The following is a 72,089-nucleotide window of genomic DNA, read 5'->3' as shown; positions in this document are numbered from 1 at the left end:
CTCGATAGAAAGACGTATCCCCTTCTCCATGTATACATATTTGTTGCTGATCCCACTCGAATTTGACAGTTTGGTGCAAAGTAGATGGTACAGCCCCAGCCAGATGTATCCACGGTCTTCCTAACAGCATGTTGTATGTCGTGGAAATATCCAGTACTTGAAAATCCATAATGAATTCAACAGGACCAATCAACACTTTCAACTCTATTTCTCCAATAGGGCGCCTTTGAGCCCCATCAAATGCTCGAATATTCACATCACTTGTCTTGAGCTCACTAACATTATATCCGATCTTCTTCAGACTTGTTAATGGACAGATGTTAAGTCCAGAACCCCCATCAATCAACACTTTAGCCACAAACATGTTACGACACTTGACAGTTATATAGAGCGCTTTGTTATGCATGCATCCTTCTGGCGGCAGTTCTTCATTATCGAAACTGATTCGATGACTGTCAAGCACGCGCTCGATCATCCCAGCTAACGCCTCACTAGTTGTTTCACTTGGAACATATGCTTCATTCAAAATCTTCAAGAGTGCATTTCTGTGCACATCCGAACTCAAAAGCAAAGAGAGAATAGGAATTTGGGCATTGGTCTTTTTCAACTGATCCACAACTGAGTACTCACTAGCTTTAATTTTCCTCAGAAATTCTTCTGCTTCGAATTCAGTCACGACCCTTTTGGGAGGTACGTTGGTTTCCTTATGTTGCCCCAATCTAACTAGTTCTTCTGGAGAATAGCATCTCCCAGACCTTGTCATTCCTGACGTCTTAACCTTGTCAGTGATCGTGTCCTTTCCTCGACACTCCATCACAGTTTGTTGATAATTCCATGGTACGGCTTTTGTATCGAGCACTGGCAACTGATTTGGTGCTCGAACTACTTCCACAGGTATTGATGAAGCTCCTAATATCTCGACAGGCACACAACCCCTTATCACTACAGCCGGAGAAGCAACGGCTACAAAATCATGATCCTCCACACGATCCACAGGCACTATAAATTCGGCTGGGTCGTCAACATTTTCATCTATTCCAATCATATTTATCGTGGCCCCATCATGGGTCGGGAGTGGATTGTTAACCACATTTGGTGTTGGTGGTTTGACCGTGATCTGTTTTGCTTCAATAAGATCCTCAACCTTATGCTTCAATGCGTAACAACGATCAGTGGAATGGCCTTTTACCCCCGAATGATATGCACATGTTTTAGTGGGATCAAAGCTTCTGGGTAATGGATCTGGAATTCTACTTTCCACAGGATATACTAAGCCTGAAGCTTGCAGCCTTTCAAAAACAACGCTCAGTGGCTCTCCTAATGGTGTGAAATTGCGAAACGGTTTATTTGGGCGAGGTGCGGATGCATTGTTTGGATGATGAGTTTGTGATGGTGGAGTTGGATATGTTGGTGGTCGTGGAGCTCGATATGCTGGTTGTGTGTTGTAAACAGGGTAGGATATTTGTGGTGATTGAGGTTGGTAAGATGACAAAGCTTGGTCGTAGGGATGTGGAGAATATTGAAAATATTGTGAGTGGTGAGCGTTAGGCTGGTATCGCGGGGGTCGTTGATGATGGTATGATGTGTTTCCCAAAGCCATTACCGATGCTGCTTCTTTTTCTTTTTTCTTTCCGTTTCCGAGAGTACCAGTTTGTATGGCCCTACTAGTAGACTGTAAAGCCGCAAGACTTGTTATTCTCCCTGTCTTAATGCCATCTTCGATCATGTCCCCGGCTTTGATCACCTCTGCAAAAGTTTTTCCGCCCATTGTCACCAAACGTTCATGGTATTCCGATTCTAGTGCTTGAATGAAGAAAGTAACCATTTCTGTCTCCTCCATGGGTGGGTGTACTCTAGATGCTTCTTCCCTCCACCGTATAGCATATTCTCTAAATGATTCGGTGAACTTCTTCTTCAACTTTCTAATTGAGATTCTGTCAGGAGCGATCTCAACATGAAACTTGTAGTGATCCACAAAAGCATTTGCCAAATCATCCCAAGTACGCCATTTGGTTGTATCTTGCTTAGAATACCACTCCAAGGCTTTTCCATTCAAACTCTGATTGAATAGTTTGACTCTTATCCCTTCATTCTTCCCCACACCAATCAATTTTTCACAATAGACCTTCAAATGGAAGAAAGGGTTCCCCGACCCATCAAACTTCTCAAATTTTGGAATCTTGTAACCTGGTGGCAATTCTACCTCAGGAAATGCACATAATTCTTCATATCTCACGCTTTGGTTACTACCAAGTCCACGCAAACTTCTCATGGCATCCTCCAAACTTTTGAGCTTTCTATTTATCATTTCATCATTAATTGACCGTGCCTCATTTTCAACTTCGACATAATGATCAACATCTGTGCGACATTGTCCCTGGATTTGTGTCATGGGTGGAGCTGTGGTATAAGTATATACTGGCGGAACTTGATGTGTATTGGTAACATCATGTGTCGGCGGTATGAACTGAGTTTTTGAAGAGGTGGCTGTAAATAAAAGGGGAGCATTTTGAGTGAGGGGTTCGGAACGAACCGGCTGAGAGGTGGTAAAATAATTTGCTTGGTTAAATTCGTCCAAATTTGGGAATGGATGTGGCATAGGCAAAGTCTGACGAACTCCCTGGGACGGAGTCATATGTGGCGGTGTTTGAGAAAATGACCGGTTGTGAAGTACCATATGACTTAGTTCGGCAACTCGTCGCTCCAGACGAGCAATGGTCTCCAAATGTGTTTCTGATTCTTTGGAGGATGTGGGATCACTCGTGATCGGTAAACTAAGAGATGACTCAGATGAAGTGGTTGCATTGATCAAACTTTGCTCCATTTTAGAACGAGTCTTTTTAGTTAACCAGGCGATTAGTGATGAGTCAGAGTCTGATTTCTTGGCTCTAGACCGTGTGAAATATGGATGCTCCGCCAGTTCCCCTTTAGCACAAGTCAACCTTCTTCTTCGAAAATAATTTTTAAAAAGAAAAATGATAAAATAAGAAAAGAAAGAGAAAAAAAAAATGAGTCAGTATACGGTAAGGACATATTATTGCATATAAACACATTATTGCACATAATACATCGCGTTTTATAATGCAAGGGGCCTCTTTATGCCAGAGGTAGGCCTAACGAATATTTGAAGGACAAACATGTCTTTTATGTATCATTCCACAACTCCTCCTAAAAGTAATTTGCAAGAATAAAAATTATTACATGCCAATAATACATCTCAAAATCAACCTAAGATATCTAATACTTCAACTTCACTAATTTCCTTTGGTTGTCTTCAACCTCCGGCATTAATTTAATACTCCACGGCAACCTGCAACAAAATGTCAATTTCCTTGAAATATTTATCTATAGAGTACTAGGTCCACATATTCCACATATTTGTCCTTCAAATAATGCACATAGATAATGAATAGTGTCACTTAGAGTCATAGACTCATTTGGACATTTGGTAAGGTTGACTAATGAACTTAATACACCAAGGGTATTAAGCCTCCTAGGTTTAAAATGATGCATGTCCTTACAAGGTTTTTTTTTTCGCTCTACCTAGGTAGACTAAGAGTGGTTTTCCTATGACACAAGGCTCCCCCAAGCGGACAACTTGGAAGTGGAAAGTCCGTGGCCGTCGACTGCACCGCCGATCGACTAAATCCACAAGACCAATCCAACTAAAGGGGTAATTTAGTAGTGCACGGGCGCAAACTGCGAAGCCGCTTTAAGTGTGTGAATATGTGTGAGTTTTCCAGGAGTGGAAGAAATATGAGCGGAATGCCAATTTAAGGAAAGCAATAATATACATATTTACATAGAAAATTTACATAAGGAATAAAATAAAAACAACCAAAAGCATATAAGGAAAAAACAGTAATAAAGGCAAAAGAAAAACAAACAAAATATCCAACAAACTATTAACCTAAGTCTGTTATGGTTAGAGCCTAAAGTCCCCAGTGGAGTCGCCAAGCTGTCACACCCCATTTTAACCGGGTTGATTTAGGAGTATGACGTATTGGTGATTCCTGTTTATTTTGTTTTAAGGAGTCGCCACCTAATTAATTTAACGGTGAATTAGGACACCTAGAGTTTAACTAAGGCAAAGTTAAAACTAACCCTCAATTAATAGTCTGCTTAACCAGTGTGATTCTAAGTAAGAGCTCTATATTATCCTAAAGGGAAGGGGTTAGGCATCCTTTAGAATCCGTTAACTTACGGTTATCCGACCAACTTAGGTTAATTAATTAAATTAAATGTAGGATAAAAGTTTTAGAAAATGACCTTAGAATATTGCTAAAGTTTTAAGAAGAAAATCATGTTAACTAAAGTAATATTTACAGAAAAGAGATAATAATTTGTATAAAGAAAACTTTAGATGCCATTTTAGAATAAAACTCATAAAGGTTATTAAGGCTTTAAATCAAATGCTATTTAAAAAATAAAACTTATAAAAGATAGTTTGCATAAAGGAAGACTTTAGATGCTATTTAAATAAAGCTTAAAATGTGGCGGAGAATTTATATGAAATATAGTAAAATGCTATTTAAGATTATACTCGTAGGGAATATAACTATTTTGCCCATAAATAATAGCTTTTAAGAAAAGATTTAAACGATTTTAAACTATGTTACAGGAATATAACGATGTAGAAGAATCTAGACTTATAAATAGGATTCAGCAAGAAATGGGTTCCTTTTATCTTTTTATTACTTCTTATTAAGAGTATGCTAAATTGATTCAAACCTGAGGAATTATTTACAAATTAGACTAGAGTTTGTATTTGCGTATTTGCAATATTTTTTAAATATAATATTTTTAAAATATGATATTTTAAAGTAGCAGAACATGATTTCTTTTACTCCAAGTATGTTATTGAAAATCAACTATCTTAACAAAATAAATATTATAGATACTTTAAATTGACCACCCGTTATATTAAATTAACTCAACGACTCTACTAAGGTTTATCTAAGTTAAGAAGATAAAACAAAATAAAGAGTTAATCATGCAATACAAAACTAAGTACGCGAAAAGAAAAAAAAAACAAGATAGAAGAAGAAATGAGCTAAATGGGCTCAACCCATTTTAAGGATTGTTGATGCTGTTTTCTTTTTTATTTGGGCCTTAACCCAAAACTCCATCTTTATTCCCCTTGGCTGCGAGCAGAACTGGATACGGAGGAGATGTCGTTGGGCTTTTAGCCCAACATAAAATGTTGGAGAAGAACGAGTCTCTCGGACTCGTATGCGATGATCATGCATAAAACGAAAGGAAAAAGAGGATTAAAGTATAATCAAAGACTGGGGCCTAAACAAAATATTAAGTATTGAGCTTGAATTAGCACATATATACAAAAAAAAGAGATTCAGAGAAACAATATTCAAGCCTCAAACGAGAGCTTGCAGCCGACATTTATGCCATGTAAGATCATATGGCATGTACAACGAGGCCCATATAACAAACAAAAGTAATCCAATATAATATGCACAGAGCTGAAACAGCCATGAAGAGAGGATGGGCCCAGAAATGTGTCAAACAGAACAAAGGATATTATATTACAACAGCTAATAGTTAACAAAGGACTGACACAATGGCAGAAACAGAACAGCAGCATAGGAGATTCTTACGAGCATAACCATGGTTTCAATCAACAGATATTATAGCCCAAACAGATAGGCAGCACAACAGGAGCAGTCGTAACACTATGGTAGTTTGCAGGGTGATAGAAGACCACACAAAAAAAAGACATGAATGGCTCCAAGGAGTAAGGGAACTTAAAACTACCTTTAGAGAAGGTGTTATACTTTAGTAATTTTATGCAATGTATTTGAGATAACCAAACAATTAGTCATGCTAAACTTGGAAACACAGGCAACTTTGACAAACTAAACATGACCCAGACCAAACACAAGATCGGACTTTCAGTCATCTGATATATTATGGCAACTACAGAGCCCTTTTAGCTTTATGCTTATCCAAGTTCATATATAAAGAGGGACAGAGCTGGACATGATATACCTACTTCATAAAAGGAAGCTTAAATCAGATAAGCACACAGGCTAGTGTTGACAAACAGAGACAGAATAAAGATCTACGAAGACACACATTATTATTTTTTTATATGAAATCATTCTGCATCTTAAGTTGGCTCAAGTGCCAAATAGACACAGGCAAGTAGTTTAGGCAAACACACATAGGAAGCTTCATTTTTTTTTCAAAACCAGCAAGTGAATACAAAACCCGAAACAGGATTATTATGATACAGGTGTGACCATGATGAAATCGAATACAGAGGGGGGAAGCCAAGCATAGCCAGGCGTGAAGTATGCACAACTGTTCCAAGATTTGCCGTAAAAAATAACAGTATCCAAACTCATGAAGTTTATAATTTAAGAGAGGGAAGGACTAGAAATCGTATAGGGCAGGCAGCAGTAGTGATAACAGCCAAGGGAATGAGCAGGGAAGTAGAAGCAAGCCAAGAGACATGTCAAAAGAGGAAGGGATGTCATGTAGAAACCAAGGAGAATCAGTAAGCATGGATTGGCATAGTCAAGCAACAGTCAGAGTGAGAAGGCAAGCAGTTCATGGCATGTGCGGAGAGATATGCAAGATTCAGACAACATTTAGAGATGTTTCCAGCCACATTCTAACATATTGGAAACAAATCACATGTAATTGAAATTACAGAACTAGCAAAAGGACTGTCATGATTCAAGGATTCCAAACAGAGGCAGGAACACAGCTGAACTGGTGAACTAATGATCTCTTCTAGACCAATCATTCGACAAACTTTTCACACACAAATGTAATCAGCAGTTAAACTTGACAATTACTAACCCTTAATAAATAAAACAGACTGATATGAGGCCCTCAATAAGTTATGAATCGGACCATTTGAAAATTTCAACAGAGAACTAAATTTCTCATATGGGTATTTCAAACCTACATGACTCTCAAGACTTGTTATCCCTTTTTATTATTCAAAGCTTATTGTTAAAGAAGTTCTTATAGGGAAAATTGATTCTCTGACACTCATTTTTTTAAAAATGTTAAACTTGCCTCTATAATAAATTTCTAACTCAAAGAAAGAAATTATTACTTTTAAAGGCAGGAAATTTGGCTTGTTAAAAAGGTATCTACACAAACATTCTTACAAGATATCTTCCAGGAAAGTAAAGATTCCAATTAAACACAATATGCCCTAAAATGAACTTAAAGAGTGGCCATCAAACCTTAAGCTTAACAGAACCAATATAGGAAAATTTCTGGCAAGAAAACCATTTGAGAGCACAACTCGAGTCAAGATTTGGCACATCCACATAAATAAAGACATAAAAGGCAGCTTCAGGGAGGAACCACACTCTAAGACCATTAAGTCAGGCCACATTTCATATTAGCATTTCATCTTACTTTAAACATGCTTAATCTAAGAGCACTCAACCACACAGAAACACATATTTGCTAAGATCATGGAAGTGATTCAAAAAGAAGCAAAGGAAAATGCTGAACATCAAGTTACCTAAGATATGCTTAAAAATATTTTAGAAACATAGAATGTACAAGAGTGAAGAGAAAAATGAATATCGACGACAAATTCGACTCTAAAATGTCAAATCAAACACACAAATCACTTCTCTACCTTGATATTCAGACTTCAGCGAAGAATAAAACACAACTTAAAGCGAATAAATATACTTGGAATAGACTTCAGCGGGTATGCGCTCAGTCAAAACTTAGATTAATCTATAACACATATAATATGGCCTAAATACAACATACTCACAGAATAAAAGGGAAAAAGCGTGAGTGCAATAGTTACTTTAGTTTCCTAACATGCCAAAACTAAAAAGAGACTGAACATATCATCCACAAAATTCAATTTTAAGTCATATACAAGCATGAACCAAACAGAACTGAAACGAAGAATGCGAGGTAAAAGGAGAATTACGGACCTTTTCCGGGTGCAGCGAAGTGGGTGCGAATCTTCGATCTACACTCGAACACTACCAAATCCGAGCTTGTGATGCTCAGATTCGCAACAACACCAAGGTAAACAAAACAAAATTGATGTAGTATGTTGAGTCGACAACAAACGAGATTATAACCGCTAATAGAAATCGTGTTTTAAGGAATTATAGGCGACTAAAAGAACTTATATCTTAGAGATTTTCAGGGTTTCAAAAATTTGTTTCAGAACCTTAATTTTTCAGGGGATTCTGTGATTCAAAAAAAAGCTACAAAATAGGGGGGGGGGGGGGGGTTTCCGGTTTTGGAACTGTGATCCTTCTCTACTATTTATGGGGATTTGGGGGGTTCTTTTGTGTTGAAGAAAAAACAGGGGGAGAGGAGCGGGGGAAAAAGGAAGAGGAGCGTGGTGGGGTAGCGGTGTGGGGGTCGTCGGCGAGGTGGGGACGAGGAGCGTGGGAGTGGGGTGTAGGCGGCGGTGGTGGGGAAAAGGGAAGAGGAGCGGCGGGCAAACGGCGGTGGTGGGGGTGATGAGATGATGAAGGCGAGAAGAGAAAGGAGAGAAAAAAAGGGGGGGGAGGCGGCGTAAGGAGTAAAAGAATAAAGGGAAACCCTAGGGGTTTCCCTTATGTTGGAGCTGATGCGGGTCGGACCCGGTATTTTTTGGACTGGGTCCATTTTTGGACTGAGTATTGAGAATGGGCTAAAATTAAAAACATAGACTGGGTTTAAAAATTGAGATAAAAGATATGGGCTAGTCCAAAAGATATTAGGAGTTAATCGGACTTTAATTTGGGATTCGGTAAGTCGAAATACGGACTGCGTGTAAGGAACAGTTTGTCTTCCAATATTTAAATAAGAGACTCATTTTGATTAACGATGTACTGAGAATGACATAATATCACATAATACCAAAATGAGTAATTATTAGAACTCGGGTAATAAAATTATATGATGTTATAATAGTCGTGCAATAATATTTTTAAAAAATTCACAGTAAAATAAAATACTATTATTTAATTATGCAAAGATAAATGCGATGCGTGTGCGTAAGCTGGTAAAATACTGAAATGATAAAAATTGTGAATAATAATAATAATAATAATAATAATAATAATAATAATAATAATAAGTAACTGAAATATAATAATGAAGCCCCGATTTTGATAAAAGGCTAATAATCATAGTAAATACAATATATATATATTTTTTAATTTTCCACAAAATGTTAAGAGCATAAATAGGTATTTTGGAAGAGAGGCGGGACAAAATTGGGTGTCAACAGATGGCAGTAGTCTTTCTCAAGAAATGGTACCCTCCTAGCAAGAAGGCTGAGATCCGTGACAAGATCTATGAATTTAAGCAACGATCGAGGGAACAGTTATATGAAGCTTCGGAGAGATTCAAAGAGTATTTGCAAAAGATTCCGAATCATAGTTTTTCGGAGAACATATTAATGGAGAAGTTCTGCCGTGTGCTGGATCCAGTGACACAATCAATCGCTAACAATACAGCTGATGGTTGTTTCATGAATAAATATTATCGACGAGTGACCAATATACTTGACAGGCTGACTACTCACAACCAGGCTTGGCACTCAAACAATGCTGATGTTGTGCCTTACGGTAGTGCCATGATCTAGAATATGGTAAAGGAGAATCTAGATACCCAGTAGATATTGGTTGAGCTTGCAACAAATATTTCTTTGCTAATAAAGAAGTTTGATAAGACCCAGATTAAGAAGGTAAATGTTTGTGAGGATGATGCAAGTATGCCGAAAAAAATGTACCAGGCCCAAAAGGGTCCATTTCATGAGAGACCTCCTATGCAGGTTGAAGATGATAACTATGTGAATAATTCTCAAGGGGGTTATCAAAGACAGAACTACCAAGGAGGTTACCAGAACCAGAATCAATAGAAACTTCGACAGGGTCAGCGTGCGTACAACAACAACAACAACTCTGGGAACTACAATAGTAATTATGGTGGTACGAACCAAAGGAGCTACAACAACAACAACAACAACAACAATTTTGGGAACAAGAGTTCCAATCCTTATATACCACCGAAAGGGCAATTAACAGAGCAAGGTAGTTCGAGGGTTGAAGCAATGCTTGAGAAGGTTCTGGAAAATCAATCAAAGTCTAAAAGGACTTTATCTGGGCTGACAAAGATAGTAGGTTCCCATACAGCAGCTATTCGGAAGCTCGAGTTACAGATGCAGGATATTTCTAGAGAGCAGCACCCTCCTAAAAAGGGAGGACTTCGGAGTGACATTGTTCCAAATCTGAAGAATGGTGAAGGCGGTGTAGACTGTATGTTCACCATCAGTACTAGGACTGGAAAAACACTCCAAAGTGCTAATAAGATGGTTATTGAGTTGGAGCCGATAGATGAAGCAGAAGTGGTGCAGTCTGAAGAACTAATCATTGTTGATGAGAATCTTACTGATAAGAAGGTTGCTGATATTCCAGAGACTCTGAAGGAGGCTGCTGGTAAGAGCAAGCAATCTGTAAAAGGGGCTCTTCGCCCTTTAACTCAACTTTTCAAATCTAAACCACCCTTTCCCCAAAGGTTGGTGAAGAAGAAAGAAGATGCTAAGTTTGAAAAAATTTATGATCAAATGAAGTAGTTGTCTATGAATTTTCCCTTCTTAGAAGCTGTCAAGAAGATGTCAGGTTTTGCTAAATATTTGAAGGACTTGCTGATCAAGAAGAAAACGGTGCAACATAAAACCGTGAGTTTGACTCACACTGTGAGTTCCATCATTTTAACTACTACTGTTCAGAAAAAGGAAAATCCTGGGATGTTCACCATTCCTTGTTTTATTGGGAGCCATGATTTTGCTCTTGCTTTGTGTGATAATGGGACGAGTATTAATTTGATGCCACTTTCTATATACAAACAATCAGGTTTGGGGATGCCAAGGCCGACTACTATGAGGTTACAGATGGATGATAGGTTTATTAAGAGGCCTGTTGGTGTGGTTGATGCTGTTCTTGTGTGGGTTGGTGAATTTATGTTGCCCGCTGATTTTGTGATTCTTGACTGTGCAGTTGATAAGGACATTCCTATTATTCTGGAGAAACCATTCCTTGCTACAAGGAGAGCTCCTATGGATTCGAAGAAAAACGAAATCAAGTTCTAAGTCAACAATGAGGAAGTTACATTTCAAACTAGAAAGGGAATGAAGTTACTAAGTGTTTACGAGAGCATATCGATAATTGATTCGTTGTGGATGAAGTGGTGGAATTCAAGATGGAAGAAGAAAGTTAGGGTAAAGCTCTAGCCGGTATTCTTGTGAACTTCGATGCTGAAGACATGAAGGGCTATGTGGAGACAGTTAATTCGCTTGTTCGGTTGAGTTCATATTCTTGCCACCCAAAGAAGCTAAATCTTGATCTAGAAAATAGAATAACTCCTCCAGCAAATCCTTCGATCATTCAGCCACCTAAGTTGGAGCTTAAGCAGCTCCCATCACATCTGAAGTACGAGTTCATTGGTCAGAACAATAGATTGCCATTGATTGTTTTAGCCCTACTGATGGAGGAGCAAAATCTGTAGCTTTTTAAAGTATTGCGTGAATATAGGCGTGCTATTGGTTAGACCATAACAGACATTTGGGGTATTCCTTCTGGGATCTGTGAACATAAAATCTAGTTAGAGAAGGATAGGAAGTCGAGTGTAGAGTATTAAAGGAGACTGAATGAGAATATGCAAGAGGTAGTCAAGAAAGAGACCATCAAATAATCAGATGCTGGAGTGGTTTACCTGATTGCTGATAGTAAATAGGTAAGCTCAGTCCAATGTGTTCCTAAGAAGGGCGGCATCACAGTAGTGCCCAATGCAAAGAATGAGCTGATCCCGATAAGGACTGTAACCGGATGGAGAGTTTGCATGGACTATCGTAAGCTCAACACTTCCACATACAAGGATCATTTCCCTATGCTTTTTATTGATCAAATGCTTAATCGGCTAGGGGGTGTTCTTATTATTGCTTCCTTGGTGGTTATTCGGGCTACAATCAGATCAACATCACTTTGGAGGATCAAGAGAAGACGACTTTTACTTGTCCTTATGGGACATTGGTGTTCAGCCGAATTCCCTTTGGGTTGTGTAATGCACCAGCCACTTTTCATATGTGCATGATGTCGATCTTTTTTGACATGGTAGAGGACTTCTTGGAAGTGTTCATAGATGACTTATCTGTTGTGGGTGATTATTTTGAGGATTGCCTTGGCCATCTGGGTCAAGTGCTGAAAAGATGTGAGGAGACAAATAGAAACAAATCTCGTGCTAAATTAGGAGAAGTGCCATTTTATGGTGAAGGAAGGGATCATCCTCAGTCACAAAATTCTAAAAAGGGAATTGAGGTCGATCAAGCAAAGATAGATGTGACTGCGAAACTTCATACCCCTATCTCAATCAAAGGTGTCCGAAGTTTCTTGGGACATGTTGGGTTCTATAGGCGCTTCATCAAAGATTTCTCCAAGATTGCTAACCCGATGTGCAAGCTTCTTGAAAAAGAGTCTAAGTTTGTGTTTGATGACAAGTATCGGAAGGCGTTTAACGAGTTAAAGGAGAGCCTCACTACTGCTTCCAATATTGTTGCTCCTGATTGGTCCTTACCCTTTGAATTGATGTGTGATGCTAGTGGTTTCGCGATAGGTGTTGTGCTTGTCCAGAGGCACAATAAAATTATGCACTCGATCTATTACGCAAGTAGAACACTGAATGCAACCAGATGAGTTACACAGTGACGGAGCAAGAGCTGCTTATAATAGTTTTTTCTTTTGAGAATTTTCGGGCCTATTCGTTAGGGCCCAAAGTTGTGGTATACACTGATCATGCAGTATTGAGATACTTTATGGCGAAGAAGGAAGCAAAGTCGCGACTGATCCGATGGGTGCTATTGCTACAAGAGTTTGATTTTGAGGTGAAAGACCGTAAGGGTACTGAGAATCAGGTTGCTGATCATCTCTCTTGGCTTGAAGAAGTTGGGAGACCTTCTTATAAGCTAGATATAGATGATGCGTTTCCAGATGAGAAGGTGTTGGCTATGTCAATGGAAGTGGCGCCGTGGTATGCTGACATTGCTGATTATTGGTGACAAGCATAGTTCCAGAATATATCAAAGCTTATCAAAAGAAGAAGTTCTTGCGGGATTCTCGTCAATACTATTTGGAAGAGCCTTATTTGTTCCAAACATGCGCTGACAACATCATTCGGCGTTGTGTTCTCGAAAGTGAAGTGATGGTGATTCTAAAGGCGTGCCATGACTCTCCTGTTCGGGGTCATCATAGTGGTAACCAAATTGTCGGTAAGGTTTGTAAATGCAGTTATTACTAGCCGACTATCTTTCATGATGCAAATCTGTTAGTGCGGTCTTATGATCAATATCAGAGGCAAGGGAACATAGGCAAAAGGCAAGAGATGCCTATGAACTATGTGATGGAGGTAAAAGTATTCGATGTCGGGGGGGATTGACTTTATGGGACCCTTTGTGAGTTCTGGTGGCATGAAATATATCTTGGTTGCTATGGACTATGTATAGAAATGGGTAGAAGCGGTGGCTTTACGGACAATGAGTCCAAGAGTGTCATGGGGTTCCTCAAGAAAAACATATTTACTCGATTTGGTACTTCGAGGGCTATAATCAGCGATGGTGGTTCCCATTTTTGCAATAGAGCTTTTGCGGGATTGATGGAGAAATATGGCGTAAAACATAGGGTGGCAATACCTTATCATTCTCAGACAAGTGGAAAGTTGAAGTATCCAATCGGGAGATCAAGAGTATTCTAGCGAAAACGGTGAATGCAAATAGAACTGATTGGGCTCGCAAGCTTGATGATGCTCTATGGGCATACCGGACTTTTTCAAGACTCTGATTGGGACTTCACCCTTCAAGCTCGTTTTCGAAAAAGCTTATCACTTGCCGGTTGAACTTGAAAACAAGGCTATGTGGGCTTTGAAGAAATTGAATATGGATTGGGAAGCAACGACCAAGATCAGGTTGTTTCAACTCAATGAGATGGATGAGTTTCGGTACCAGACATATGAGAGTGCAGCACTTTATAACGAGAGGATGAAGCAATATTATGACAAGAAAATCCTGAAGCGAGAATTCTATAAGGGTGATCCGGTCTTGCTGTTTAACTCTCGGTTGAAGTTACTACCGGGCAAGCTAAAATTAAGGTGGTTTGGTCTGTTTGAAGTGGCAGGTGTTTCACCCCAATAGGGCGATTAAGCTGAAGTCCAGAGATGGAACTCAAACATTTAAGGTGAATGGGCAGAGCGTGAAGCACTATCACGAGATGGTTGCGGGAGATAGAATTGTTGATCGATGTCGGTTAAAGCACTTCGGAATGAACGCTGACCTGGTGTTCACCGATAAGGAGTGAATGGGTACCACCGTCGTAAAGCGCTTCTTGGAAGGCAACCCAAGTGTAATGTATATTTTCCTTTTTGTTATTTTATTGCATATAGCATAATGGTTGTTTTGGTGCAGAAATATATTGCAGAAAATATTGATGAATAGCAGGTAAGTAAGTAATCAGAGAGACTGTTTTGCAACATCGCAAAATACGCCTGGAGTTTAAGGACTGTATTTCACAATACAGTCGTAAAACCAGGCGAATTTAATAATGTCACAAAACAGTAGCACTGTGTTGTAACATGAAAAATTACGACAATGGAATACGGACCGTATTTCAAAATACGGCCAGTAAATCTTGTCATAATCCTTCATGACATAATACAATGCACTGCCCAAAGAAATATCTCTAAATATGGGCTATATTTAAAAAAAAAAAAAATGAAAGGCAGTCATTTAAATCGCGGGCAGAGAAAAGAGAATATATATCCTTTTTTTGTGTTATTTCCCACTACTTCAAATCATAACTCCCTTCTTCCACCATAACCCCCACAACTTCCCACTATAAACCCATCATCTTTCACCTCCTCAACTCCGTAATACACCAATCCACACTCTCAAATCCATCTACCCTCACAAAATTCAAACAGCCCTAATCTCTCTGCCCTAGGTTTATTTTTTTTGTGTTAATTTGTTCTCTAAAATCCTTCAAGTTGTCATTTGTGATTCATTATTACAGGTATGATTGACACTCTCCACTCTTATTTTACTCAATTGGGTATGAACTAGTTGGTAGGTGTTTATTAGACTAGGGTTTTGTGCAAATTTGTATTGGTTAATGATCTTGTGTGGGGATAATGATGTTGTAATTTTTTAAATCTCTTGGGAGGAATGTTAATAGGACCCAAATAGGTTGGAGGGCATTCCACGCATTGAATTTCAAATTTGAGGGTCTGGTATGCCCATCAATAGCATGACTCATGAGTAATTGATGCGAATTCGGTAGAAAATTGGGAGAAGTTTGAGTAACCCAATTCCCAAAACAATCTGAAACAAGAATTTTCAATATACTTGAGCAACCAAAACATGCTCTGTTTCTGTGACTGTGTGATGCGAAAAACGACCTGAGTTTACGGACCGTATTTCATTTTGCGGTCCATATTTAATTATTAAGTTGATAGACAATGAGGTCCATCAAGGAAATGGCACAATAAGACCTCAGTTTACGGATCGTATTTCAGTTTACGGTCCGTCTTTTACATTTACGGTCACAGACAGAACACAGTTTTTGTGTACAGTTATTTTGTTTCATTTTTGTTTGGTTGTTCCATTGTAGCTAATAAGATGTGTCTTTTGCAGGAATGGGTCAGAAAAAGAATACAATGAAGGGGGGGGGGGGGGGGGGCAATGTAAGGGCACATAAAAGAAAGCAGCCCCGGAATATAAGTTGAGAGATGAACCCACAAGTTCCGAAGAGGGAAATTCTGGGTCCGGGCACCAAGAGGTTATATGTGCACCCAAAGTCAGAGGGACCCCCATAGAAGGCACATCAACACCCCCAACCATGACACCATCAAAGTCCACGGCGGGTGCCTCCCAGTCTGAAAAGAGGGATCCTGACGAGGAAGTATCAAGCAGGGGGGCAACCCAACAAATGAAGCAGGAGAGTGTCTCAGAGGAGCCAAGTGCTAGTAATGCTCCGGATGATGGAACACCGCCAGAGGATCGTAAATTAGCCATCCGGACCAAACGGCTGGAAGAAAAAAAAAACTCTGATTTTCGGTCAAATAGTCAAAGAAATTGTATGATCAATAGATGGCTGGGACAGAAACTGGGGGAAAGCCGTAGAGGAAAATATTCGAAGAGCGGCGATTGATTTTCGATGGTGACTCAGCACATCCATAACTGGACGAAACCGTCAAGATGTATAAGCTGGATGCTTTCACTCACGAACCAGGAGAGTATGCTCCACACATTGTGAGGGAATTTTATGCGTCATATGGGGCTGTGTTGCTTTCTATGAAGAAGCCGATTTGTGCTTGGTATCAAATACATATATTGGAGAATCTAACAGTCCGGAACTCCCATGTTGATATTTCCTCCAAGGCCATCAACAGAGTTTTATTTGGCAATGATTTTGTGGCAATTACCGGTCTGAGCCTGTGCCTAGACAAGAGGGATAGGAAAGACAGGAAATCTATGAGGGAATGGACTACCGCTACTATCACCACTGAGCCATATAACCAAAAATGGATAAATGATGGAAAAGTAAAAATTGCTGAGAGTTGCTTGTCGGCGGAAGCTAAGTTTTGGTGGAAGTTGCTTAGGTATCGGATCACTCCAACCAAGGCAGACAACACCCTCTCCACCAGTCAGGCAGTCACTATTGGTTCGTTGATGTCACAGTACCCGATGAATATTAGAGAGCTCATTGCAGAGGAGCTGCAAGTGAGGGCATACAAGCCCAAGCAAACCACGGTATTTTCGTGTCTTATCACGGAATTATGTAGACTGGCGAGGATATTTTAGCTTCCGGAATGGGACGGCACCATCACAGCTGTCCATGTGGGAGATTGGAGGAAGAATAAAGTGCCAGGCAAGAATGACCAGGAGACAGATCAGTACGGTGATGACGATGACACTCAGTTAGAGTTGAGTCTGAGCCATGCTTATGGGACTGATTCAGTAGATCCCGATATTGGTGTTGCTGCTAATCAGACTATTTCTCCCACTACAGGTGTCCCAGATATTATAGGTACACCGACTTCAGCAACCGAGATAGGTGTTTTTAAAGCAAGGCCTCCACCATCACCTCCTGCCACACAGGGACCTCCTTCGGGGTCCACCACTGCAGCTGAGTTAGCCGAGCATGCCGATCTAGAGTTGGAGTTGCTTCACTTCAGCCATGCTAATTACAGTCAAATTGCATTCAAGGCAGTGAAGGTTGAAAGGCAAGTAGGGAAAATCTTACTACAGTTCAAGCCGAAAGTGGTGAAGATATTGCAGACATTGGTTACAAAGGCCACCACAGAGATTCGTCCGGAGTTTGAGAAAAATCACAAAGTGTACCAGGCTAGACAAAATAACTTTGAGTCTAGATTGGTGACTCGAGATCAGACCACACTCGTTGGGGAATCTATTTTTTTGAGGAGTGAGTTGGAAAGTCTAAAGAAGGAGCTTGAGGCGCACAAAGCGCAAGGTACGGTAGCCGCACCAATTCTAGCACCACGTGCCACTTTTCTAAATAAAATTAAGGTGTTGGATCTGCTGGATTCTGAGGAAGAGGCGGATGATACCGAGCCCCTTGTACTGGACACAGGCAAAAGGGTCGTGAGACATATGAGGACCCCAAGGAGTTGGCAAAGAGGTTGAAGAAAACAGAGGAAAGGGAGATGCAGCAGGTCATCCTTCAGTCCTTACCTAAGCCATAGCGCCGATCAGGCGAATCCAGTAGCAAGACACCTGATGAGGCAGGCCAGTCATGAGATACGCCTAGCGCCAAGGCCCTCCAGGTACAACCTCTTTCCCTTGTTCTTATAATTGATGTACTGGGGACAGTGCTTGACTTTTCTGTTGGGGGTGGGAGTGTTGGTATTGTTGTATTGTAAATATATATTTAGGAACCCTCTTGACTTTTCTTTGCCAGAGTTCTTTTCCTGCAGAGTTTTATTTTTGTTGAAACTGGCATGTTTAGGTTGTTGCTTAGATTGAATAAAGTAGTTTTGACTTATTTGGTATTGTTCTACAACTGATGGCGTGTTGTTTATGGTTTGTTGAAAAGTTTGGACCTCTCGAAGAAAATTGAAAAATGCATACTTAGAACAGCTATTGATTGACATGATTGATTCTTTATATGACATTATAATTATTGGAATGTTGTTTGTAATGAATTATTACTTAGGAGGTCACAATTGTATATGATCGTCTTTATGACAATATGTGTGTGAGCTGTTAGTTTGTTCTATTTATGCATGTATAATCTAGAACTTGCCCGGTTAGTCGTGTTTGAATTCGACAATTAGTTCGGTTGTGAGATGATCTTAGGCTTTCTTTGAATAAATAGTCACTTTGCCTATACAAGCCTGACCATGTGATTGCAAATATCCCTAGTTTCCCTTTTTGAGCTTGTTGACCTTTTTTTTTAACTAGCCTATAATAAAACCTTACCCTTTATGAAATCAATCCAGTTTCACACCTATTCCCTCCTTGATGCTACTAGATAGATGAGACAAAATGCATAAGTTGGGGGGTGAAATAAATGTGAAGTAGATATTAAAAACATAAGTTGGGGGTGGTGGAGTTGCTAGTTGGGATTCGATGTGGTTGTTGCATATATATATATATATATATATATATATATATATATTAACAAACATTGAGGAATGTGTAACACAAAAAGAATTATAAGTTGATTAGGAATAAAACCATATCGAGATCGAAAGCTTGAAAGAAACAAAAAGGAATTGAATAAAGGGAGAATTAAGGTGAGGAGATGATGTAGTGTTTAAGGAGGGTTAGTCACTAATATCCAAAGAGTACCCCACCCGTCCCTAAGCCTACGTTACAAGCCAGAAACAATTCCTAATGTGATCACAACTGGATGAACCAAGAATGAAAGCATAGAAGATAAGAGTAAGCTTACGTTATTGCATGTATAGATATGAACTTCTTTGTGAGTGTGAATGTTCTTCTCTTCTCTTTCGTCTTCGTCCCATTATTGCTTTATACATGTGGGTGGGGACATTCTTTGGTCTATGTGAGGGTACAAGGATGAGAATTGATCAAAACGAAGTGACCGCCTAAAGTAGCGTTCGTGTGCATCAAAATATGTCCGGTAATATAATGTCATGCATTGAAGCATCATTGTTAGTCGTAGCATTCTTGAGTTGTGCATATTATTTGAAAATAGAAAAAATGGGGGTGGTTCGGGAAGGGGAAAAAAAAAAAAGAACATGCATGTCGGTAGTTCAGAGTCAAAACCAATGTGGACATTACTATGTAATATCGAGGTGGTAGATTGAGTCGTTGTGTTGTATGGCTTGCTTGAGGACAAGCAAAGACTTTAAGTTGGGGGTGTTGATGTGCCCGGAAGTTATGGCACATCCAAGGCCTTTTTACGAGAAGTTTTACTTGTTTTTAAGCAAGTTAGTGTCTATTTAATGTGTTTTTAATGCTTTCAGGTGATGGAGCAGATTTAGAATGAAAACAGTTAAAGTGCAGAAGTTGGCTGTAAACTCAACATACGGACCGTATTCTCAAATACGGGTCGTATTCCATGGGCGTATTTAAAGATAAGCAGAACCAGAAGGGCATGTTGAGAAGATGGTGAAATACGAATAACTTTTACAAACCGTATTACGCTTTACGGTCCGTATTTCAAAGCGTATTTAATCATTTAGATATTTGGCAGAAAGTTGAAATTTTGCAAGTTAAAAGACGATCATGCAGAAGAAGGACCGTAAATAAAAATATGGTCCGTATTTGAGGAGGTTGCAGTTGCTCATGTCTTGAAGGAAACCCTGGGCGTAAACTGGTTTACAATACGGACCGTATTTTGTATCGACGGGGACCAAAGTATAAATCTGTAACTTTTACGTTTTCAGAACCTATAAATAGCCATTGTAGGGTTTTAATTGTAATCAAATATTATATTTTGAATTTTTTCTTAGAACATTAAATATTCTATTGGTTTTGAAGATTCATTACATCAATTCAAGTATTATTAATTCCTCTTTTCTTCCAAAGTAAGCAATTATGAATTATTCAATTTCTTATTTCTAGTTCTTTGTCATGAGTAGCTAAATTCCCTTACTAGGGTTGTGAACCAATGATGGGTGTTTTGTGATTGGGTTTTTGATTGATATATGTATAAAGGATTGTTAGAGTTTATTTATTCTTCATTCTTCATTCATAATTAATGGTTGCAAACATTGATTAAAGCCATAAACCTTGATTTATTTGGAAAAATAATTAGAGTTGGTAAGAATAAATAATAAGGACTCAAATATTTAAACTTTGTTTAATATATTCACATAGGAATAAGATGAATTTACTTAACATAACTAACCATTCTTCATAGTTACTTTCTTATATTTGGGAAAATCATAGCAAGAAATAATCTTTATTTATTGAGAAATAGTAGAGATTCACATAGAGGTTAAGTGCATTCATATAGCAATCCATTAGAAGTATATCAAGATCAATAGCCATGAGCAGACACCTTATCTAAAGGGGACACAACCTTAGTTTCTTTTACTATAAATTACAATCCAAAGCAATTAGTTAGCCATTAGTCACAAACAGCCAACTTTTAAAAAAAAAATCATCGGATTAAGACATTAGACCTAAATGAAGCATTCTACGAGTTTAGTAACCTTTTCACACCATATTCCCTGTGGGATTCGACCCCAATCTAGTTGGGTTACTATAATTGACATCGTCCGCTTTACGCTAATTAAAGGTGTAATTTGAGTGTATCATGTGGATCACATGACGGTACTTGGTTTCAAATATTTATTTACTGTTATATATTAATGATATGCTTATTGCTGCTAATAGTATGACAGAGATAAATGATTTGAAGAAACTGCTAAGTAAGGAGTTTGACATGAAAAATTTAGGTGAACCTAAGAAAATCCTTGGAATGGAGATTCATAGGAAGAACTATGAGGTATATCTCTAACAGGAAAATTATATTCAGAAGGTAGTTCAGAGGTTTGCCATGAATAAATGTAAATCCGTTACTTTACCGTTAGGACAACATTTCAGACTTTCTTCTTTAATGGCATCGCAATCAAAAGAAGAGGTGGAGTACATGTCAAAAGTTCCTTATTCTAGTGCAGCTGGTAGCATTATGTATGATATGGTTTGCACTCGGCCTGATATTACTCAAGCATTGAGTGTGGTAAGTCAATTCATGTCTAATCCGGGTAAGACACATTGGGAAGCAATTAAGTGGATATCGAGATATCTTGAAGGTTCTTCGAATATTGGTCTTACTTTTTTTAGGATGAGAAATGAAGTCTTCTCGGTCCTTGGTTATGTGGATTCTGATTTTGCAGGTGATTTTGATAGAAAGAGATCAACAACAGGCTATATCTTTACTCTTGTAGGTAGTGCAATAAGTTGGAAGGCAACTCTCCAGTCTATAGTTGCTTTGTCCACAACAAAAGATGAATATATAGCAGCAACAGAAGCAATAAAGGAGACTATATGGTTGAAAGGTTTGTTGTCAGAATTGAGTAGGGTTCAACATGAAGCAACTCTAAAATGTGATAGCCGGAGTGCTATTCACTTGATAAAAAATCAGAGATTTCATGATCGCACTAAATACATGGATATCAGATTCTATTTTATTCGTGATGTTGTTGAACAAGTCACAATTAAGGTCTTGAAAGTTGAAGGTAGATACAAAGGACAACGCCGCGGATGTGTTGACCAAGGTGGTTTCTCTTGTCAAGTTCATTCATTGTATGAATTTGGCAGGAGTTCGCATCAACTTATGCGTAAGGATGGAGAATGGCAGTGCAAGGTAGAGCTACTAGTATGTACAAGGTTTCGGTTAGTGTCTCTTGTTTCCTACACGGAGTTAGCTCACGTAGGCTTAGAGACATTGGACTGAATAGTGTTTATATGGAAGCTCGAAATTCATCTCAAGGTGGAGATTGTGAAGTTGAGAAGATATTCAAGCCAATTCCTATCCAAAAGCGGAAAGAAATAAAAGGAAACTTTTTTCTTTGTTGGTTTTCGAGTGTTACTGGGATTTAGATCCTTTCTATTAAAGAATTAAACCTAGTAGTATTAATATATACTAGCCAGTATTTATTAAGTAGGACAGAACATAGAACCTAAGAGTATTCAATCTTGTAACTTACTTTCTCCCTTGATATTAACAAAAGTGTCGCTGTTCTCTGTGGACTAGGATCACATCAATCCGAACCACATTAATTACTGTGTTTTTATCGTCTCCGCGCTAACACAAACATAACGTTACAAACTGATAGCAATTAAAAGCTTTACCACATTGACCATTCAAAACATTTTAATATAGCATCCAATAAGGCTCTTAAAATAGTTAAATAATCTCTTAAACATTAAAGCTGATATAATATTATAAAATAATTAGCCTATTAAAAAGTCATCAATATAGTATTAAAACAATGAATAACAATATTTCTTTTGTATTAAATCCAATAAAAACATTAGAAATAGTCATTTTATTTTTGAGATATTAAATAGAAAATAATATTTTTTTAACATTGTCTACATTGATGCTAAAACTTTGAAATTGACTTTACTATTCTCTTCGTTTTGACATTTTTTGTGACAGGTCCTATTTTTGAAATCTTATCCTCCTTTTTTTTTTTTTGTGCTTTTTAAATGTAATCTGCAACAAATATACATGGAAAAATGTAACAGATTAGGGGATATAGAACTGCAGCATCAGAAGGAAAATATAGGATATAGTATTGCATATTCGCATAGAATTTATTTCTTAAATTTTAATTTGTCTACCGAAAGATATAGAGTATTACTAGCAATGACCAGATAGATTCGTTTTCTCCATTTTTGCTGTAGCACGGGAAGGACCAACTTGTTACAAATTCAGTACTCCAAGGTAATAAGATACCCTCCAATAGAAACAAAAAGAAATCCTACAGGTTACACCAAGGGATGCCTTTTAGACTAATCAACAAAAGACGTTTGGAGAACGTTATTTGTAACATAAGCCACGTGCTGGCTTGCAATTTGATTAGTGCTGTCAAAATGTTTTATTTATTCATCACGTTGTTTTCAACTAAAGTCTTGGAGTGAACCCTTATCGCCTAGCATATTTTTTGCTATCTCTCCGACTTTCTTGTATAGGCAAATCTTTTCAACCAAAGTCCCAGATTTGCTTTCCTAAATAGTAAAAACAAGTACAAATGTACATTCTAGGGAAATGAAATTGAGTCCCCAGCTTAAATATTCAAAAGTAGAATTTTAATCCAAAATAACCCCCCAAAAAAATAGCTACAAACATGCTTATTGGGTTAATTTTATTTTTTCCACACTTCGTATAATTTCAAAGTATTGAAATTCACGTTTTTCGGATACCTTGATCAAAGATTAGTCATGTCTCAAAACTCCGGAATATCAATATTTTATGTAGAACTTGATCTCTTTTTCTGCGAACAATAATGTACGCTCAATACATGATACATCAAGTATATCTAAATGTTTCGATTGTCGTTCTAGAGGTTGTAAAGTGCTCCAAAATAAGTTTTGTTTGGACACTTTTTATCGTTACGTTTAAGTGTTTTATTTTATAAGGTTTTGATTTCAGCGTTTTATTATTTAGTCAATGCATTATTTTATTTCGAATATGTCGAGAATTTTTTCATAATTAATTTAGGACATTGCACGAGTTATTAATAAACGATAATAAAGACTAAGATAACTAATTATCAATAAGAAAATAATACGAAAAAATATAATATTAACATAAAATATATAATTTATTTACATATACACAATCTCTAATGGGTCGCACATGTGGGAGGTTTTAGAGTAACATTAGGTCCCACATGTGGGAGCCTTTAAAGTAACCTTAGGCCTAAGGCGATCTCCACCACCCCTACCACCCTCACCATCATCTCCATCCCCCCTTCTTCCTCTTTATAATAGGATGTTCTATGTCATGATCATCCTTCCTTCCCTTCTTTGCGCCCTTGAGCATAATATGCTTCTTTTTGGGTTTACGTGCGCTATGTACGGTCAGAATCTCATCAGCATCAGGAGACAGGTCCACCTCATCAGGAGCCTGTTCTACAAGCGCAGAAGGACGAACCTGAAATAATATATAAACAATTAATATTAATTTTAATTTAGATTTACTTAATACATTATCATTTGGTAAAAAATAAAACCTATGTGTCGACAGGCTCTTGAGATGGCTGATGAGAGGGCTCCTCAGCTGGATCACGAGCAGGCCCCGGAGTCGGAGCTGTAGATGGTGCCGGAGCTGGAGCTGGATCCTAAGAAATGGAAAAGTATATAATAATCAGTAAAAGTATTTTAATTTTTTAAAATAATTAATTTAAACACTTACATCTTGTGTTATGTCCCGTATTTTTATACATTGGGACAACCCGGATTAACTATGATAATTTAAGGCCAAGACCATTCCGGGATTTGAAGTCGGGACTTTTAACCATTTGATTTTATTTTGAGACATAAGATATATATGAAATTGTGGGCATTGAACACTTAGGAAAAAAATTGGGACCACAATTCATAAAATTGGAATTGAAAATCTTGCCAAATAAGGCATTGTGGTCGTGTGGATGGGAGTGGTCCCACACATTGTTGTGGCCAATTTTAATTGGTCCAAAACATGTGTGGGCCCAAGGACACATGGAGCAAATTTTGTGGAACTAAAAAAAAAAGTCATCTTCCTTCACTTTACACTTAGCAAAATATCAAGAATATTGAAGAGCCCCATCACCACCATTCTCGGCCAAGAAACCAAGAAAACCAAATCAAATTCAAGCCACCCAAAAATTATTTCTTTGGTACAAATCAACAATTTTGAGGTCCCTAAGTAGCGTGGAAGTGTTATTTGGGTCATCCAACCATTCGTTGTGGACATTTGCAAACCCTAACCCATTGTGGTATTGAAGAAGAAAGGTAAGTCTTGCTCTTGTTCTATGTGTTGTGAACATTTTTTTCATGTTGTAGTATGTTAATATGGATGAAAATCATGAAATATGGTGTGATGAAGTTGGGCCGTGTGTTTGGTGTTCTAGCCGTGTATATGGGTGTTGAATTGGATTGATAAATTAGTTCCTTGTAGCTTGTTGATTGTTGTAGGGTGAAGAGATAGATTAGAACCATCTAAATGTGTATATGTAGAGATGTGGGTGTGGCCGTATATATGGTCCCAATGTGTGGCAAAGAATGAATTAATATCGCTTAGCGTTGTAATGGTTATTGTGATGACTTTTATGTTGGAAATGAGAGTTTAATGTCCCAAATTTGATATGATAAATGTGCGGACTGATTTGGAGAACTTTGTGCATTTAATGCAATCTTTATATATGAGGACCATTAACATATGTATATGTGTAGTGTGGACGAATGTGAGTCCTATAATATGTCGAAGATCGCATTACTATCGCTTAGCGTTTTAATTGCCGTCGTTATGAATTTTAGTTGGAATTGAGCATTTAATGACTCAAAAATGATGTTGGAATGGTAGGGGCTGATTTAAGGCTTATTGTACGTTTGATGTAATTCGTATATTTTATGAGAATGATATCGTTATATTGTGGATTGTGATACAAAACATGAATTGAAATCGAGGAACGTGAAAAGAGGGTTGTTTCGGTTTTAGGGGCTGCTCACAGCTAGGGGGCTGTTTTTGGCCACTGTTGGAAAAAATTTGTGGATTGTTGGAAATATTATGTGAATTGTTTAGAATGTTCTTGAATGTTGTTAGTATGGGTTTGGGTTAATAATCGAATGTACGAACGATATTGTGGCTTGGAAGTAAGCCATTGAATTGAATGATTGGAAAGTTGTTGAATGGTGTAAAAGAGAGCTACTATTATTATTTTGCCTTTGATTATCGATGTTGCTAGGTTGGTTATTGTGGTTGTTGTTGTTGATTTTGAGCGAGTTAAATTCTCGGGATGGCCTATGTACAAGGGAAATGCTGCCGAATTTTCTGTAGAATTTAATGAATCGTTGGAATGAATGGCTTAAGTGCCCTTAGCTAATGTTTGGTATTCGTTGGCGTATTTGTAGACCTTGGGGAGCCCGAGGCGTAGATTGGGATTTACTTTAGATTGGCTATCTTGGAGTGCGTACGAGGTATGTAAAGCAACCTTCTTTTCTTGGCATGCCTTAGTTTCACATAGGCTAGACTAGAGCCTTAAGGGAATTCCAAATCCGAAATCCGAGCATGATATGATCTATATATATATTCCTTGGCACTCTTATGTATGATTTGATGAAAAATGAACCATTATGTTTTTGAAAGAAGGGATTTCCAAACTTTGTACAAAAAGGTTTCACTTTAATGAATTTCGTAAATTTTGAATGCCATATCTTTCGCATAAAGTTCCAACATTTTCATAAGAGTTTGCATGATGTATAATGAGTATGTTCTCCATAAGCGGGCCTGATTCGGGTCGATACCCGTCCGTGGGTCCCGCGACCTTCCTTTATGTAATTCGGAGAATCTTTGAAAGAATTTGGTATGACCATTATTCCGATTTCAAATATAATCATTTTACTTATGTTTGAAGTTATGATAATGATTTTATGCATATGACTACTCACGACTCTATTCGTGCATTCTGTTGTTCCTTTCGCCGAGTCCCGGGCCGGTTCCGTTATCGTGCGCATTTTGATATACTCCGGAGTTATGCTGTGTTTATGGTTCACCGAGCTACTCGCAAAAGAGGGTCGGGTTCCACCTATATTTGGTGTTATGCTGTGTATGGCGTTATGTTGTGATGTGATATGTGATGTGATATGTGATGGGGATACGGAGATTTGAGACTTTCTGGTGTTATGCTGTGTTATGGCGCCATCGACGGGTGGGCGACCATATTCTTCTGTACCCGATGCATGACTTACATGTTTTTGAAAGTAAACAAATTTTGATATGTTGGATTTGCACTTATGTTTGATACTTCCATTTCGTTTATATCTCAGATTTGCTTTCTGTACATTCTGCTTTGCATACTCAGTACATATTTCGTACTGACCCCCTTCCTTCGGGGGCTGCGTTTCATGCCCGCAGGTATAGACGCACAGTTTGGTGATCCACCGGTTTAGGACACCCCCTTTTTTGCTGTTGGAGTGCTCTTCTCCTTTCAAAGCATATCTTTTGGTATATATTTTTGTTCGCTATGTATGTACGTATATTCGTTCAGGGGTACGGCGGGGCCCTGTCCCGCCATATGATTTGTTTGGTCTGTCAGAGGTCTGTAGACGTATTTGTGGGTGTGTGTGCCTGCTTCTGTACAGTTTTGTTTATATGATTCTACTCGTATGGCAGCCTCGTCGGCGTGCATTTTGTATATGCGTTTTGGGCCGTTGCGCCATTTGATAGCCTCGTCGGCTTTTGATACATTTGACAGCCTTGCCGGCTTTTTGATATATATATATATATATATATATATATATATATATATATATGTTCGCACATGGTTGCGTTGAAATGTGTCTGATACAGTTTGATATGGTTTGAGACGGCATATAGTACTTATGGCCGCATATGCTATTTGGATGTGATTCGATATGGATAGGTATGTCAGGGTGCCTAATTAGGGCACCAGTCACGGCCTACGGGGTTGGGTCGTGACATCTTGGCTCTGGAGCATGTCGAAGTCCATGAATGCGTACTCGTACTCTATTTCCCTACCACCCTGTAGATCACGAACTGGTTGCTCACTCTGTGGATCACGAACTGGCGGCTGCACAGACACTGATGCATCTACTGATCCCCAGTCTATGTGATTTGAATATAGCTGCACCGGCGTATATAGAGGTGCCGAAAGGGTCATTAAAAAAATGTTTTATTAGTCGTCGTTTCAAAAAGTTATAGTTAGAATAAAATTACACACACTTAAATATATTACCTGGAGGAGCACGTGAAATCCAGTGACATCCTTCTTATCGCCCATAGATGCTCGACGTAATGCTCGATACATGTAAGCTAGAACAGCAACGCCCCAGCTATAACATTCCAACTGGCCCAGATCCTCCAGAAATAGCAAATACTTTAAGCTCACATGAGAACCCGATGTGTTCGAGAATAGGATGCCCCCGAATATGATGAGTAAGTACAGACGGGCACAATGATCGACGTCCACCTGAGGTGTGTCGTCTGTAATAGGATGCTCGATGTCGAAGAGGCACAAGTGAGTACAGAGGCAAGCATCGACATCAGAGTCTGTCCATAGATCTCACCCTTCTGAGGCACATAATCAGTGAGCGTAGTCAACTCCTCCAGATATGACGACAGCGGTTGAGGCTCCTCAATGTATAATGGGCGTCCATTTACCTGTAGTCCATAAATGACCTCCACATCCTAAAGCGTGATAGTGGTCTCACTAGTACGGATATGAAATGTGTGGGTCTCTGGTTGTCTTGCTCAACATAACCCTCACAAGAGCCCTATTATGCTGTACCAGACCAGCAGCGATGCAATAGTAGATACCGCCCCGATAAAGTATATCTAATATGCGAGGATATAAGGGTCGAGCCCCTAAAAGATTCCACGCATGTTCCATCCTACGGGGACGGAACAACATACTGGAATCTATCACCTCATCCCATAATAGCTGAGACCTATGAGTAGTCTGTAAATGAAGTATTTCTCTATATTTTACTTCTCTATAACAGTATTTTACCTATAACTGCAACAGCCAGCTTAATAACAGTATGCTCTTTGTAAAATCACCCATATATAATAGCTACCTGCTTTTTTTGTTAATGTAATTATTAATCATCTTTATAAAAATAGACTATCTATGATTACCAACAATAAGTAGTATAGATTTTGACCAAATATTTAATTTGATACCTTAATATACTTTATTTATGACTGAATATTACATATGAATACATATGTGGAGTTTGATGCAACACCTCCTATCTTTGAAGCTTTCACTGATGAAGAGATTATTGCCCATGTCATTAGAGTGGAAGAACAAGAGAATATGGAAGCCGAAGACGTCAATGAAAGTGCTGACGAAGAACCTCAACCTATTATTAATTGGACTGGGTTAGAAGATTCGACAGTTCAACTCTTAGATTGGCTTCAAGGGAAAGCAATTAGATACTCATTTGCTAAAAGTTTAGGCACAAATCTTAGCAAATTCAAGCTTTATATCACCACTATGAGATTGGATTCTAGGAAACATGCTACAATAAAATTTTTCTCATCAATCTTGGAAGAATTTTATTTTCAAATATTGTAGATTTAAAATGTGCACCTTAGAGCTTAAAACTTTATACATTCAATTATGAGTTTATTGAAATTGTATTAACTTTCTTTAATTTTTAGTTAGTGAAGCATTCATATCTTTGAGATTTAAAATTTAAATAATTTATTATTTTTTTACAACATTAAAAAAAATAGATTTTATACATCTTTTTTACTTATAACAGCAAACTATTATTTAAATGGCAAATGTTGTTATAGGGGTATAATAACAAATTTTTATAACAGTCAAAAAAAATTTAATCCAATGATATTGTTATAGAGAAATTTGACTGTACATACATAGTATTACTACCAATGACAAGATAGATTAGTTTCTCCATTTTTATAATAGCACAGGAAGGACCTAACTTGTTATAAATTAACCCAACTTGTTATTACTTAAGTACTCCAAGGTAATAAGATAGACTCCTATAGAAACAATAAGAAATCATACAGGCTACACCAAGGGATGCCTTTTAGACTAATCAGCAAAAGACTTTTGGAGAACGTTTATTTGTAACATAAGCCACGTGCTGGCTTACAATTTGATTATTGCTGTCAAAATGTTTTATTTATTAGTCATGTTGTTTTCAACTAAAGTCGTGGAGTGAACCCTTATCGCCTAGCATATTTTTTTTGCTATCTCACCGACTTTCTTGTATAGGCAAATCTTTTCAACTAAAGTCCCAGATTTGCTTCCTAAATAGTAAAAACAAGTACAAATGCACTACCTCCGTCTCATAATAAGTGTCACTTTATCCAAAAAAATATATATTAAAAAATTAATAATGCAATGAGAAATTTACCAAATTAACCATATATAATAAAAATTAATTATTTTTACCTTTTGATTGGAGCATGCACAAGAAGTAAACCTTTTGACATTAGAAATCCAATAATACCAAGTTACTATGTGGCTTTTCTAATCATCATTTAGATGTTACTTTATTGTCTAAGGGTAGAATTGGAAAAAACTAGCCAATTTATATTTTGGTTTCCTAAGATGACACTTATTTTGGGGGAAAAATTTGATTAAGGTGACACTTATTATGAAATGGAAGGAGTACTTTCTAGGGAATGAAATACCGATCATTTGGATATGGGTGGTGAAAAAGTTAATACAGACAATTTAAGAATCTGGAACCAAAATGACCCAAACAAAGACGATCTGAACCAAAATACCCCAAGAAAAAAATGGTACCAAAGTACGTGTAACGCAGTAATTTACAGCGTTATTGGACTTAATTGTAACGGCTCAGTTAAGTCCAATAACACAGTAAATTACTGCGTCATTCTTTTTTTTTTTTTTTTACAAGTTCAATAACGCACTTTTTTTATGCGTTTTGCAAAATTACGGTGAAACTTTATGACTTTAATCTTACATTTTTTATGCGTTTTTATGTGAATATTTTCAAAGTACGAGGGTCAAACTTCATAATTTTGATCTTAAATTTTGTCATAGGTTTTTCAGGTTTGTAAAAGTAAAATTTATATATTTAGAAACTACATCAAAAGTACTGTACGTCATGATAAATTATAATTCAAATAATTTTAAAAAAATGTAAGGAAAACATGGTCAAAAACATCACTTCGAAGACTCCCCAAATACTAATAGGTTCACATAAATTATAGCAGAGGGAAATTTAATGTTATATACAAAAAATTTAAATATATGAGATAATATTTTTACTATTCAAATTACTTATTGATTTTGTGTAATATCTAGAACTGTAATATAAACTAACATTAAAATATTACTATATATTAAATTTTGTGTAATGTATTGAAATTATTGATGTTAAAGTGTATAAAGATACATGACTAGATCTAAAACTGTAACAGTTTATATCATTTAATTTTAAGTAGACTTTACACATTAAAAAAATTACACATAGAGTTTATAAACTGTTACAGTTCCACCAGATAATGCTAGTTTATAACACTAACATTAAAATATTATAATATAAGAAGTGGCTCTAGAAACTTTGAAAAATTGGTTGAAGTGAAATTGAGGAAAGGGAGGAGGGGTAAGGAGAGTGTCAGAGAAGGCGTGGGGAAGGAAAGCGCATAAAACAAGTGCGTTAATGAACTAGTTTAAAAATAAAAAAAATGATGCAGTAATTTACTGTGTTATTGAATTTAACTGAGTCGTTACAATTAAGTCCAATAATACAATAAACTACTGCGTTAAAGGTATTTTAGTACCACATTTTTTTCTTGAGGTATTTCAGTTCACTTTGTCTTTTTTTGGGTCATTTTGGTTCCGGACTCACAATTTAACATTGTGTTAACGCTGTCTCATTTTGCTGTGCTCAGGTGAAAATTTAAACTTGGATTATCTGTACAATTTTTTTATGTTTAATAATTCCCACTCTGAATCCAAGTTTGGAACTGGTTGGTACCCTAAAAAATTTGAATTATATCTGAAAACAATTTTGGTTTTCATGTTATGTTACATTATATCCTGATATTTAACGACATTTGATGTCGAAAATTGTTGCTCACCACTTTAATTTCATTATTTCAAAGTGAGGATCAATTTCGGTCTTTACAAGTTACTACTCTCTTCACTCAATACTTCTTGCGCTCACACTCTAGCAACTCTCTTTATTGTTCTCTTCTTATTTCTCAGACTTTCTCTCACACTCTTTTGCGATTGCTCAATTTCTTATTTGAGCGCACACTCTTTTCTTTTAGCAGACACACAACTTAAATGACCACCTTTAATTATAAGCGGTGATGGAAGGATCTAGAAAGGAATATTTTTAACTCTTTTTTAGAATACTTCTAACTATCGAAAAGGGATATTTTTAACTCTTTTCTAGAATACTTCTAACCATCTTTTTCGAGACCCACACCTGTGCTTAATTATTTCTAGAAAAAAAATCATGTACTGCACTTTAGGATTTTCATTATAGAGTTCTTCTTTCAACTCTTTAGTATTACTTCAGCATTCTAAACCTCCATTCTCTTGGAGATTAAGTTAGTGATGATTTTTTAACATTTGGCTATAGCAATAAAAAGATATTCAACCAAAATAATGATACTATGAAAAGTTTGATTATATATAAATCTTTTCTATATCACGTCATCCCTCTAACGAATATGACCTCAAATCTAATTTTAAAAGTTAGCTCATGAAATGAAGATTGTACTACAATCATATAAGATGTCATATCTTATACACTTAACTAATGTGTGCCAGCGTGATGCGAGGCTTATAGAATTCAGTATTTAGAGTGTGGATAACATAACATAAAGACTCAATACCAAATAACAATAGCCCAAGACCGTGCCGCTGGACCACAATTTATAATTTCGACCAACATTGGACTCTAACGGGGAAGGTAGTTGGACGAAAAAACTTGTTACTATTATGCAACTATATAAAAAACGCGGATGAAAATTCAGCTGGGAGACCTAAGAAAGAAAAAGAAAAAGACTTATATTTGGAATTAAATTAGTCCCTGCATGAGAAATCCGAACTCGTGGGTATGTCGTGAAAGCACTATTCATGACATCAAGCCACTCAAATATATTTCATCCTGAATGTTGACATCCTCCTAGTGCAACTGTGCAAGTGGTCCTATTCTTGTCTTTTGCATCGACGTTTCTTTCATTCTTCCGAAATTTTTAAAGAATTTAGTGGAGCTCTCTCTCACTTCAAACACCAGATAAAAAGAACATAAAACGTGTGACTATAAAGCACTGGATTAATTTATAAGAGCTTATCCTAGATACATTTTTCTCGCCTACCGCCTCTCAGTCGCCAAAAAGTAAAAGTCCTCGGTGTATCAATAACCGAAAAAGGAAATTAAAATCATGACATATAAACATTACCTTTTCTTTTGCCACCGTATATAGCAGCACCTCTCTATAACAGCTAAGATTTTTTGGAATCAATTTTCTATGTTATATTTTACTTCTCTATAACAGCATTTTACCTATAACAACAACAACCAATTTTATAACAGTACGTTCTTTGTAAAATTGCCCCCAATATAACAGCTACCTACTTTTTTTGGTAATGTAATTATTAACCATCATTATAAAAATAGAATATCCATGCTTACAAATAATAAGTAGTATAGATTTAATATACTATATTTATGACAGAATATTACATATGAATACATATGTGGAGTTTGATGCAACACTTCCTATCATTGAAGCTTTCACTGATGAAGAGATTATTGTCCATGTCATTGGAGTGGAAGAACAAGAGATTATGGAAGCCAAAGACGACAATGAAAGTGTTGACAAAGAACCTCAACCTATTGTTAGTTGAACTGGTTAAAAGATTCAACAGTTCAACTCTTAGATTCCCTTCAAGGGAAAGCAATTGGATAACCGTTTGCTGAAAATTTAGACGCAAATCTTTGAAAATTCAAGCATTATATTACCACTAAGAGAGTGGATTCTACAAAACAAGCCACAATAAAATTTCTCCCATCAATCTTGAAAGAATTTAATTTTCAAGTAATATAGATTTAAAATGTGCACCTTAGAGCTTAAAACTTTATACATTCAGTTATGAATTTATTGAAATTGTATTAACTTTGTTTAATGTTCAGTTAGTAAAGCATGCATATCTTTGAGATTTAAAAGTTAAATAATTTGTTATTTTTTTACAACTAAAAAAAAATAGATTTTATGCGTCTTTTATTGTCTATAAGGGTCAACTATTATTTAAATGACAAATGTTGTTATAGGTGTATAACAACAATTCTCTATAACAGCCAAAAACTTTCGAACCCAACAATGTTGTTATAGAGAGGTTTGACTGTAATTCCAAATCGTTATAAAAGTCGAAAACCTATTTTATTTTATTACAAAATTTTGCATTACTAGTTACTACTTAGTACAATACTTACCTATTCTCTACTCAGCTAAAAAGAGTTGCTCTAATTTAACCAAATTAAACTACGGACACGGACCACACGTTGATCAAATTAAATATACGTACCATAAAGCTTCTTTTCCAGACGGAAACAGAAGTAGTTGACTTGCTCCATGGCCATTACTCTCCACTTATTGTTTCACGAGTATTAAAAGACATGAATTAGTCACTATTACACAGCCTGGAGTTTCCATCAAATCTCTCATCTTTACACCGCCGTCTTGGTGTTAAGATAACATGAAGTAATAATATTCCCTACTAGACAGACACTAAAAGACAGGACAAGAAACAAAACAAAACCTTTTGGCTGATTGTTTTTTCACTATGACAATCAGTTCATAAAAAATTCTGTGCTTTATCTGAGGAGTCATTTGTTACTTACACCGAAGCATCTGGGAAAACGTATATTAACAAACCACTTTTTGTTATAAATACACACTATTATGGATGTCCATTCACATAAACAATCAACTGGATAAGCATACAATCAAGCAGGCAGCTTGCAAGTAGCTCAAGCAGATAGCTTGCAAGTAGCTCAAGCAGACAACTTGTCAGCAGCTTCTGCAAAGCCCGCAGCAGCTTCCTTTCTTCTATAAATAGAAAGTCAATTTAGTTCATTTGTAGACATCAATTAAGAGCAATAAAATCTCTCTCCCCAAGTTTCTTTGGCTATATTTCTTGTTGTCGTGTACTTTTAATATTATTTCATAATACACGATCGTTATCAGCAAGAGACTCTTCCTTAATCACTTAATTACTTTGAATTTAATTTCAGACGTAAGAAGCAACTCAAAGCCACGATATCATTTGGTGCGTCGGTTGACAGCAAGAGATCATTAATCCTCCGTTCTTCTGTTTCAATTGCAAAGCTACGGAGAGAGCAACGAATATATTTGTTACTACAGTCAGGCCAGGCAACAGATGATAATCATTGGGAACTTGGTTAATTGTTTAAAATGTTGTAACCAATTTTCATTTTATATTCCATTCAGACTTACAACTTTTTAAAATTTGCTTCCGAAAAGCAAACACTTTTAAACGTCGGGGAAATCAGAGGCTAAGCACTGACTGCTTGCATGTATTTGGTGACAGAAGGTATGTCTCCCGTTTGACTACACCTACTAATATCGTTTACAGTGGTTGGATCCATAAATATGTGGCATAGGATCGTTTGTTCATAATCCTTGTAGTAGCTCGCTTTGTCTTTTGCAACTAGTACTAGTATAAATAATAACTATGTTGGATTCATTTGATTTACGGAACTTAAATGGTTCGCTTGATTATATATGCCTCAGAGTTGTTCCCGAAGAACGATAATTTTAAAAGGGATTATAATATTAATTTTATATTCTTTAATGGTTAAATGATAATTTACAAGAAATATATAGTCATCAGAAGTGATGATATTTTTTATGTATTGTTGTGGCTACAGTTGATGAAGTGTTAAAGAAAATGTTTGTAGATTATATGTACGCCTTTGCTCCAGAAGTAGAAATATCTTAAAAAGGTTATAAACTATCACGATTTGATATACTTAAGACACATTAGATGATCATGTTCCATTCTTGCAGAATGAGATTTTTTTTTTTTTTAATTCAACGAAGAATGAGAATTTTTAATAAATGTTACAATACATATTCATTCCCTAAAGTGAATGTGATACTATGTAGTAAAGCTTACAAAGACAGGTGTGCGTTTAGTTGTGAAAATATCACGACTCATTTCCAGAAGAGGTAGAATAATTAAAAAGAAATATTCTAAATATTTGATGATTTACTCCTGAAGTAATAAACTCAGAAATTTGCTCCCTAAGTAGCAAACTGTGAATTCTATTCCTGAAATAGTAGAACTTTGAGCTCTACTCATGAAATAGTAAGGCTCTGAATTCTACACCCAAATTAGTAGAACTCTTAAATCTGCTCCTGAAGCCTTAGAACTCTGAAGTTTACTCCTGAAGTAGTAAATACCCTGAAATTTACTCTGGAAGTAGTAAAATCTTGAAATTTACTTTCAAAGTGATAAACCTTTAAACTTTACTGCCGAACTAATAAAACTTTGAAACTTTACTCCTGAAGCAGAAAGAATTGGTAAAATACCTGAGAAATATTTTAAAGCAACGCCTTATTGTGCTTAAGCAAAATAATGAGCTATAGATGAACGTCATATTCAAGCATATCTGAATAATCAGCTTTTAATCCGCCAAGTGAATGAACAAAAAAGTACCACAACCTATCTCCTGGAGAGATAAATACAAGGAATATACATGTTATTTTTGTGGTATGAAATTAAGACATTGGAACACATACTTGTCGTACGTAGAAACATCTTGAACAATTTTATTAAAGTATCATTTAAGATAAAAAGAGAGCAGAGTAGAATGCTTTATACTATAACCACATTGATATATTATGGTTAGTTGTTATTGATCTCCTTGAAGAAAATAAACATTAATGTATCTCTTCCTCAAGGATGTGATTACTATGTGGTTGCCGCTTTGATACAAAATATTCAGATATTAATGGCTAATCTTATTTAAAATACTGAAGTTTAGAGCTTAACATTTACATTTCATATAGTTTAAATTATCTTTAATTTTTTATTACTGTTTTCTTTCATGACACCAGTAGTGTCTAACCAAATTTTCTTTCGTGATACTACAAGTATCTAAAAAATATTTGGTAGTTGAAATTAATGATCAAAGGCTCTAGAAGGGCTAATTGTTTATCTATAAGTATCATGACACCAGTAGTGTCCAAATAATATCTAATTATGGTAAATAAATTTAAGTCTCTCGAAGAGGTTATATATGATAGCACCATGCGTCCTAGGTCGTAATTGTTACGATCCGAACACAAATATATTAAACACGAAGTTTACTAGCAATAAAAATGTTTATCATATTGAGACTACAAATGATTGAAAGATTGAATATCTTCAAGTTACCACGGGTAAGAGATACATATGTGAAACGTTACCCCAGCATGATAAGATCACATACTGCAATAAACCAGAAGTTTATTGATATAAAGTTCATGCAATAGTAAATCAGAAGTTTACTAAAATAAATAGCACTCGTTGTGGTAAACTTGAAATTTACTGGTGCAGATAATTTTATCAGTTGACAAGATCATTTTGATCGTCCTGATTTAAATCTGCTGTGCTAATTAAGTATTCAAAATATATTAAAGAACTAGAAGATTCTTCAAGAATTTGTTTGTGTTGCTTGTTCTCATGATAAGTTGATTACATCAGCTAATGTTGGGATTGAATCCGCTAAATTTTGGAAAATATAAAAGGTGAATGTGGGCCTCTTCACCTGCGATGTGATGTCTTGAATAGATGCATATATGAGACGGTCACATAAAAAATTAATTATCAACTTGCAGTTTGATATTTACGAAGATGCTTGCTCAAAATAATTGAGTTGGAAGCACTGAATATGTAATCAAGATAATTCATCTTGATAATGTTGGTTTATATCTAAGCTGGTTTAGCATTGAATGCCTCCATAATATAGCTAAACCATTGCTTATGAGAATAGAGCTTCAGATGTTGGTCTGAGATATGATATGTTGCATACTTGTATGCTTCAGACCAATAAATTATGATAAATTATCCCCTTATAATTGGTTCAGGGTCAGGAACTAGAAATTTCCATCTTATGGATTTTGATGTGTGGTACATGATTAATGGATATACCATGATGCACACAAATGGATTTCCTCAAAGAAAATAGGGATATGTGTTAGTTTTTCTAACATAACGGGAGAGAATATGCAGCTAAGAAATATGTTGTGAATTATTATCAGTATGATCCTCAGATAATTCAAGTTAAATGCTAGAAGCATTTGTAGACCCAACTATTTTATATTTCATCTGCAAAATGCTCCTAATGTCCTGAAGGACAGAGTCTACAGCATGCATGGAGCATGGTAAATTAATCGGTTCCAAATGCAACAATACTTGAAAAGGGGAAGGAGCAAATGATCATAATAAGGAGGCAATGTGATCTTAAAGAGTCTACGACATAACACTTCATGAAACCTTAAGGAAGGTTCAGGTACCTGAAAATAATAAAGTGACGATATCTCAGTAAGTTATGTCGAATTGTGAACCGATACAAAATAATATCTCGTCGACGATTTCTTTGATATAATATGACACACAATATTGTATAAGATTGTAAGGATCTGAGTTCTACGTCTCTTAAAGCACGCTGGCGTAGAAATAATTACCAAGTCATGTAATGCAACTGGTAAGCGTAAAGCTTATTGGACTTGCAGTCCAGACATCAGAAGATGTCACGCCATTTAACTATTAAATGGATGTTGTCACAGTATATATGCCTTACTTGATAAAATTGAAAAACTTTTGAATGATTCAAAATGCCTGAAGCATATACAGGTTCTTGGGGAACTTGTTCATAATCCTTATATGGATTAAATCAGGTAAGATGAATGTGTTTAAATCTCCTTAGTAAATAATCATTGACGGAGGGTACAAAGATGACCATGTTTACCCTTGTCTCTTTATGATAATGAGAACCTTTCATATTATTGTGCAAGTTGATGACTTGAACATTTTTGGAGCTCTTGAAGAGTTTCCAAAAGTAATAGATTATCTGCTAAAAGAAGTTGAAATAAGAAAATTATATTGGTCCTGACGTATCATATATTAGTGCAATTGATACACTTATTTATCTTGCTATAACTATAAGCATGATATAATTTCTCTCCTTCATAGAGATATTGAAATAAGATCAATTGCATATTGCCAATGAAAAGCCCTCACATGAATGTGTTTGTCCTAACAAATGTTGTCAAGTATTTTGGATATACTGGACATTCATGTGATCGACATAAGAGTTCGATCCAGATATGTTATCTATTTGCATGAAGTATTACTGTCGTACCATGCTGTTTTACATGACAGTCAAATCATAGAAAGATAGCAGCAGTTTATGAATCAAGTCAAGAATGTACTTAGCGTGATTGCGACAATATTATACGGCGATGATGCAACTCTATCTAAGGAAAGGGAGATGCAAATCATCAACCAATTCGTCAAATGATCATTTGACAGATTTGATCACAAATGCTTCGCCAACCTCAAGATATGATAAGTTGATATAAAAGATCAGAGTACATCATCTTCATGTGATGCTTTAATCGGGGGGAGTAAATACGTGTTGTGCTATTTTTTCCTTAACCAAGGTTTTGACCCATTTAAATTTTCCTGGTAAAATTTTTAATGAGACAGCTAGCAATTCATACGTGTATTTTTTTTTCTCACTGGGATTTTTTACCACTAAATTTTTTCTAATAAGATTTTAATAGGACACATTATTTATTAATGAACAAGTGTTATAACTACCACCGTAATATAAATGTCCATTTAAATACACAGTTAACTGAACGTCCATTCAAATATACAGTCAACTGGATAAACATTCAATCAAGCAAACAGCTTGCAAGTAGCTCAAACAGATAGCTTACAAGTAGCTCAAGCAAGCAGCTTGCCAGTAGTTTCCTTCCTTCTATAAATAGAAAGTCAATTCAGTTCATTTAGACATTAATTAAAGAGCAATAAAATCTCTCTCTCCACAAGTTTCTTTGGCTATATTTCTTATTGTCGTGTACTTTTAACATTATTTCATTACGCTTTTTACCTTTTTCACAAAAAACAGTTTTCCCTGATCAAAAACGAAGGAAAATGATTTTGCAAACAAAAGTTCATCCAGGACACAGAAACAATAAGATAGCAAAACCATTCCCTTGGAGTAATCCTTCCCAAGAAAATTGAGAAAACTGAGTATGATTAGTTTACATAACATCTAAGAATGCAGGGTTCGACCAAGTCACAACATGATTAAAACTAATTGACCAAGCTCAGCTCTCTTCCTCTCCCCTGCTAATCTCTTCGGATTGAGCACTCAACAATCTTTGGTTCAACCAGTCAATTATTTCCTTCATGATTTCCTCTCTTTCAGGTTCAAAAAGCAGGTCATGCAATAACCCTTTATACAGCTTGATACTTTTATCAGTTGAAGAAGCCTCTTCATAGAGCTTCTTAGAGCCTTCAGGGTCGGTCACTGCATCATCAGAGCCATGGAGAACTAGGAACGGTACTGTCAACTTGCACAGATTCTGTTGCAAGTAGGCAGTTATCCGAAGGATCTCATAACCTGTTCGTACCCTAATGGATCCAGTGAATACTAGTGGATCTGAATACTTGGCCAGTAATGCTGCCGGATCCCTAGACACTACCGCACCCCTTTTGTTTGCTGCACTGAACTGGTATCTAGGCAATAGAAATGAGACAATTGGAGCAAGTACCTAATAATTAACAAACAGGCAAAACTGTGAACGCCCAACAAAAAAATGTTATTCACATAAGAGGACAAATGAAGGAACTTGATTTTGAAACAAAAACTTACTGTGAAAATCGGATGAGCTGGTTGAACTCCTACAGCAGGTGAAGTCAATACAACACCATCAATCCTAGATTCTACCTTTGGATCAAGTGCTGCCTACAAATATAATGAAGGACAGAGTCAACAACAGTCTTAATTAACAATTTAATAGACAATCGGGCAGAAAATCATCAGTCTCATTCACCTTGAGGACTATGGCTGCACCAGTAGAATGTCCAAAGCAAAAACATGGAAGTCCAGGATTTTCAGCTAAAACCTTTGAGAGAAATTGTTTCTGCACGAAGTGGGAAAAAAAGTTGCAAATAACATTAAATTAAATGCTTCCCCGTTTTACTTCACTTGATGCATGAAAATTAACATGGCCATACCGTGTCATTAACAGCATCATCAAGAGAAGGGACATATGCATGCAGTCCATCACTTCCACCATGTCCTACATAAAGAAGAAGCTTGTAAGTTTCCCAAAGGATGCAGAGTCACAGTTAATTGGTACAGAACTGAGTACACTACCAAATGCATTTAAGTAAAAAAGTTCAACATACACTGTCAATAACCAATAAATAGCAGAACTAGCCAAGGCTACAATGGGAAAGAGGAAGGGTGCCTCAAAGACAAATTCGAGGTTTTCAGATGAACAGTTAAAGTGTAAGATGGACCCAAGGTGCTCCTCACAGTTATGCATATAACATATTCAATTTCGTTTAATGATGAGATAATTAAGGCAAGACACTCCCCTAACACCAAATCATTGTGCCAACTTAGGGAAGTGAACTGCAATCTGGTAGCAGCAAAGGTGATTAGACTCACATTAAATATTAGTTTTGGAGACTTGGTCATTGTGAATGCATGATAATATATTAGAATTCTCTTTCCAATAAAATGCTTAAAATGGAGTTGTGAGAACATTCTCCTCCCTCTATTATGCCTTCATGCACATAGGATACAATTTAATAGCTTACTTATGCGAAGGAGCTTCACATGTTACTTTTTCACACCCAAGGCTTCCTGATTGGAGGAAATTCAACTCCTGCAACATGCGACATAGATGCATAGTTGAAGATTGACTTTTCAACTATAATAACAGCAAGCAAGCAAAAAATATTCTTCCTCCAATGATGATTCATCAATAGACGAATATCAGAATTATAAATCTTGAGAAAAGGAAGATAATCACATTCAGGTTTAAAAGATGACCACCTAAAAATTATGTATTATCTCATCAATAAGAGATTGGGAGAACTGCGCTTTAAGTAGTGTGGCTTTTTGTGATATAGACTCGCACACACTCAGATATTCATCATGTATTTTATCATCTCTGTTATGTGAAGAACCAATAGAGTTGATAATAAAGGCACAAGTATCAGTGTGTTGTCCAACGAGTTCATACCCTGCCAGCTGATGGATGAATACTAAAGATAATTCTTCGATAACCAGCTGGCACTGAAGTTTTGTCTTATTTGTCTTATGAAGGTGGTATCCAGGCAGCTTGTCCGCACCTCGACTACAGGCTATGAACTTGTTGGATTATTTCCTTTAACAACCAAGGGAAATGGAATATTGTATTTTTTTTCTTTTTCTGCTTTATTTGCGCCTCCTTTAATACCACGACCAAAGAAGCTATGGCTAGAACCTAAATGGAGGAAGCAAAGACACTTTAAGCTGCTAGCAATTCGTTTGTCGGTCCTATCCTAGCGAAAGGTATGACAGTATAAACATGTCTTGATATTTTTTCCATTAGAAAGAACTGATCAGATTGTAGAACCAACAAGTAGGAGAAGATTAATATAATTCTTAGAGAATTCTATTATTACAGAGAAAGTTCGACTAAAATAATCAATACACAGCAAAACTATCAGAAAGACAGAAATCATTCAGTATAAACTTTTAGCAATTGAAGGTGGTAAGAGTCGCACGTAATTAAGGACGACAAAATCTTAAGGGACTGAACAGCCATAAAGAGTGGGATTCAGATAAATTAAGATGAAAACAAAACAAAGATAAAGAAAAAGAGAGAAAAATTTCTGGCAGGGATCAACTCAAGAATAACGACAAAATAGCTGTTCCTAAGATAGAGGAAAGAGTGAGGAAGTTTAAGATAAGCCTCAAGTTTCTTGAAGCACACTACTGCCAGTTCAGTCAATATACATAACGAAAGAAGAGAGAAGAAAAAAGCATCAATTTGAGATAGAGGACATGAATCAACTACACTTTGAGATCAATTTTCTCAATTTAACCAAACAAGTAAAACGAATAAACAGACCTTAGATGCCAGAATCTGCAAATACCAGGGAATATATAAAGCAAGTAGTTTATAATCATTTTGTATACATAGAACTACTTACCGATCCAATCCATTCCATAAACTTTAAAGCCATTTGCATTTAGCTTCTTGGCGAAATCATTATATCGGCCACTGTTGCAAAATGAAGAATGCAGAGTCTTTAAGATAACTAACAGTTGAACCAAAATTAAAAATCATAAGAGCCTTGCAAAACTAATGTAAACCTGTGTTCATTGAGACCGTGCAACAAGAAAACCAATCCCCTGCACCAAGACGACAATTAACATCATAACATTTTCAACAGAAAACTTGTATGTAGCAAAACGTGCAATATACATAATCACATGCTTTTGTATGGTCTTCTATCTACTTTGGAAAAGGAAAATCGTTGACTAACTCATTATTAGAGACGGCAATTGGAGTGGGTCATTGAAGGTAACTTTGCACCAAGTTTTAAGAGGACCATTGGGTTCTCTAAAGGAAATAGATTAGGATTATCTGTATTCCACTTCACTCATATTCAGACTGAAACATACAAGATTTACGGTGTGTTAAGTATGTACTCTTTACACAAGTACCACATGGTAAGATTGGTCTATAAGGTGTAAGAAAGGTTAACTGTATCTATAACTAACAAAAGACATGTCCGGAGGATCAGAGGTGGAAAAAGGAATGTCAACTACAAATTAGTAGTCGGCACATTCAATCCCAGATATTATCTCATCAAAGGATGGAACAAAATTTAATTTACAGCATACCAACAAGAGAAGTTACAGTAAGAAATTTCCATCTATTCTATTCACAACATGAAACTCTTTTCTTTTTTTAATTAGTTTTAAAAAAATGACACATTTCTGTATTTGAATTTTTTTTAAAATTTTAAACTTCTCATTTAATTAATGATATGCTCTTATAGCTGCAAAGATGTCATTACATGTTATCATAAGTTCTAAAAATTCTTCCTTCTCTTAAATAACATGCCTAGTCAAACACCATTATATAAGATGAACTAGAGGGTGTATTAAATGGGAAAGAAGAATAGTTTAATGCACTAAGTTTCTCAATATCACCCTTAATTACTCCTTCTGTCTAAATTTATGTGATACTCCTTTTTTTTTTTTTTTAAAGTCAGTCTCAAGAAGAATGACGTAATTCTATATTTGCTACCAATTTAACTTTAAATTTTTTATTTTCAATTTATGATCACACCAAATATATATCACAACCTTCAAAAGATCTCTGTTCATTCTTAAGCTCCTTGCCCAATCAAACATCTTATAAATTGAGACTAAGGGAGTACATTTTAATTGGAATAGGATTATGTATTCCTGTTTGTGTCCTATAGTGAATAAACAAGAGCATAAATACTAGCCACTAGATGTCTCTCTCTTTCATTTTTCTTGATGTAACATGTGAGCCAATTGGACTTGTGCGATATTTTGAAAAGATCTGCCACGTTATGGCATCTCATGCAAAGAAAAAGCTGTGCCTCCCATTTAAGCCCATGGCTACCACACAGAGAATAATCAGAAAATACCATCACTAGTGACGTGGGTGGTGGGATTCTAGGGAACCGGTCCACTCAAGGGACCATATCTATCAAAATCTGCTAATGGCTGCAATATTCCTTTCAAGTACTTATAACACTCGTTCATATCTCTTTCATCTTAAACTTGAAAGAATGTCTATTAAGATGAGAATTGTTTGAAGAAATAGACATAAATGAAATTCAAATGGAAAATAGTCCTTCAATTATTACTTCGAAAATTTTAGGAACCTGCTAAAAACAAGGAGTTTATATCACAAGGATAAAAATGTTTTGTACTCCCTCCATCCCAAAATAAGTGTAGTTAATACTACAAGATATAATTTACTAAGTTAACCTATTTATTAGGTAGATGTTTCTTGAGAATTTAAGACTATTAAGAAGAAGTAGTTTTTTAATATAATAATTGGAAACAATTACTATTTTTTTGTCAAGAATTCCTAATGGGATAACTTTTTAGACAATATTTTAAGGCATCGACCATTCAATTTTGAAGCATCAGAATAATTGCAGGCATAGCCACAAACAGAATAATGGATAGTTAATTACAGGCTACGGTGCTGTCACACACTTACAGCACGATTAAAACAAGAAGAATAAATCTCTGAAAATGCTCTGTTCATGGTGGAAATTTAAAGATATCAAATCTCCATTCCAATTTCTTTGTACGTATCCAGTATATTAAACTAAATTATTCCATTTACTTGTTCGTTCTAATAAATCAAATAGATATTTATTTATTCAAATTCTTCTCACAATATATTCTATAGTAGTAGTCAAATTAGTAATATTTTTAAAATACAATTAATATGGATAATTTAGTAAAATAAGCACACAATAAACAATGTCTTAACAAGAGTGAAAAGGCTGGACCAATTTGACTAGACAGAGTTTAACAAAGAAGAGAATATTTTTAAACTTGTGGTATTAAATGAATCACATATTTTATGTGGCTATAAATCGTTACATAAAAATAGATTGTTTCGAAATATAAAACGGAGACATTATTTTTTACACGGACTAATAAGAAATTAATTCACATAAATTAAAATTGAAATAGAGAGAGTATTTAATTGTACAAATATCTGCATTTCCTAAGGAGCATCAGGATTCGCCATGCAACTCATTTTACAAGAGCTATCAGTACCCTAATCAGGGGCGAATCCACCCTTTAGGGTGGGGTGGTATAGCACCCCCTCGATTAATAAATTATTTATATACTTATATTGTAATTTACTTAAATTAGATTAAATATTTGATCCTGCCACCCTCAATCGTAAATTAGACAAATGTGTCACGGCTGATAGACACAAGTTTGAATCTATCTTAAACATTTTCCGACTCCCATTATTCTTTGTGCTTTTCACTTCCTTTGTATCAGTAATTCCCTTTTTTATTCTCCCAATTTTCTATTTATTTTTTTATTATTTATATTACCTTTTCTCTTTTTTATTATTTTATCTGTGATCTCTAGCAAGAACACACAAATAGAAACTTTAAAATCCCTCCGTCCATATTTACTTGTCTTTATTTAACTTGGGACATTCTTAATAAGCAATAAATAAAATGATAAATGAATTGGAGTACTTAATAATAAGGTTAAAATAGGTATAAAATGGTAAATTCTGTCTTGGTTTTTCAAATTATATAACTTACAAGTAAAAGTGGACATAAATTTTTAGTATAATGGACAAATAAAAATGGACGGATGGGAGTGTATCATAAAAATTTGTGTTATTCTATAATTATTAAATTCAATTTAAATCACTTTACTACTTAAATTGTGATGAAAATTTCATAAGCACTGCTTAAAAAAATATAAAATTTATGATTTATTTTTTAGAACTTGCAGTTTATCTAATTCTACGTTTACTTATAGGATGTATTTACCTATTGAAGAGTTTTTCTATTATTTTTTTTATTTTGATTGGTGTAATTTCCTTTTTGAAGATATTATTTTAGTTGGGTAAATTCATTTTTTAATATACATAAGAGATACAAGTCCCTTGGTGAAAATGTTGATTTTACTTCTGTGATTAATGAGTGTTAATGAGTATGATTCCTTATTGAAGATGCTAATTATGTCCATTTTTTAATTTTTGAGATGTAACTTTTATATTTGCAAATTAAAAAAAAAAAACCTATTAAGTCGACCCGAATAAACTAGAAGGAGATGAACCTGATCCAAATACACATTCTTAACAAGGTGTACATTAAAGAAAATTATGACACCCACCGCCTTCAAATCCTGAATCCGCCTCTCACCCTAATATGTAATCCTATCCAACGGTAACGTGGAAAGCAAGAAGCTCACAACAAGAAGCCAATGGAGGGCAAAAATGGAAACACAAAAAAAGGGAAATTTATTCAAACATCGTAGGACCTTCCAGAAACAGGGAAACTTCGAGACTAATCTAATGATCATAACGTGTAATCAATCCCAAAAAGCTAATGGGTATGCAATACGACTATCAATTTTGCTTATTCTTTCAACTAAAATTTAAAAAAACACTCTCGAGGGTAAACGGATTAATTTGAACATAGAATTTTTAATTTTTTTGAAATAAAATTTAGATATATAAAAATTACTTAAAAAGTATAATATTTTATCATAATTAATAGTTTAAAATATTTAAAAGACATATAAAAAAAATAACCACAAATTTAAAAAATGAAAAATTATTTATAGTCAAAATTATATGTAATTAATTTTCTAGATTAGAGCAATTTGATGAAGTACCTGACTTTGAAGGAAACAGGTGTCCATGATTGTGTAAACATGGTATCTCCTTTAGACGTAACAAAGAGCGAAAATTTCCTCAAAGTCTCTTTATCATCTTCCTGAAGTACCCTTCTTATGGCTAGCGATCTTCTAGCCGCCACCTCTTGCTCCACCGCACTCTTACGTGGCACCATTTTCGAGGGCACTCTAACCACCGTACCGCCACTTTTCCTCTCCACCACCGCCGCCTTGTCCTCCTTCTCTGACGACCCCGACGACGTCATCATCGTCGTCTGTGAGGTCATCCTCCTTCGTCCACGAAATGGCAACAACAACAATAATATGAAAGCATTGATTAATAGGAACAAGCTTCGTAATACTCGTAATGAAAACAGTGCATTGATTCTCCCGCTTGCACCTGATGTTAATATAATTGTTGCTTCGTTTGATTTTGTTGCTAATTCAACCGCCATTGCTCTTCTTCTTCTTCTAATCCCAAAAGCTAATAATTTCAACTCGGATAAATATGAATACCCAGAATTAATTAGCCTTAAATTTTGTTGTTGTTTTGTGGCGATGTATGGTCCGAAATGTGATTCAAATCGTTTTTTGGGTATGCACAATTTTTGACTTGTCAAGCAAATCATAAAAAATGGAAGAACAAAATTGGATCAATTTAAACAAAAAAATTCCTTCTGCAAAACGTTTTTTTAGATGAGATTATGGTTCTGGAAAAAGCAAAGTTGAATACGGAAATTTTGATAAGCTTTAATAAATGTTTTGAGAAAAAGAGAGAAGAAGTTTGAAGGTTGAGATGGGGGGAGCGTAAAGGTGTTTTCTTTTCTTTTTTTTCCCTTTGGTCTCGGCAAAATGTTGCAGCCACCACACTTCCCATAAGGTTCCGAGAAGTGATGAATAAATAATGGCTCAGAGAATTACGCTACAAAATAGCGGTTTATGATATTACCACGTGTCAAACAAACACATGTTTTCATATGCGGCGATATCATCATTTTGGTTCTTGTTTGTTTCCTTTTGTGGTAATTCTTTTTTTAAAAAAAAAATTAAAGGTCACTAGGCTTTTCATCACCTAGGGCTATTTTATTATTATTATTGACTAAAATAACAAAACTTTTGTGGTAATTCTTGACAAGGTCAGAGTAGTAAAATTGTTCTCGACACGTGGCGTTTAGTGAGTGAAGAAGGGTGATGCCACGTAGCTTTTAAAAGAGGAAGTGACTTGGAGCATGGGTCACTTTGTTTGACTCTACAGGGGAATACATTGAAATATGACCAATTACTCGATTCACGTTTATCTAATTCAGGAAAACTTTGAACGATCACTATATAGTTATTAATTTCAATTAATTTTTTTGTCGGGTCAAATTTGACTAACTCAATCTATTTGACATATTAAACTGTATACTAGTGGCCCAGACCCAATTGTTGTGAAGTTTCTTTTTTCTGCTGTAAAATTGCTTCGAGCAATTAGAATTCATTGCAGTGGTCACCTATGTTTAGGGAAACAGCTTTATAGCTCTAGATGCAAGTTTAGGAAAATACACTTAAACAATTTAAAAGTATTCAGAGATAAAATATACTAAAAGGGTAGAAGACTATCTAATGTTGCAAATATATATACATCTACTCTTATACCCATTTTCAATATTTGTCAATTACTGATATCTCCTTTATTTTAATTTATGAGTTTGAATGGATTTTGAGTTTAAGTAAATGAGACTATCAAATCTTGTAGTCTTAAATTAAAAATATTTTTAATGTATCAAAAAGCCCTATGAATATTGTGGTTGTAAATATTTCATATAATTATTGAATTAAAGTCACTAAATATAAAAAGTAACATTTTTTAAACAAACAAAAAAGGAAAGTAATATACATTTACATAAAATGATGGAATACTTTATTCTATTTATTCTTCACCTCAATATTTTTTTCTTTTGATTTTTTAGGAAGCAGTCTCTGCAACAAAAAATGTTGCCCCAATTTTTCTTTGGTGATCTTGCTAAATGCAGGAAATATATTTAAAATTTTCTTCTTTTTATTTCAAAACAAATATAAGAAGCACATTTGGACATTTAGATCGTTTTCTAAGCAATTCTCATTAATCTCATGTATTTCTTTATATTATAGCAATTTCTCGTAGTCCAATTTATCAATGAAGATACTAATGTTTATAAATAATATATTTGGTTAACCTCATTTATTCCCAGTAAAAATTGGCAATTCAAAAAATTTGGCTATGTAATTTTTCTTCAAGAGTTCATTTATATAAGCAAATAGAAATAAAATAGGAGGAAAATTCAATCCAAATGAAAACCTATCTTTTTAGTAACGTACCTTAAGATCCAACATCTCCCACATATAGTTCAAATTGACACTTTTATCCATTATACTAGACGGCACAGGCCCAACACTTTAGATTATAGTGCATCTATGTGTATGTAGTTGTCTTTGAATAGTGAATATATATTATGTTCAAAACACGATTAATATAACATTATAGTTTGTGCTCTGTATCTAAAATTTTATTATATTAATGTTTGCTACGAATACAAAATCGGCAAATTTATTAATATTTTTTAAAAGAAAAGACTTGTTTAAAAGGAAACTATTTTTTTCTCTTTGAGATAAAACAATAGAAATATTTAAGCATCAGTTGATACTTTCAATTTTAATTCGATTAATTTAAAGGTGTAAAATACTTATTATTTTTTAGCAAATTTTGATTTGGATAATTCTAATTCCAGTTATTAAATTAATTTTACTTTTTTAAAACGAAACAAAGTAGAAATTGATTTTCTATTTAAACGAAGAAATACTATTTTTAAATTTTTGGTAAATATTCTCGGTTTAGCTCATTTTACTTGTCATGTTGTCTTTTGGATGGTTTTTTAAGAAAACGCTGATTAGAATTATAATTTAACTAATTTACTTTATTCATTATTTGATCTCCATTTATTTTTTACGACATTAATCTCTTTTCACATTTATTAGAGTAAGAATAAAAATAAAAAAGTAATTAAGTTCTATCTTATTTTAAAATATAAATATTTTAAGTATATTTATTTTAGTGAACATAACAAATAAATGACATGGCAGAATAGCAAATACAACAGTTTAATATCTAGATTAGATCTCAGGCTAATATAAAAAAATAAAGAAAACTGTATGGTTTGACTACTTAACTTTTTGAAGGAAAGTAATTTCATTTGCTCCCACTAATGGATTGATACGCACGTGGAAATGAATCCATCATTATTGACTTAATGAAATACTTTGGAAATTACATGAATATTGATTGATTTTTTAATATGAAGGGCACTTTTTTATGCATATATATATATACTATGTTCAAAACACGATTAATATAACATTGTAGTTTGTACTCCGTATTTAAAACTTTAGTATATTAGTGTTTACAACAAATACAAAGTCCGCACTTTTTTTTTTAATATTGCTTGGTGTTGTTTAGTATGAGGTCCACCCTTTATGGGGTGCAATTTTTTTTTTTTTTTTGACATTATTAATTTGTACTATTTTTATGCATATAATATATATACATATACTATGTTCAAAACACGATTAATATAACATTGTAATTTGTGCTCCGTATATATATATATATATATATATATATATATATATATATATATATATATATATATATATATATACTATGTTCAAACTATATTCAAAACACGATTAATATAACATTATAATTCGTGCTTCGTATCTAAAACTTTAATATATTATGTTCAAAACACGATTAATATAACATTATAATTCGCGCTCCGTATCTAAAATTTTATTATATTAATGTTTGCTATGAATATAAAATTTGCACTTTTTTTTTATATTGTTTGCTGGAATGGATATATATCATAGAATTATGGGGCTCATAATTTTTTTTATATTATTTGTTGTTTAAGATATATGGGTGGGATTCATAATTTTTTTTTTTATTATAAATTGGAAACGGACGACGAAAAGTGAGCTCTTCTATATAGTAACTAATACTAAAAAAACCAATTGAAAGTAAATAAATTGTAATAGCAGTACTATTACTGCAAAAGTAAATCTGTAAATATAGCGGTGGGCCACGAAATGACGACAATTACTCAATAAGTTGGAAAGAAGATTTCAGTGGGACCTGCTTTTCAGAAGTTGTACCCATCTTTAGATGGTATAAACGAAATTATACTAAAATGTCCTGATTTTTTCGTCCAAATAGGTAAATGTACACCCATAAAACCAATCAAGTACGACAAATGGAAGCACGTAAAACATGCTATGCCAAAAGTACCTCCATGTCGGCAAGCGGGACAACGGGAAGCACCTGAAATTCTCCCTTCTATAGTACTACTAGATGTCTAGACGATGAAAGCCTGTATTAGCACAGGTCCAACATAATAAATACTATTACATTTTTCTTTTTAATTTATTTTAAAAAAATAATATATTTTTATATTTAGAAATTATTTAATTTAAAATTTCTCTTTTTAACTTTAATGAAATGATTTAAATCCACACAAATATCTATGACTTGTTTTAGATTACAAGTTTCAAAAATAATTCCTTTCTTTTTTAAACTTCATGCCTAGTCAAACTATATCACATAAATTAGACAGAGAGAGTACCTTTTAGTAATATAATTATGGAATTCTTATTATAGAAAGTATTATAATTCAATTAATTGAAAATATCAATAAATTATTTTACTTAATCCGCTTCTCCCAATATGACTTTCTTGGTTTGGTTCTCCAATTGAAAGATTTAAAATACACTTTCTTCTACCGAGTTTCATGCCATCATCTCTTTCTACTCAACAACACTGAAAAACGTTTTCATGTGTTAGCATCTGTTGTAGTCTTAAATTTTTAAGTATAGACCAACTTCATTTTAAGAAAATATGTGTATATATTTCTTGACTGTTTATATTTTGCCTTCTTGATGTTATTCCTCATTATTTGTGTGAGTCGTATGTGTCTAAACTTATACCCAAAGGTATAAGTTCTAAGTCTTTTGGTTGTTCAATTTAAATCGTTATTTTTTTCATGAATTTCTCTTCTTTAAATTTTCTCCAAGCGTACCTTTACCATTTTCTGAACTTATTATCATTATTTAAATGTCTTTTGCTTTTGCTATTGTCTCTTACTTCTTCACGCGGACCCCACCTTAATTTTTTTTATTATCATTTTTTTTTTAATTGTCTCTTAATTGTTCACGTGGACCCTAACTTAATTTTTTTTTTATTTCTACTATTGTAGAAAAATGAACCCTACCTTAATCTTTTATTTTTATTTTAATTACATTAGAAGAGTGGGTGGACCACCATCCAACCCACTCTTCTAATATAGTAGTAAAGTAATACACGCTGTTGAATTTAACCAGTGAAGTTTATTGAATTTGGTGAGTACACTTATGCGAAAATCAGTATGAGAGAACATAATGTTTTATTACTCTCTCCGTTCATTTTTACTTGTTCACTTTTAACTTTGCATACTCTTTAAGAATTAATAAATGAAGTATGTGTTTTACTATAATACTCATATTTATTGATGTATAATTTTATTGGACTTGGAGAATGATTTAGAAATGAGTAATTAATGTTAAGGTAAAACAAGCAAAAACAAATTGTCTTTTTTTGATATGCTAAAGTGGACAACTAAAAGTGAAAATTATTTTAGTATATGAACAAGTAAAAGTGAATAGAGGGAGTATATGCTAAGTATTTTGAACTAAAGTTGTTTTATAGGCTAATAATAACGTTTCCATAAAATGCATTTGATTACATCGGGTTCAATTAGTTAGTTTCTTTTCACAGAGTTTGTGTCTTTTCCTGCAAACAAAGTCATCAAATTACATTTCTAGGTATCCACGAAGTTGTTTTATTTCAGCACAGGTAAGTGTTTTTCTTTTCTTGCAAGTTAATTTGCTGAAATTTTATTTTAATAATAATCCTGTCGGGCCGACAGGTCCCGTTTTGGCTTCAACCAAGGGAAAAAAGGGGGCAAATTTGCAGGATTACCCTTAGCCAGGGGTGGTCTTTAATTTTTATCCCTCAAATTGATGATCTTTAACTTTTGTCCTTAAGGCTCAAATGCATGGGCAGAGGTAAAATTTGGGCCTTAATGCAGAATTTACATGAGCAAAATTTTGCTTTGAGATTTTTTTTTTACTGAGCTGAGATTCAAATTCACAACCTCATAATATTAGGTAAAGGACAAAACTTAAAGACCACCAATTTGAAGGAACCACCCAAATGAAGAACAATCCGCGCAACAAGAAAAAGGGGGCCCAGTGTCCAATTGTGGATCATGGATTACTCTCGAGTCCAAAGCCCAAAGGAGTGGACACAAGTCAGGACATAAATTCAGAGAGATTTACAAGAATGGCATTGGAGGTGGAGATTTTTGAACTTCTAATCTCATTTATTTAACAAGTTTTGACTTTTATTTTTGAAAGTTTACCCATGAGACAAGCGCGGGTCAAATGTTCAAGACCATCTATTTCTAGGTCAGTGGGTGTAATTTCATGTATAATTCAATGCTATACCCACAGTGCTTTAGTGCTTTGATGAAATTTGGAAATGAACATGCAGCAAATAATAGTTCAATTATTGACCAATGTTTCACCTTGAAAGAGAAAGTAGACGAAATGTGGACTAAGGGTGGGCATAAATAACGAAAATTGAAAAATTGGATCGAACCGAACCGAAGTTCAACGAACCGAACCGAACCGAACTAGTTGGGTTCGGTGTTTGGTGTCCACCTTCAAAAAATCGAAACTGAAATAGCCGAACCGAATAACCAAACTATAAGGCTTGCCTTAGGCGAATCCCGCATCGGTTTAGGCGAATCCTACATCGGTTGGGGAGGAGAACGAAGAGTGCTTTATAAGTGTTTGGATACCTCTCCCTTGTAGACGCGTTTTAAAACCGTGAGGGGTAAAAGCTCCAAAGCGGACAATTTCTACATGCGGTGGCCTGGGCGATTACAGTTGAGTGTAAGGCTTGCCTTAAGCAAATCCCACATCGGTTGGGGAGGAGAACAAAGAGTCCTTTATAAGTGCTTGGATACCTCTCCCTTGTAGATGCGTTTTAAAACTGTGAGGGGTAAAGGCTCTAAAGCGGACAATTTCTACATGCGGTAGCCTGGGCTGTTACACGAACGCCCACCGAAATTTAATACATTACCCAAAAAAAAAAAAAATAGTCCAAGCCATTAGTTTAAGCCCCAAAAAAATCAATTGTAACAAGACCTCTTTTGCTTTTATATATCTAATTTTCCACTTCAGTTGAGAAAATCAAATATCCTTAACAAAGAAAGGTGACTAGAATGTGTCTTTAGTATTAATTTATGTCCTTTATGTGTTTTCTTAATTATTCTTACGGTATGTATATAACATCTAGTAATCCTATATCATGATTACGGTTTTCTGTTCTTGTGTATCCTGTTTGTTTGATTTTGATTTCAATTTATCAGTTTTATGTTTTATTGCTTTTGAGAATATGAATTAGTGTAAATAGAATCGCTTCTAATATCATATCAAGAAAATCGAATTGAAAAAACTGAAACCGAACTTCAAAAAATCGAAACCGAAAGAACCAAACTGAACTAATTGGGTTCGGTGTCCACCTTTAAAAAACTGAAATTAAAATAGCCAAACCGAACGCCCACCCCCTAATGTGGACACTTGGTTTCTACAGTGTGGTATCAATTCATTTTTTTGCACAGATTATCGTTCATTTGGGGTGGTCCTTAATTTTTAACCTTCAAATTGGGGGTCTTTAAGTTTTGTCATTCGCCTAATACCCCGAGGTTGTGGGTTCGAATTCCAGCTAAATTAAAAAAAATAAAAAATCGCAAGGCAGATGTTTGGATTCGCAAGGTAGAATTTGCAAAATTCTGACTATGCAAATTCTGCCTTGCGAATCGAAACTCTACCTTGCGATTTTTTTAAAAAAATTTTACTGAGCAGGGGATCAAACCTGAAACCAAGGAATTTTTAGCGAAGGGCAAAAGTTAACGACCACCAATTTGAGAGACAAAAATTAAAGACCACCCCCAGCTAAGGGTAATCCGGCAAATTGCCCGTGTCAATTTAGACTCTTCCGGAACATTGAAATATGACAAATAACTCGATTCACGTTTATCTAATTTTTTGGGTCTCGCAAAACTTTGAATGGTCATTATTGATTTATTAGTTCAATTAATCTTTTTTTGTCGGGTCAAATTTAACTAACTCAATCTGTATTTGAGTTCTTGAACTGACACTCTTGATGTATGCATGCCAGCTCCTAGACCTGATGTTATTGCTTGGATATAAACCATTACTATATCTATATATGTGATGTCTAACTATTTTGATAAAAGCAAACTCTGTTACGCCTTTTATCACAGAGTAAACCTGGAACGGAAAAGTTGATTGAATTTTGTGGGTACAAATAATTAATTGAGATGTCGAAGTGATGAAAATCAATACGGAAGCTCACATTATTTTATATGCTACTATTAGCTTTTTAAACAATACTATTGTTTTATAGACACAAATTATAATGTTTGGATATACTTGCATTTGGTTGTGTTGGGTTCCATTAGTTAGTTTCTTTATAAGTTGTGTCTTTTCCTGCAAACGGAACCATTAGATGCGAATCTTTAGGTATTTCTTTCAACATATTCTTTTCTTGCAAGTTAATTTGTTGAGATCGAGTTGAGGAATGCTAGATTGAGATTGAGATGAGGAAAGCGAGATTGAGATGGATATATCATACTCTTCTCAGACCCCATTTGTGAGATTACATTGATTATGTTGTTATTGTAAATTGTAATCCTAAGAGACCGGTCCCGTCAGTAACTCCACGTCCAAAAATTGACAAGTGGGCTTAAGGGACACCAAGGGAAGGACCAAGGGTCCCATTGTGCATTACAGATTAATCTCGAATCGCAGACAAACGAGTGGACAGAAGTCGACACATAAAAGTTTGGACAAGGACAGGCACCAAATATAGTTCAACAATATGATATTGTACGCTAACGTTGGGTAACACTTAAAACCAAATCGTAGTACAGATCTATAATAAATACTTACATCAAATAGAAAATTATAAGTTTGGCAGAAAATTAAGGCTTTCAAAATCAAATGTGATGAGATAAAGAACATTCTACGTTTTAATAATTGTCAAACTGCTAGAGAAATAGAGAGAGACCCGATTCGTGATCTGCTCTTTGTACGTCGTATAGTCAACAACAATAACTGTAAAGCTGCATTGCCAACTGCACAACTGTATAGCAGTGCTGCGGCCCATGCTTTAAGTCAAACATGGGATGAGTGGTCTCTATCTCACCCAGATGTTTCCCAATATATATACAACTTGTTCCTACATATTGTGTATCACTAGAAAACCTGAACAATCTTGTGCAAATCCTTGCCGCCACAAGTTCTCAAGTGCTCTCAAGAACAAAGTCAGTTACAAGCTGAAGAACTTGATCCAGACACTAGATTATGTCTATATTCTTTAGGTTGTTGTGAGTTTTTATTCATTTGTTCTTTAAACTGTAAACCTACTCTTCTTTCAAGAAGCTGTTATAGGTAGCTTAAATTCTCAATAGTTGTTAGGCAGTTTACCTATTCAACCTATTGAGTGGTACTCTTGGCTAAAGTTAGTCAAGTGTATTAGTTGGTTTGGCTAGAGTTAGTCAAACGTGATTGTGTGCTTGACTAAGGGTAGTCAAGAGTTGTAGCTTACAATAGGTGTATTGTAAGGGTGAGGGATTTATGCGAATTAAATTCCTAGATTGCAAGAAGTTGTAATTTGAAATTGCTCAGTGTAGTGAAGTGAAATCCTATGTGGTAGGTCGTGATTTTTACTCCCTTGAGCAAGGAATTTTTCACTGTAAAATCTTGTGTTATTTACGTACTGCACTGTTTGAGAGAACTGGTAGACAACCAGTCTCCCCATATACTGTTTGGTGGACGCACAACTTTTATCAAAATGGCTTTTCTGTTATACCAATTATTTCTTCCACAAATATATAATTATTTACAGCTAAATTGAATTCTCAAAAGTTCTCATTAGATACGACATGCTACTTTACCGTTCATTCCCCTTTAGGATCAATAAAGTTGAAAATATGGACTATTACTCTACCAATCACCAAAAAAAAAAAAATTAACTATACTTGAAAATCGAGTACTCTACCGCAATCTATCCTCAACATTTCTCACAAAAGAGAAAAAGAAAATCTAAATAGCCGTGTGAAGGAGTTGCTTAGACCTATTCCATTTATGTAAAACCTTGCCAAAAACATCATAGAACTCCATCTCTACATGAGTTGGTGTCAATTGGACAGACATGAAACCTTGTCCATCATAGAAGAAATTCATCCCTTCTCTGTTCAAGCCCTTCACATCTCCCCTCCATGCCTTTGATCCTGCTCCACTCGTTAAAAACTGGATAGGACTACATTCAAATCAAAATTGGATTACAATCAAATCAAATCAACTGTTTCCACAAGCAAATTGGTTACAATTTGGCTTGATCGGGTAAGAGACAATTATCTGAAATCTTAAGTTTACCTTTCGCTATCACTGATGTGCTCAAGACAATGATCGTGCCCGTTCATGTATAGATCAACATCGTACGCCTGAAATTTCATAACCCCGTAACGAAAACGTTACAACTCGGTGATAATTTAATGAATTTATGGAATGTAAAAAAGTTGTCAAATCTCTAATCTTTGGACAAAGAAAAAAAGAAAGTTACCCTAAGGATAGGAAGAAGCCTGTCCACAAGTTCATTAGTGTCCCCGTGATGTCCCACACTTCTAATGGCATGATGACCCACTGCTATTTTCCATTTTGCTGTTGATTCACTTAATGCATTCTCAAGATCCTGCAACAATATGTAAACAATTTAATATATTTCATAAAATTATCTCCCAAATATGCCCAAAACTGTGAATAAAGCGTTTTGAGATCATGTTAACTTACTTTTAATACGTTTTCTGTATATGTCTTTTGAGGCATTACATTGCGCCAATCATAGGTATGCTCAGTTTCTACGAAGTAGTCTTTAACAAATGGAGTTGTATCCACCATGAATATTTCAACAATTTCTGCAAAACGTAAAAGAACAATATATAAGTATTGAATCATGATAATAAAGTTAAACCAATAACACGTGTTCAAGCCCTGAGAATGAAAAAATCTTGATTGGAAGTCTTCCTCTTTAATTGGCCTTATGTGATGCAAATTTGTATTATTCAGGCCAAGGAACACAATAGAAATTATAGGTTTGATTGAATTCAGTAGGTATTGGTTAAGACCGTGTATATGTGTTTAAAATCTACTACTAAATATGTACTCCCTGAAAAAATTGATCTTATTCTTTCAAAATTATCCTTATTTACATGATCAAGAATTATTAAGTAGTTTTTCTAGGAAAGAGGTAAAATTTGATTACCTAGAAGTGAGTAGTTTCGTAAGGGGCGTGCATAAGCTAAAAACGTCATTTATTATGATATACAGATGGTTATATATATATATAAAAAAAAAAACAATAACAATGAGGGGCTTTTTTTAACCTGCATTGATCAAGAAAGAACGCAAACAAATCCATCTGCTGTCAATTTTCCTAAGGTAAGGACTAAGTTGAGCTACTACATCTCCCCTGTAATCATGGTTACCTAATACTGCAAAATCAACAATAATATTTCAGAATTACAAATCATAAAAGCACAGCATTTTTATTATATAGTTGTAAAAACTCACCTGAATACCATTGCTTTTGCAAGCTCTTTTCTCTATAAACATTGGTAAAAGATTCTAGAAAATTTGGATCATCCTCCCCTGTTAGCCCATTATCATAAAAGTTGTCTCCTGTTGAAACTACAAAGTCTATGTCTAGTTCCTCTCCAATTCTTCCCATCTGCATCCACATTATTCACATTATTAATTATCAAATACAAGAAAAAGGATACTAATTAATACTTCATTTCATGAAAAAAATAAAAATAAAGGGTACCTGAAGAGCAACAGCAGATTGATTATATTCACCTTTACGTCCCCAATCACCAACAACCAAGAATCTTAAATTGCCATTACCTTTAGTGGGGTGATCAAATTTCTCAAGCCTAGTTGCACTACAACAAAATATTAAAAAATTAGCCACCAAAAGGAACAGAACCATGGATTTCTTACAAAAATTAACCATGGCTCTATGTTGAGATTGACCAAAAATTGAAACCAAACAAGAAAATCCCAATATTTCTTTTCTCAATTAGAACACGCAAGATAATTGAAACATTCAGGAGTAATAATGTATGTAAGAGGAAAAGGGTATTTACAAGATTAGCGTAAAAAAAAAAAAACAATAATACACCTTAATGTAGGTCACGGAGTTAGATTTAAAAGAGGTGGCAAATTCAGATTGTGTTCCAAAACGATTATGCGAATATGCGAGTGGATATTTTATTGGATAAACAGAGAATATTCGGTGAAACTAATTAAAAAATTCTTATCCTATTGGATTAATGAATAGGCAAAATTGTTGTTCTCGTGGAATTTGGAATTGGCCATTGGGTTTCAGAAAAAAAGGGAAATGTGGACCCTGCAAAACGATTCAGGGGTTAGTAATAATAGACAAAAGGATAAAAATGGTCCCTTAACTATGATAGTAGGTTCAAAATAGTCCCTTAACTATGCACTTAACGGTTTTAGTCCTTTAAGTTTGCTACAAGTTAACAAAAACGGTCTCTTAACTATGAGAGTAGGTTCAAAATAGTCCCTTAACTATGCACTTAACGGTTTTGGTCCTTTAAGTTTGCCATAAGTTGACAGTTTTAGTCTCGACAAAATATTCATCGAACTCTGTTTGTTAGATTTGACGAGAACTATGAAAAAAAGGGAAAAATTAGTGAGAACTCTAGATCGGTCAAATAACTCGGGACAAAACCGACGGACGTTAGTCGGTTATAGGATGGACTTCTGCGCATTTTTCCTCAAAAATAACCGATGGACTTCCGTTGGTTTTCGTAAAAAACAATAAAAATTAAAAAAAAAAAAATAGTGTCCCTCGATTTTATCCATCGGTTTCCGTCCATCATTTTTTTCGCTTGTTTTTGGTAGTGACAACTTTTTTAGTTTCTGCTATTTCTAATTTATTTCTAAAGTCTAGTGTATTTTATTTAGTCGATGGATTCCCTCAGTTTTAATCGATAGAGTCCGTCGGTCTTTGTGTTTCGAGACATCATTTTCTGACATTATCAAACCGTTAAGTGCTTACTTAAGAGACTATTTTTAACCAACCCTCATAGTTAAGGGACCATTTTGTCAACTGATGGCAAATTTAAAGGACCAAAACCGTTAAGTGCATAGTTAAGGGACTATTTTGAACCTACTCTCATAGTTAAGGGACCATTTTTGTTAACTTGTAACAAACTTAAAGGACTAAAACCGTTAAGTGCATAGTTAAGGGACTATTTTGAACCTACTATCATAGTTAAGGGACCATTTTTATCCTTTTCTCAGTAATAATATGTCAACTTTTGGTATTTTTTTTCTATATTTTATTATAGAAAGTTGTTTTATTAAGTGTTTTATTACAACTTAAACACGACTGAACAGAAAATCACTTGGTCATAAAGAAAGGAATATAGCAAGATAGTCTGGTGGTTGACTGCTTAGGATTACTTTAATTTAGATCACATTCTTTTAGGTTTAGAATGTTGGTAAGATAAAGAGTATAGTTTTTACAATTTTCAGCTCAAATCCACATAATTGTGTGAATTTAGAACTTCATTATGTATTAAACTTAACTTTTTTAATTATTAATATCTTATCTCACATTATCGTTAATGTTTATATAAATATTTGAAACTCCTAGCCAATCAAACGCCTCTATAAAATGTGATAGCTATAGCATTTAGTAGGCGTTTGGACATAGATTTTGCTTAAACTTGGAAAAAAAAAAAGTTGAAGTTGAAGTTGGAAAAATGGTATTGAAAATTGAAATTGTGTTTGAACATACATTTTATTTGAAAAAAAGTTAAAATTTTGTGAGTGGAAAGAGATTTTTAATTGATAAACTGAAATTCAAAAAATAAGTCCAATGTATAACCAAATTAATGTTCTGTGAAATGTATTTAGTTGCACGTTGCATGGTTCTATAGTAGTTAAGCTCCTTCTATGTTCTTTTATTTTTAAAATAAAATAAAATATTTGCTTAGCTTTATCATGGTGTGTAACTTGCAAACAATAATGTACTAGAAACAAAACATGCTTCTTAGCTACTTCAGAGTTTGGGGCAAAAAACATGAGTAGTTTAAATCATGATAATCTTAACACAAACCTATTATAGTCCTTTTGGGTTTTGGGAAGCAATATTACAAAATCAATAGTGTAGGAAGATAGTTTTTGGACATCAAACCAAGAAAAGCAAGTGTGGTCGTCACTTATGAAAGATCGCTTAGGAATCCTATATTTAGTTTCTTGTCATGTCCATTAGGAGTTTCAGTGGGTGATTTTGTTAGATTTGAATGGGCTTAAATATGCTGAATTGATTAACAGGGACGAAGCACATAGATAGTCAATTTGAGAACTGTTATTTGAGGCATAGTAAAGGTTCATAAATTCTTTTAAGTTAGCTGCTCAAGATCTATTTCAACATTGAAATTGGGCTTGTCAAAGCCTAATTCCAAACATTTATATCTGAAGTTAAGCTCATTAGTCCCTCACTTCATGGGATGGCCAGTTTTCTGGTCGCACTCAAAGTTCAGTCACTTTAAATGTAATTGGAATGAAGCCATTTTTAAATACAATAATAAAATTTGAACAAAGATATCCTCATCTAAAACACGGAACAACTCCAGCAACAATGCTGGAGCTCGAAGCTTTGACAAGTAGAAATCAAGCACATTTTGATGGTACACCAACACAATGTGCCAGAGCTAGAAAAAATTGCTGGTGTTTCAAACCCTATAAACTATTCACGGAATTTAAATTTTCACACTGTAGGAGCGACAGTTAAGTTTTTCAAACTCTATAAATGATTCACGGAGCTCAAGCCTTTATCAGTTTTATTTCAAGAATGACAAATATTTTGCTCGAATTTACCCTCGAGTGATGAAGTGGCAAGGTTTACTTAAGGCCTTGAGGGGTATTTAAAGGAATTAAAAAGCTGAGAAAATGCTAACCTCTTAAGTTTCCTGGTTATTTCATCCTCTAATAAACCAAACAAGATAGGAAAGTAATAGACAGACTTCACAGCTTTAAGCAGGAAATAGAAGACGCAATAAAGCAAGAACTGGACATGCAAGAGCAGACAAAGCATGGGATGCCAAACGTTTAGAAAACAAACATGTTGTTCCTCAAATTGCACCAAGACCAAAGACAATTCATTGGTGCTGCTAAGTGAAAAAGTGGAAGGGAAAGTCGGGATTCACCACCCAATTGATAAACCTCTAGCATGTAATCAGGTTAACGTCTTATATGAACCATACATATTATGGAAACACCCTGTTGTTAAATAATGTCTAATATTAAATATCTATGTACAAGTCAAGCACATGATCCACAGTATTCCCCTTAAAACATGCTACTGCACTAAGTTTGCAAGCCTCCAACATATATTTGACTCCACAGTAGAGTCTCCAGAATTTTTAATTGGCAACGAAATGGTATCTCGAGTCGACATAGCTCTCAACATCCCAGAGGAAAGACCCAAAAGTTACAGCCTCCAAAACAAGGCGCCTCAGCCCTCCAAAACTGATCTTAATAAGTTCATCTTTGGAAGAGTCAATAGTGCCTTGAGGGGTGATAACAATCTCAGGTCTACCAAATAGTGCTTCAGTGTGTTTCTCAATCATGCCTATGGCCTCTTTAGATCTGATGGTTGCATATCTCTGGAGCGTCTCCCCATCAAATGACATCACATAGCTTCTCAATCTTGAGGGCTTTATCCCCTGGCCGAACCCTCCAGGACTCACACCACCTGCAGACCATGATGACAATTCTGGATGGGATTGTGTTGACCTGACAGAAGTATCACTCCTATCACCAGACCTAATATCCTCCTCTGCCACTTGCTGGATGCTGCTATCTTCGTCGTCTACACCCTGAGGAAGGACTTTCATGGTTTTTTCCAGCTGAAACCTCTGGTCCACTCTCTTGAGAAAATATCCATACATAATTGATGCTGCATAAACTTGGCCTACTCTTAGTTTACTTATTTGTGCCACTGCAGAATTATCACCCAATCGACTTCCTAGAATGAGAGCCAGGTGGTTTTGAATCATCTCGTTAGCTTCTTCTGAATGAAGACGTTCAAGCTCATCACCTTGGCTGGGCCATGTATCAATTCGACCAGAAGGTTCAGAAGAAGACGGACTTATTGCAGGAATTAAAGATACATTGGCATCCATAAATTTCTGCACCACCAAGGCATACAATATCTCTTCCAAGGTCTTTTTCCTTTCATTAGCCTTAACCTCAGCAATTCTCCTGATAATTTCAAAAGATATCATGCAACAAATTAGACCTCACAGCAGTGATAAATACCACAACAGAAGAAAATAACTTTTTGGGGGGGGGATATGAATTTTAAAGAAGCCTAAACTAACCTGTATAAGACAATGTCAGTACCGGTTGGAGATGGTTCTTCCTTCTGCTTCTCTACATCAAGGTCAGTTTTAAGCTGTTCAAGCTGCTGATCTACAGCAGCAGGGACAAGATGTGGGTGACTTGTCAAAATCTGAGAGAGAAATTGACCAACTGGAGATTCCAGCTGAAGTGGAGCAATACGGGCAGCTGAATCTCCAGACTCAGAAGATGATAGAGATGCCCTGATCGCGGTACTTTTTCTGCTGCCAAAAGCCATTTTCCTGTTACTCAACTTCACATGAGAAATTGAGGGATAAAGCTGCCAAGAACATGCCAAATAGAGTAGACGTCAAAGAGCATTTTCAGATGCATAAGATTCCTAATTAATGCCAACAAGTAGATGAACTAATTTAAACCAGAAGTTTTGCACAATCACATCAAAGGAAGCTCTTTATTAACTGAATAAAGATGTTTCAGTGTCATATTCAAGTGGATACATGGATTACAAAGAAGTACATGGAATTACATAGGTCAATGCACGTTGAGGCACCTCCGTAAACTGGAAAAATCAGCAGTAAGAGGATGCAAACAGATACCTTTACACAGTTGAATAGATGCATACTCGAAGCATAAAATTTGTAAGATACCATAAATAACAAAAACATATATGAAACGGGAAAAGAAATTTCAGCGAGAGCCTAGCAAACAATCAACAAATTCAGAAGAAATATCCAGGATCAATAATTTGATACATGTCCTGAAGACGGTATCAGATATGCATATAAAGGGAAACAAAGATAATGGCGGGCATACACCATTCTTTTTAACAAGTCCGCAGACACCATTTTCATAGACGATAGGTGAGGAAAAAACTAGAGCTAGAGCAGAAACTGCAATCAGACATCAGATATACTAACACGAATACAAAGAGGAGTGGCAACTGGAAGCACAACAAACTGGGCTACATCACTATGTTACACAAATCTTGGGATAATACATAATAGTCGAAAAAGGGATGTCTAAAAAACACAGATACACCTTATTTTCGGAAATCTACAGTTTTAACGTGCTCCGGAAAGCATTACATACTACCACCATCCTTCCAATATAGTAAATGCATAGGTATTATGTCACCATTTCCCACAAAAAAAAAAAAAAAAAAAGATGTCTTAATTGTCAATTCAAAAGGAGAGTTCTCCGACAACAAGATAAAAAACCAGTAAACTTCTATAAAATTGAAGAAAACTTCATAAAAAATGACTAAGACCTGGGTTATAGCTCTAAGTTCTAACGAGAGTGTTTACAGTTCTTGAGTAACAGATAACTTTTTATAAGGTTTCAGAGTGAAAGATAACTTTTTATAAGGTTTCAGAGTGAAAGATAACTCAGTTTTGCACATCTATTTCTTATAACCATAGTGTCCGGACCATATTGCCCCACCTCAATAAATTCACCGGACATGTGCACACAAGTATCAGGCAGCACTGGTCACTAATGCTTACATATAAATAATCCCCTCACTTTTCCTGATATCAGCGGTCTCCCAGGGTCCACTCAGCTTCTATGATCGCTAGACCACACTCATCCGTGCAAAAGATAAGTTTCATCATTCAATTTTCTATTGATGTTGCCGTCTCAAATGGAACCTCTTATTAAACTTGTAAAGGATACATCAATAATATCATGTAAACATACTGTAATTAAAGAGTTTCTATTTGTATTTATCAGTTAGGATCAATTAGGAAGATTGACAGGATTAATTAAACTGGAAGATTGACAGGATTAATTAAACTGGTTTTATTAAGTGGTGATTTTTCATTTATTTTAGGACGAGTGTATACAATATTTAACCGCAATAGCTTGAGCGAATTACCACGCTGAGAATTCCCGAGCAACTCACCTCTCTTCTTCCTTCTCACAAAATACAAGTATAAACTTTGAGCAAGCTTCAGAGTCAAATATACACACGATTATATTTTCTATTTATATATTGAGTTGACCCCTCCACAAAAGGGGGAAAAAAAGATATTCTACAATCTAGGAGTACAAGACTTTGTATGTATCTTTTAGAGATATACTTCAATCTGAATAAGGTTCCATTAACGCTGTGTAACAGAGATTTCTAGACATAAGCACTACAGCTACTCCACCTTCCCTTCCCCCCCCCCCCCCCCCCTCGTTTCCTTCCACTTCAATATCATTTCTCCAACTTGCAACAGCGTTTATTCCATTTCCGTACCTCCATCTAGCAAGCTTGACTAGTTGAGCATATAAAGTCTTTTTAGAAAGGTAACAGAAAATGATTGCCTCCTCATATAGAGTCTTAATAAATAAACCAAAAATTGGCAGACAACCTTCAAGCTCTCCAAAAAGCACAAGGCTAGCCATAACTTCATCTCCAAATTTGGATGGACCACTCTAAAGGTTCCTCATACTATGACATCATCTCCCCCATTTACTCGTAATACAGAGAAAGGTGTACTTTTTTTCTCCAGCTCCCAAGCATCCAAGGGAATTTTCTTAACACATTTTGAGGTGTTAGATCATAGATGGTTAATTGAACATTACCTAACGTAATGTACTTCAGTGAATCCAATTAGTAAATTATTTGAGATCCATAGGCGCCAAAGACCATCGTAGTTCTCAATAGCCTTTCAAGGCCCAGATATGCTTAAGCTTCAACCGAGAACATAAACAAGCTCACAATTGTAAACTTGACTGCTATGGTAGCGTAAAGATCTCCTTATGAACATCGACTGCAGCTAAGACTAACTCATAAGAAGTACTGTTTAATTACATACGAAGTTATGCTCCTCTAACCATTTTTTCCCCTCCTATCTGGATTCTAATTCCATTCATTTTACGAAGCTTAAACCTTGAGAAAACACCTCTGATAGAACGTTCTCATTTTTTACCTCATATTCACACCCTCTTAATTCTGAAGTACATTTACAGCGTCTAATCAAAATTTGAGAACATAGAAAGGTGTAATCGTCTAACCAAAAGGTGTAATCTTTCAATATAACCAAATAAACTTCAAAACAGTTACGCCATCTAAGTTGAACCTCCACCACAAGGCCAATAGCTGCTAGCAGAGCGTCTAGGCTTTCCAAAAGGTGAAGACAATCGTTTCCATAAATATTCCGTTTACTATTGAACATAGAATTAAAGTTGCTCATATAAGCATCAGTTCAACAAAATCGACAGTCCTAACCCCCCGTTCAGATCAATTGCCGCATAACTACGAGAAAGAGGGTCCTAGTTTCGCCTTTTTTCGGTTCATCTAAGTGGAAAAAAACAAATAGCAGAACAAAAAGAAACTAAAGCAAATGAAATACGAAAAGCATAACACCATAATACCTTGATCCCAGAAGGAGACATCCGAATCTGTGACCCGAACCGAACAAAATCCGACCCACCAAGAGATGCCTTGGTGGGTTTGTAACTCATGCTGAAAGCAGTGGCAGTCTCCATTCTGTCACAAACGATGAAGTAACAACAACAATCAGAAAAACCAAAACCCTAAAACATGTGTAACGGCATTGAAAATGAGAAATCAAAAATGATTAAAGGAAAAAAGCACTTACGGATGAGAATTAAATTGATTAGGAAGGAGTACAGCAGCAATAGATGGTATATTAAACGTGGGGATTTCGGACTATTGAATTTGGGGAAAGCTTCTCAGTGTGTTCCACGCCAAAGGGTTGGTGTATATAATGCAACTTGCCCGTTTGTCCCCACTCTCCAACGTGACTTATTTATCTTCTTACAGAAATGAACCTTGGCCTTTTCGTCAAATGACACTATCCCTATATTCTTTTTACCTTCTTTGCAAGTCCAAACCTTGAACCTTTTTAAAAAAAAAAAAAAAAAAAATGTTTGATTGCACTATATTGAACTGAATTTTTTATTAGTTTTTCAAGATGACTGTTTCAGATAAAAAAAAAAAAAAATCACTCACTAAACTTTAATTTCTTTTAAGTGAAACGCATGGTGAAAGATAACTTTGACTTTCAAAATAATCATTTTTCAACTTCAACTTTAAAAACTTTTTTTTTTTTCAAGTTTCAATCAAATTTATATTCAAAACGCCTACTAAATATTTCCTCACCTTTTTTTCCTTTTCAAAATTAGCAAAGTTTGTTAAGATGTACATTATGAGAGAAATTCGGATTGTAAACTCTATTGATTTGAGACATTATTGAATTCACTTATTATTTGAGTTATTAGTTCAAAAATTATTTTTATATACATTTAATAGATTTTTAAACATATCTATAGAGTTTGAACCAAAATTATTAAATTATATTAGACCTGCAGCTTTAGTTATACATTTAACTCCGGTAAAACATTTACGCTAACCCTTTTTTTACTCCTAGGAAAATGAAGAGGTATGTTTCACTCAGGGGCGGAGCCAGCCCATCGGATGTGGGTTCGGTCGAACCCAGTAGCTTTTATCCGAATCATGTATTTGTATTAAATTTTTTGTCAAATATGTACAAATTATTAATTAAGAACCCAGTAACTTTAAAGAATTAGAACTCCGAACCCACAAATTTTGAATCCTTGCTCCGCCTCTGATTTCACTTATCAGGTCTTCACCTAAAAAAAAGGTTTTCTTATATATATTTAGCTATTTATTCTTTTCACTCGTGAAAGAGAATCTTTTATCAATACATTATGGTCCCTTATCGCTTAGCAAGAGAATGGAAGTAGACGCAAACTTGTTGGCAAAAAATGAAGAGGTATGACACTTGCAAATTGCAATGTTTGTTAAATTGTTTGAAGTACTACTAATTTGTGGTTATAAAAGGAGTACGTACGAATTTGTGTTCTCATTTTCTTTCTTGTTTGTCTTTTCTTGGTTTTCGATTTTCAGATGGACGGCATCAACGACATTTTGGTAATTGACTACGGGAGTTGGTAGATTTTTTCTATTAGTGGATAGGCATTGGGTTGGTCTTCTGGAGATCTCTGGGCCTGTCTCGTTTGAAATTGATGTTGATGGGTCACAACCGTGGTAGCCATAGAAGTGTGTAAAATATGGTTGATGACGCGTTCCATTTCCACTGGAGCTCCTCTTTTGTGGCTTTATTCATTTTCACCACATCAAAAAATATCTCTTTGGGTGTAGCCTCGTTGGCCCATTTTAGAGCTTGGATTGGCTTATAAGTTGCTTATAAATTATTTTCAGTTTTTTTGAGTGTTTGGCTGACCAGCTTAAAATTATTTTGTGTTTAAAATAAGCTCAAAAAAATAATTTGGCCCATTTGACTTAGCTTATCTAAAGCAGCTTATAAGCTGAAAACAGCTTATAAGCCAAAAACAAATAAGTTAGACTACCTCAACTTATTTTTTTTAGCTTATAAGCTGCAAACAGCTTATAGGCATAAGCTCATCCAAACAGGCTCTTACTATTGCCATTTGGTTAGAGTGTAGTTTTATTTGGAATATAACTAAATGAATCTATTTCATAAAATCAATTTAACTGGTTGTGGTTTGAGATGTTGGAAAATTGGTTATTACACCAGTAACTGGTTGAAGCTTTCTTCCCCTTCTTTCTAGGATAAAAGTTAAAGCATGAAAAGGATTTAGAGATGTCAGAAAAAGATCTAAAAAATACAGGTGTTAAGATCAGAGATTATTATTATGAAAGCTTAAAAGGAAAGGAAATAGGAATAGGAATGTGAGATTTTTTATTTTTTTTTAATAATAAAGCAGATCTAATAATGACGTTAATGGTTAACTCCGAATGAGATTTGCTTTACTAGTTACTAGCAGAACACCTTTGTTTAACCCGGATTTCAATAACAATTAAATTTGTAAGTGAGGTATAAAATATGTGGGTGAATTTTAATCTATTTGGTTGGTAGAAAATGCCTATATATTTGTTTATTGCAATATATATATATATATATGCGAGTTGTTGTTGTGTAGATGTGTATAGTGATTGGAGATTTACACTAAATATATATGTTAATATGTAAATATTGAGTGAGTAAATAAAGCTAAACAAGACACACAAATCCGGACCAGTAAGAGAAAAAGAGAGAGAGCTTTAATATACTTGGCTATTATAACGTTGAGATCTGAAAAAAGCTAACCCAAAAAGTGAAAAAATATCTTTTATTTATAGGTATGCCTCATGGGCCTTGAATACAATGCAAACCCTTTTGAATAAGGAAACCTTAAAAGGATAAGGTAGGACCGTACGGTCTGACACCCGTCAGTACAAAATAGCAGAACGGTTTCTCGACGCGTGGCAGCATCGCAACTGGTTAATCGAACCAACGGATACGTCGAGTTTAGATCGGCGTACCAGGACCACGGACACGTTGGGTTTGGATCGGCATAACCGGAACAACAGACATACTTTTCTTGTCTCGGGTCAGCTGCATCTGTTGCAATACCCCGGTATGAAGAAAAGACCGAACATGCTCGTGCTCATTTGGACTTGCCCTCGACCCCGGTCTCACCGGTCATACATTGACCCGGTTTTTACCGTATACAGATAGTCCCCACACTTTTCGGACCGTAGTTTTACCGGATAACGGAAAGTGGATAAGTCACAAAACCAGTGGTTCCATAAGCTCGTTCTTATCTTCAAATTTGGCGGGAACAGTTATGTCACGTCCTTCTGACATCAGCCACGTGTCTTGTCTCAAGTGGTCGACCTCGGGAACTGCCTTAACCCACGTCGCTTCATATCACATCTCATTAATTGTGGGACACGTGTCGTCGCTTGATTGGTTGTTCTCTGTAACCGCTACAGTATAACGCCTATATAAGGCCCAAAGCTGCTTCATTTTTTCATTTTCACTCTTCACTTCTCATTCTCTGCTTCTTACTTCTTGCTTCCTTGATCGTAAAAACCACTTTGTTAGCTTCTCCATTTGTTACTTTGATCGTAAGAGCATCTTTGCTAACTCTTTCATTTGTTATTTTGCATCTTTCAACTGCCTCTCCCATCCTTCTAACATTTCCTCCTTCATTGTTTCGCTCTTGAATCTTCCATCTGCCATTTCAAAATTTCAAATTTTCATATCCATCTTCAAAATGTTTGCCAACATCGAATCTACTTCCCAAGACGTTCCCTCGGTTACTTCTCCGGGAGCCGAGCCTGTTTCACAACCCAAAGGTAAGACCTTCGTGGAACCGACTGCCCTGGACATAATACCGTCCAAGCCCAATTATAACTATGAATTTGACGTCGAGAAGCCATCACCCACCGCGGACAGGGGTTTCGACGTAAGGCGATACCCTTCATCTATTACGGAGGATCTCCTCCATCGGATCCGGACCGATTGTGGATGGGATAAGTGTCCAGTGCAAGTGTTCGCCCCCGGGCCCGATGAGTCCATTACCGACTACAGAGAAGGTTTCTTGTACGTTTACACGTATCCGTTCACCCTCCAATGCGATCCTCCAATTGACCCGGTTATTCTTGAGATGTGTCGGACGTACAACGTGACCTTGGCCTAAATTGGGGCGATTATTTGGAGGATCGTGGCCTGCCTCCGCCTACTAGCCAATAACGCAGGGCGTGATAAAGGTCGCCAAACGAGGCCGGAACTTGATTCAATCCAAACTCGACGAGGATAAAGATCGAGGATGGTTGGAACGTTATGTCCGGGTAAGGACCGCAGAGGTCGATCACATGCCCTTTTCGGAAAAGTGGAACAATAGACGTAAGTTTCTCAGTTGTCTCCCCTCTATAATTGTTTTTCCTCTATACTTTGTCGAAATTTGCTCCCTTACACACATATGTGAATTTTATTTTATTTTTAGCTGAGGCATGGATACCTTCTGCTGTCCGGAACCTTTCCGAGTGGGTTGGGGCAATCATTAGCCAACACTCTCATTTAGAACGGACATGGGGGGACCTGCCCCGTGGCCGGTGGGTGGCCCAAAATCATGGTAATCTTCTCCCTGATTCGGTACTTATTGGATCCTCCCATTTTCTCTTTTCTTTCTATAACTCCTTTGGTATTCAGGCTTGCCCAAGGGCTCAGTGGAGCCAAGACCCGAATCAACGGTCGAGACTGTTGCATCGGCTCTTGAATTTGATACGGCAGGGTTATCCCGGCTCATTGCTACAGCCGGAAAGAGACAGATAAAACCCTCGGCTAAAAGGCAGAAACCAAAGAAGAGGGCGAAAAGTGTTGTTCAGACCCTGAGGGATGAATCCGAGCCCGATGTTATTATTCGAAGGGTCGATGCAGGCCCCTTTGTCGCCTCTATTCCGGAGAAAGAAATTACCATTCTGCCTCGCCTACTGGTG

General features: G+C 35.5%; 3 protein-coding genes across 4 annotated transcripts; all 3 read right to left on the bottom strand.

Moving 5' to 3' along the window:
* Positions 1 to 39,959: 39,959 nt before the first annotated feature.
* LOC132632348 (uncharacterized) lies at positions 39,960 to 48,095 on the bottom strand. The gene is made up of 7 exons (XM_060348247.1): positions 47,207 to 48,095; positions 43,145 to 43,183; positions 42,982 to 43,052; positions 41,008 to 41,072; positions 40,824 to 40,913; positions 40,643 to 40,735; positions 39,960 to 40,541 (listed from the first exon to the last, which is right to left on the bottom strand). The coding sequence occupies exons 1-7, from the start codon at positions 47,833 to 47,835 to the stop codon at positions 40,095 to 40,097; spliced, it is 1,434 nt and encodes a 477-aa protein (XP_060204230.1). The 5' UTR covers positions 47,836 to 48,095; the 3' UTR covers positions 39,960 to 40,094.
* A 9,167-nt stretch (positions 48,096 to 57,262) lies between these two features.
* LOC132632347 (purple acid phosphatase 17-like) lies at positions 57,263 to 59,766 on the bottom strand. Of its 2 annotated transcripts, XM_060348245.1 has the most exons (8): positions 59,592 to 59,766; positions 59,235 to 59,352; positions 58,982 to 59,138; positions 58,795 to 58,902; positions 58,202 to 58,326; positions 57,975 to 58,103; positions 57,788 to 57,855; positions 57,263 to 57,671 (listed from the first exon to the last, which is right to left on the bottom strand). In XM_060348245.1, the coding sequence occupies exons 3-8, from the start codon at positions 59,136 to 59,138 to the stop codon at positions 57,455 to 57,457; spliced, it is 804 nt and encodes a 267-aa protein (XP_060204228.1). In that variant the 5' UTR covers positions 59,235 to 59,352; positions 59,592 to 59,766; the 3' UTR covers positions 57,263 to 57,454. The 2 variants fall into 2 exon arrangements, with proteins under 2 accessions (XP_060204228.1, XP_060204227.1); XM_060348244.1 differs by lacking the exon at positions 59,592 to 59,766 and having other exon boundaries at positions 59,235 to 59,583.
* A 2,863-nt stretch (positions 59,767 to 62,629) lies between these two features.
* LOC132632346 (UV-B-induced protein At3g17800, chloroplastic) lies at positions 62,630 to 67,554 on the bottom strand. Its single transcript, XM_060348243.1, has 4 exons — positions 67,396 to 67,554; positions 67,169 to 67,283; positions 63,829 to 64,127; positions 62,630 to 63,709 (listed from the first exon to the last, which is right to left on the bottom strand). Exons 2-4 carry the CDS (start codon positions 67,280 to 67,282, stop codon positions 62,869 to 62,871), a joined length of 1,254 nt encoding a protein of 417 aa, XP_060204226.1. The 5' UTR covers position 67,283; positions 67,396 to 67,554; the 3' UTR covers positions 62,630 to 62,868.
* Between the last annotated feature and the right edge of the window lie 4,535 nt (positions 67,555 to 72,089).

Source organism: Lycium barbarum, chromosome 3 (assembly GCF_019175385.1).
Source record: "Lycium barbarum isolate Lr01 chromosome 3, ASM1917538v2, whole genome shotgun sequence".
NCBI lineage: Eukaryota > Viridiplantae > Streptophyta > Magnoliopsida > Solanales > Solanaceae > Lycium > Lycium barbarum.
Note: the sequence above shows the minus strand (reverse complement) of the source record. Positions and strands in the feature narration are given on the sequence as shown.

Excerpts from the sequence above, each read along its gene's own strand:
- LOC132632348 (XM_060348247.1), bottom strand. The coding sequence starts at position 47,835 with ATGATTTGCTTGACAAGTCAAAAATTGTGCATACCCAAAAAACGATTT. Across the intron at positions 43,184-47,206 it reads CCTGTTTCCTTCAAAGTCAG|GGGATTGGTTTTCTTGTTGC; the intron begins GTACTTCATCAA and ends GTCTTGGTGCAG. Across the intron at positions 40,542-40,642 it reads CAGCTCATCCGATTTTCACA|GTACTTGCTCCAATTGTCTC; the intron begins GTAAGTTTTTGT and ends GTTAATTATTAG.
- LOC132632347 (XM_060348244.1), bottom strand. The coding sequence starts at position 59,423 with ATGGTTAATTTTTGTAAGAAATCCATGGTTCTGTTCCTTTTGGTGGCT. Across the intron at positions 59,139-59,234 it reads AATCTGCTGTTGCTCTTCAG|ATGGGAAGAATTGGAGAGGA; the intron begins GTACCCTTTATT and ends ATGTGGATGCAG. Across the intron at positions 58,104-58,201 it reads ATACAGAAAACGTATTAAAA|GATCTTGAGAATGCATTAAG; the intron begins GTAAGTTAACAT and ends ATATTGTTGCAG.
- LOC132632346 (XM_060348243.1), bottom strand. The coding sequence starts at position 67,282 with ATGGAGACTGCCACTGCTTTCAGCATGAGTTACAAACCCACCAAGGCA. Across the intron at positions 64,128-67,168 it reads TGTCTCCTTCTGGGATCAAG|CTTTATCCCTCAATTTCTCA; the intron begins GTATTATGGTGT and ends TGTTCTTGGCAG. Across the intron at positions 63,710-63,828 it reads ACTGACATTGTCTTATACAG|GAGAATTGCTGAGGTTAAGG; the intron begins GTTAGTTTAGGC and ends TGAAATTATCAG.